Genomic DNA, 64223 nt, shown 5'->3' on the forward strand with positions numbered 1-64223 from the left:
TTCTGTTGCTCTTGCATTTCTTGTGCCTGCAATATTCTAAAAAAATCTACATATACGGTTAGTAGTTAAGGAAGTCTATCTTACTTGACTTCCTTAACTACTTTAAAAAACTTTATATAAAAGTAAAGGCTACACATCTTTTAAATAGGTTCAAAAGAATCAATAGATTAAATATGGTAAAACGGTTTTAGTATAGAATTATATAAAAAGAAATAATAATAAATAGTTCTAAAAAGAACTGTTTTTGGTAGAAATAGTTTTAAAGAACTATAACTAGTTAATGTTTAAAAATTAAGCTTTAAAAAACGCAATCAGCAATCTAATACAGTAGTATTCTCTAAAAATTTAACATAAATGCTGTTAGTTAATTTTAATTACCAATAAAAAACACTACCTAGCCGTCACACAATCTATCTATTAAAAATTTTATAACTAAATAATATTTTCGATTTAAGCGGTAAAACCGACATTGTTATTTAAAAGCATATATTGTTATTTTTGTGTTGAGCAACAGAGAATACCAACAGCAAATTACGTACGATATTTTCATCAGGTTGATTAAGTCGGACTCTTAGTTTACAGATTGGAGTATGCTTGATGAATATAAATTTAATTTTACTCATGTAAACAATTTTTAAACCTGATGCTAAATATTAAATACCTTACCTTTAAAAACCATAAAAATATATTTTACAAAATAACAAATTAAAACGGAACAAAGATTACTGTTATGCAACACAGAATACCAACAGCCAATCACGTACGATATTTTGGTCAGGTTGATTAAGTCAGACTCTTCTTTTATAGCCTCAATAAATAATTTAATTATATAAGTGTAATGATTATAAATAGCGCCTCTTGTGTTAACATATATATACCCAGAATGCATCTGATAATAGTAAGATATGTATGTATAATACGATATCTTGGACGCCAAAAAAAATCAAAACATATTTTATAAGTGTATATCATAGTTATTGACAGACAAGAGTCAAAACATTTTAATAAGTTGTCATTTTTATTAAAACATGTTTTTGGTGTCTTTCTTACTTCAAAAAAGTGTTTTACCAATTATTTTGTATTCTTTTGCACATTTTGTATTCTTTTTCTTTTGTATTCTTTTATTTTGTATTCTTAATTATTCTTTTGCACAGATTGGTATTGCTACTACATTTGTCAGTCTGTACATATACCAAAGGAACACCAATTCAGTTTAATACCTTATGTGAATGTTAACTAATGCTAATAACATACAGACATACCGACAATTTAGTCAAATTGTATACATGCCCGCATAATACTTGTTACTTACCTAGCTGTAATGCTAATTTAAAAGACATTATTTTATTTTAGGCGACTAGCGGACTAGACCGGCTAAAAAGCAGGAAACAAAAACATCTCCGCCTAACAAAAAAGAGCGAACGACAATTTTCTGGCATTCTTGTTGCTAAAACAACGAAGCGTTAAAGTTGGAATATTTTTAACTAACAACCCAACGTAAAACTTGACGCTATTTGAAAATGTTACAATTTTACAGTAATTTTTTGCCATAACTTGCAAGAGAAGTAAAACCTTTATACAAATTAATCACAGTAAACGCGGCAAATAAGCTATGATGCGATGGACAGCAATAGTAACAAAAGCTTTCGAAAATTCGCGACCTTTAGCCTCCTTTTCCAGAAAAACTTTTGGTTCACGTACTGACCGTAACTTAACAAAAAAAAGTTACGTTCTCAAAACCAGTGAATTTAGGAGTTACGTAATATTTACAATATAGCTCTCTCGCAATGTAGCCTATGCGAATAAATAATAAACATTGGCTATAAATTACTACATTTTAGTGTAATATAATTTAATTAAACAGTTATAAGTTCGATTATGTCTCAAATTAGGCAGTACGCTTGTTGATAAACAATAGTAGACAAGACCTATTGTTTTAAGTTTTCGACTTTACTGAACACCGACGGTTGTTTTGCAGACATCATCTTCATCCTCAAATATATATACCCTTACCCCAACCCTTTCTAAGTTTGTTGTTAATTAGCCGACACGTCCGCACATTGTAAAGGTACAATGTTTTTTAACAACAAACTTAGATAGGATTGGGGTAAGGGTATATATATTTGAAGACTCAGATGATAAAACAGTCGCGTCTGCTAGTTAAGTCTGTAGACAACATTAAACAATATACAAATGTATATATATACTCTTAACCTAACTTTCTAATGATTATTTATCGAATAAGCGGTTTTAAATGACCGTTAACTACAGGTAACAGATTTTTTGTTTTTAGAATAAATAAAATGCATATTAATACTTATCAATCTACTATATTGCCCTTGTTAAATAATAAAAAACGACCCTATGTCAATGACAAATATAATTGGAAATGTAGGAATATTTATTGCTTTAAACATATTTCAGCTGTATTTGTGCGAAGATTTTCTTTTTTTGCAAATTCACGTCTGAAACTGAGGGTAGCAAACACGTAAGGTAGCAACACAGATCACTGGTATTTAAAATAGACTTTTTATGCTGATTTAAAGCAATAATTTTGAGTTTTACAAAACGGATTTGTAAAATGTTAGTATAAACATTTGCTTAACAAAAGTTAAACAACAAGTTCTATATTACAGTTTAAAAATTAGCAATTTTCAATTTGTAGAAATATGGATAATTCTGTTACCGAAACTGAAGAAAAATCTTCATAACTTGAATATAAACCCAAGGCTACTTTGAATATTTTTAATTTTCTTATTTCTAGATAAAAACTAAACTTTAATGTTCCTTATCAATTTTAATTACAATAATGGTAACGGAATTACAACATCAGGGATTTTGTAGAAATGCTTATTCTGCCTGGTTTAAAGTATTTTATTTATTATAAACAAATTTATAACTAACAAGTTGATTTTTAACTTATTTTTGGCATTTTAACAGTAGTAATGCATAATTAGGGTTTAACCTAATAAAAAAAACTTTGCAAATTATTATTAAACAAAAAAAAAACGGTTTAAAAAAATGACTTTACAAAAACATCTTACCACAACTTTGGAAGAAGCATACCGAGTTTTTAAAAATAAAAATCTCCAGCAGTTATTTTGAAAAACTTCGCCCTCTTCAAGCCTACACTAAAAAATACTCCACACAATGCTTGCCTGTGTAAGTACCGCGATAACATACGTTTATTGTTACAATACCAATTTAGGTCTTTCCTTTTTTTTAATTTAAGACTTTATACAATGTATAGTATGTGATCAAGAAAACGAATAGTGCGTGATAAGGGAATGCGAAAACTGTCCTGGTTTGAACGGTTTAACTCCATTAATTACTCAAAATTAAATGTCGGTGTCATGGCAAACAAAAAAAGAAACAGTCCAGAAATGTTTAAATTTACTATAAAATAAAATGCTATATTTTTTATAAAATACACACAATAAAAGAATTCAATCACAACATTTCATTGAAGAAAAGTGTTAAATTTAATAAGGTGAATTATTGTTTGTAACTAGAAAAAAGTATAAATTTATATGCTTTCAAGACGGCGAGATTGTGTCTTAAAATGAAAGAAATTTTTTCTGCTCAGTTTACCCAAGTGTTTTAGAAAACAAATTAGGGGTATGTATACAACTAAAATCTCCAATTTTTGTAAAGCAATTAAAAATAAATTGCATATCGCCACGGAAACAACTCAAAAAATAATAAGTATAGATTGTACAGATGAGATTGTAAATACATCTTTTCGGGGCAATAATACCCCGAATCACGTTTCTACATTATGAGGGTCAACCTTCTAAACAAACAAGCATTATTTAAAACAACAAACTAAACTTTTCAATTTAGTCGGCCCGTTTATGTCAATATCAATGTTGCAGTAAAATTTTTAAAAAATCAGAAGATTGGACTTTTTAACGGAAAGAATGAGAATTATTCTTTTAAAAAGCACTTTGAAGCATGGATCATTAAAATGTCAAAACGCAAAAAGAGATTTGTTAACAAAATAACCATTGATTAGTTTTGTTCAACTCATTGCTTAGGTTTTGTATTCATGGCCTGTCGGCGGAAGATGTATAGGCAAGAATGTAAGACTTATATTCAATGTAATTAATTTTGTTAATAATTTAAACGTTCCGGGCGATCATAGCCTTAGATAAATATATATATATAAGGAATTTGATTGCAAATGTTATGCACTCCAACTTAAATTATAATAAGAAAGTTATAAAAAAGTTATTATAATAAGAAAAAAGTTATGTGTTTATACATAAACAGTTTTAGTGAAGCAATTAAGGAATATTACTTGAATAGCAAGCAAATTTTTAAAAAAGTTTTGTATTAAGATTTTATTTAATAAATAACACTTTAAAAATATGGATGTGCAAAAGAAAAGAAAATCTCCAACTTTCTGGAGTGCAGAAATTGTTTAGACAAACAAAAGAAATGATGTTATTTTTAATAAAATAGTTGATGAAATAAACAGGTATAATACTACTTCTTAAATTTTGAAACTTTTAGAAAAAAACTATTAGAATTTAGACATGTCGTATTTACCCAAATTATAATTTTCTTTATTCGTTTATATTTAGCAACGATTGCAGAGAAAAATGGAAGTGGTTAAAGCAGTTGTATTACAACAGAATAAAGGATTTAAAAAAAATCCAGGGCTAGTGGCCAACCGAGAAACTGGGTCCATTTCGATAAAATGGACCAATTATTAAAATCGAGGCCTAAATCTCAGGTGATTTTATTTGCTTTTTAATAGATATTTGCAATAGCCTACTCAAAATGTTATTGTAATGTTACTTTAATCTTATGTAATTCATCAGGCATTAACTTCAAAGGATGTTGTGGATGCCTTTGAAAAGGCAAACGAGGATCCCCCGGAATTTATGGATTTTATTGCTGAGGAAGTAAATCCCCAGGAAGGTAAATCATATTAAAGGTTTAATGTGTCCTATCTTGTTGGACCACCATGTAACTAAATATTTGTTTTAACTGAGAGCCACAAAACTCTCTTTTAATGTTCCACCTGTTTCAATGTCGGAGCAACCTGGCACATCAATTTCTAATCGACCAATGCCTACAACTCCTGATCAACCGGGTCCTTCGAGATTCAAAAAAAGCAGTCATAAAAGTGGGTGCATTTTTTTAATTACATATTTTTGTATGTAATGTATTTTTAATTAAAAAGTTGGTTTTTATATATATATTGTTTACTTCAACCAAGAAATATTCACCTAATACATCAAACTCTGTCAAACTGTTACCATTTATTTTTTAGAAATCACTAATAAGACCGACACAAAAATAATCAAATTTTTCAAGAAGCAGGCCGAAAAAGACCGAGAAGATGCTCAAAAAAATCGCGATATGTATGAGCGACAGTCTGAAAAACATAGGAAAAGTTTCGGAAAAATGTTTACTTATATGGGCGAAATTAAAAAAAAATAGGTTATGCAATATGTTTTTGTGTTTGTGTAACTTTTTGTTTAGTTTTTATTTTCAGTGTTTTTTTTAATGCAGTAGTACCTATAGTGTTTTTATTTTAAACTACCTTGCCGTAGAATACAAATTTTAATTTTTTTAATCTTTTTAATAAAATTCAGTGTTTAATTTGATTGATTTTATTTATATATATACTTTAACGAATACTGGACTGGCGAAGTGAATTTTTGCAGTTATATAGTTTAATTTTTTTTGCAGTAATAAATTTGCAGTTATGTAGTTTAATAGGGCATCTCTACACCTTGTACCTTCTGAATCAAGAACTGTACAAGGCCTTGTGAAGTAGTTTGCTCACTCAAGGTTGTAATTGGTGTGTTTTGTGCTTTACATATATTGGGCAAATTCGGCAAGGTTTTGACCAATAAAGGGCTTAATCAGCATTGGAAGTAAAGGGTATGCAGGATCACCCAAAATAAGCAAGGGCACCTTGACTCATTCAATGTTTATGGGACACTGCAATAATTTGTATATTAACTTTTTATGTAAATGAAACATTTTTTGAAATTGCATTAAACAGCCAACCTTTGGTAGTTTATGTTGAAATTTGTACAACCCTGACTCCCTGAAAGCTAAGGTATCATGAGAGCTTCCAGGCATTCTTTCCAAGCTTCGTAGACATTAAGAATCATACTATGATTAAGATGTTGTTGAGACATTGTGGCACGCAAGTAAGACTTTATTCTTCTCAGAACACTAAAGCTTCGTTCAACTTTGCAAGTAGTACAGGGCAAAGTTAGGTAAATTTTTAAAATAACAGATAAATTTGGCAAAAATGTAGTAAGAGACTTAAATGTTCCTGAAAACATAATTGCAACTTCATAACTTTATGAACGACAATAATTTTAATCTATATTTCATGAAATTAATAAGTCGAAAAGGGCTCTGAAACTAATTTTAGTTTGTTATATTTAAATGCATTTATTTAACATTCTTAATAAAGTAAGGGGTATGCATAGAAATAAAACAACAAGGTTGGTGAAAGCGAAAAGAAAGATGTTCGGAATTAGTTAGCTAATTTTAGATTTTAAATAAAATGTTATTTTTTGGCGTTTAAATTGTACACAATTTTTTATTAAAAATAAATATCTTGTCATTTGAGATTAGATTAAAAATGTTTGTATTTTAAATGGTTTATTTCCAAAACTCCTTTATATTGCCTACCACTCGCCTAAACATTACAACCCAGGATTTCATAACTATTCAGAAATAATAAAACCAAGGCGTTGTAGCTTTGTGGTATACCGCCAGTCTCGTAAAGAGATCCTGAGTTCAATCCCCAGTAACGCCTAATTTTATTTTACTATAATGAAGTTGGAAGTTTTACTTTAAAGTAATATGTTAAGTTTTATATACAACGAAGATCTGTAAACCTGTCATGACGTTTATGTTAAATTAGGCTAGTTTATCTTCCAGCTGTAATTAACCGCTTATGCAAATTCTAACTCGCGAATGTAAAAAAAAGTCAACTGAATTTTAGAAGTTTTTCACACTTTATGCTTGATATTCGGTGCAATGTTTTTGTACAAGTAGGTTTATTAATTTTGATTGTTCTTAATAATTGGTTGGGTAAAAGAATATAAGATTCTGACTGTTTGAAAAAAAACGCTAAACTTACTTAAAATTACAAATTCATGTTTTTTTGGTGGTGTCTGTTTAATAAAACTAAATTGCCAGGTTTAATTTAAATATGCACTTAATATGAATTAATACCAGAAAAAAAAACGAGATAAATTTTTATGCGGTTAAATATAAACTGCAAATTTCATAAACAAGTTATAATTTAAAGCATTTGACATACTTTTAAAATGGAAAAAAGGAAGTTAAAGCGTGTCAGCACATAAATAATAATTCCGTATTAAATCAACATTAAAGTAAGCTTTTAATACCTAATTAGGTAAAAAATTAACATAGTTTTAAAAAAACCTATTTTAGCTGTATTTTTTAAACGAGAAGCAAAATTAGCACAAAAAATATAAATTTACCATTTGACTTTAAAAGCTGCTATGGTTTTTTGTTTGGGAAAAAACGCCCAATCAAAGCTACAGAATTAGGGCCAAAAAAAATCCCACTAGCAGGAGATGTATTTTATCTAAGAATTTTATTGCATCAAGATGTGTGTAGAAAGCTTGGTGTTTTACAAGATTACAATAAGTGGAAAAACTTGCTTACTGAAGCAAGACAAACAAATGTGTCCACGAATAAGATAACTTTTTGTTGTTTTGTAAGTAACCCTGCAAAACTTTTCAAAAAACATTGTTTATACTGGATAGATGAATGGTTTAGATCAAATTATTGAAAATTTTTTATAAGTTTTGGTCTTGCTTGATCTTGAAAAAAGACTTCTTAACAATTATGAAAAAAAAATATATGACTTCGAACCACCAATTATTACTCCGGATGAGCGAGCAAAGGCACACATTTTTTTAAAAACACTATTAAAGATTTGCAACTTCCGTTAATTATTCAACCGGAGTTAAGTTACGACTAAATACACTTTTTCGAATTGTGAATAATTGTTCAAATAGCTCACAATCTCTTACACAAGAACAAAGTGAAATTGTTAGCAAAGTATCACAGTCGCTAAAGAGAAACGAGCCTCTTGCTATTTTTGTTGACGCTAGGGGAGGAACAGGAAAAACTTAATGCTTTGTTGTCAACAGTTCGCAGCTCTAACAGAAAAGACAAAGTTATAGCATTAGCTGTCGCTTCTAACAGCATCGCTGCAATGTTGCTTATTGGTGGGCGGACATTTCATTTTTTCCAAATTTAAAGCTCCTCTACATTGTAATCAAATGTTAATATTTTGCATTATAAAACAAAGTTTAACAGCTAAACTAATAAACATGGCACGGGTTATAATATGGGATAAGGCACCAATGACAAGTAAAAGTTTGATTGCACGTTGCAAGAAATAATGGATAATAATTTGCTATTTGGTGGAAACATTCTAATATTAGCTGGAGACTTTAGACAAATTCCTCCTATAGTTAAACATGGATCACATCCACAAATAATTATGGCGAGGTACCAGTGTACACCATTTATCAAAAAACATCAGAGCGTTACTTAATAGTAGTAGCATCTGCTTTTGTATTATTATTGGTTTCACAAAACAAAAATTCCTTTTTCCAAAATGTTTTTCATAAATGTAACGTGCATATACACAAAGTTGAGCAAGCTGTATTGCAAAAGCTTTGAATGTTGCATCTTTGAAACTACCCGAATATTGTATTCTGAGAAACCAGGATAATGTATTGTTATTCAAAGTAAAAATGTTATTATTAAGTTTGTCCAAATGTGCTATAAATTACAGTAAATTACAAATGTCAGACTGTAAGCATTTGTAAGTTTTTTTTCTATAAGTGTGCATCACCTATGCCATATGTATCATGTCTGCATGTACATTTTGGTATTTTGCAGTCATAGCCAAACACCCGAGTTTAGCCTTAATAAGTGGATTAAACCTAAAAATTTTACACCAACCTTTCATGTAGACCTAATTACAAATGTTTATCACATTTTTATTTAGCATTTGCAAAAAATAAAAGTTTTAAACTCATTTGAAACTACATTTACATACTAAACTAAACAAGAGAAATCACTAATAGGGGTTGCGGGTTCGTTTGGCACATGTGCTAAAAAATGGCACAAAATATTGGCACAAAGAATGTGCCAAACCAAATATGCCAAAAAATGGCACAAAAAAATGACACAAAAAATATGCCAAGCTAGAATGTGCCAATCTGAAAAAATTTCACAAATTATGTGTCATTCTGCGAAATATGCTCGTTAATGTGCCAATCAATAGTAAAGAATTAAAAGTAATATTAACGTTTTAGATTATCACTGGTGTTGTACAAACAGACAATCATTCCTGTTATGTCTGTCTGATAGTCAGTTAGTCATTAGTGCATTGCATATATGTTGTATGTTGATTATATGGCATAGTATGATAGTGTCTTGTCACTTTATAACAATTACATAAAAATAGGTAAAATAAAGATTTTGCCGAATTGCCAAAAAAATGTGAGCTAATTCTTAATTATGTGCCAATAAGTTGAAGGTCATTAGGAAAAAAATGTGTTCTAAAATAATACTGTAAATTATGTCCCAATTTGCAAAACTAAGCTAATTTTTTAAAATGTGCCAATAAGTTGTGGATTGTTAAAGATAATAAAATGTTTTAAGATAATGGTTTAAATTATGTGCCAATTTGCAAAATTAAGCTAGTTCTTAATTATGTGCCAATTTGCAAAATTAAACTAATTCTTAATTATGTGCCAGTAAGTTGTGGGTTGTTAAGAGTAATTTTATGTTTTAAGATAATAGTATGAATTATGTGCCAATTTGCAAATTTAAGCCTATTTTTAAAAATGTGCCAATTTGCAAAATTGAACTGTTTCTTAATTATGTGCCAATAGGTTGTGCATTGTTAAGGGTAATGATATGTTTTAAGATGATAGCATAAATTATGTGCCAATTTGCAAAATTAAGCTAATTCTTTAAAATGTGCCAATTTTCAAAATTGAACTGATTCTTAATTATGTGCCAATTTGCAAAATTGAGCTAGTTCTCAGTTATGTGCAAATAAGTTTTGCATTGTTGAGGGTAATTATATGTTTTAAGATAATGGTTTAAATTATGTGCCAATTTGCAAAATTGAGCTTATTTTTAAAAATGTGTCAATTTGTAAAATTGAACTAATTCTTAATTATGTGCCAATTTGTAAAATTGAACTGTTTCTTAATTATGTGCCAATAGGTTGTGCATTGTTAAGGGTAATGATATGTTTTAAGATGATAGCATAAATTATGTGCCAATTTGCAAAATTAAGCTAATTCTTTAAAATGTGCCAATTTTCAAAATTGAACTGATTCTTAATTATGTGCCAATTTGCAAAATTGAGCTAGTTCTCAGTTATGTGCAAATAAGTTTTGCATTGTTGAGGGTAATTATATGTTTTAAGATAATGGTTTAAATTATGTGCCAATTTGCAAAATTGAGCTTATTTTTAAAAATGTGTCAATTTGTAAAATTGAACTAATTCTTAATTATGTGCCAATTTGTAAAATTGAACTGATTCTTAATTTTGTGCCAATATGTTGTGGATTGTTAAGGGTAATGATGTGTTTTAAGATAATGGTTTAAATTATGTGCCAATTTGCAAAATTGAGCAATTCTTAATTTTGTGCTAATATGTTGTGGATTGTTAAAGGTAATGACATGTTTTAAGATAATAGTATGAATTATGTGCCAATTTGCAAAATTGAGCTTATTTTTAAAAATGTGCCAATTTGCAAAATTGAGCAATTCTTAATTTTGTGCTAATATGTTGTGGATTGTTAAAGGTAATGACATGTTTTAAGATAATAGTATGAATTATGTGCCAATTTGCAAATTTAAGCCTATTTTTAAAAATGTGCCAATTCGTAAAATTGAGCTAATTCTTAATTATGTGCCAATATGTTGTGGATTGTTAAGGGTAATTGTGTGTTTTAAGATAATGGTTTAAATTATGTGCCAATTTGCAAAATTGAGCAATTCTTAATTTTGTGCCAATATGTTGTGGATTGTTACGGGTAATGATATGTTTTAAGATAATGGTTTAAATTATGTGCCAATTTGCAAAATTGAGCTTATTTTTAAAAATGTGCCAATTTGCAAAATTGAGCAATTCTTAATTTTGTGCCAATATGTTGTGGATTGTTAAAGGTAATAATATGTTTTAAGATAATAGTATAAATTATGTGCCAATTTGCAAAATTGAGCTTATTTTTAAAAATGTGCCAATTTGCAAAATTGAACTGATTCTTAATTATGTGCCAATTTGCAAAATTGAGCTAGTTCTCAGTTATGTGCCAATAAGTTGTGGATTGTTAAGGGTAATGATATGTTTTAAGATAATGGTTTAAATTATGTGCCAATTTGCAAAATTGAGCAATTCTTAATTTTGTGCAAATATGTTGTGGATTGTTAAAGGTAATGATATGTTTTAAGATAATGGTTTAAATTATGTGCCAATTTGCAAAATTAAACTGATTCTTAATTATGTGCCAATTTGCAAAATTGAGCTAGTTCTCAGTTATGTGCCAATAAGTTGTGGATTGTTATAGGTAATGATATGTTTTAAGATAATGATTTAAATTATGTGCCAATTTGAGCTTGTTCTTAAAAATGTGCCAATTTGCAAAATTGATCTAGTTCTTAATTATGTGCCAATTTGCAAAACTAAGCTAATTTTTAAAAATGTGCCAATAAGTTGTGGATTGTTACGGGTAATGACATGTTTTAAGATAATAGTATGAATTATGTGCCAATTTGCAAAATTAAGCTAATTCTTTAAAATGTGCCAATTTGCAAAATTGATTTAGTTCTTAATTATGTGCCAATATGTTGTGGATTGTTAAGGGTAATGATATGTTTTAAAATAATAGTATCAATTATGTGCCAATTTGCAAATTTGAGCTTGTTCTTAAAAATGTGCCAATTTGCAAAATTGATCTAGTTCTTAATTATGTGCCAATTTGCAAAATTGAGCTTATTTTTAAAAATGTGCCAATTTGTGAAATTGAGCTAATTCGTAATTATGTGCCAATTGCATAATTAATCTGATTTTTAATTTTGTGCCAATATGTTGTGGATTGTTAAGGGTAATGATATGTTTTAAAATAATAGTATGAATTATGTGCCAATTTGCAAAATTGAGCTAATTCTTTAAAATGTACCAATTTGCAAAATTGATTTAGTTCTTAATTATGTGCAAATTTGCAAAACTAAGTTATTTTTAAAAATGTGCCAATATGTTGTGGATTTTTAAGGGTAATGATAAGTTTTAAGATAATAGCATAAATTATGTGCCAATTTGCAAATTTGAGCTTATTTTCAGTTATGTGCCAATAAGTTATGGATTGTTAAGGTTAGTGATATGTTTTAAGATAATAACATAAATTATGTGCCAATTTGCAAAACTAAACTGATTCTTAATTTTGTGCCAATAAGTTGTGGATTGTTAAGGATAATTATATGTTTTAAGGTAAAAGTACGAATTTTGTGCCAATTTGCAAAAATTAGCTAATTCATCAAATGTGCCAATTTGTAAAATTAAGCTATGTTTAAATAATGCTATGTCTAAATAATGTTTAAAACTTAACTGTTTTTTATTTTTTTTCAGATTTTTTTATTAATATACTTTTTAAATGTTTTGATATAATCCAACAAGATGTGTGAATTGCCAGTGTGCCAATTTGGAAAATGTGTCAATTTGAAAAAAATGTACGATATTAAGAAGATGGGACAATCTAAAAGATTTTAAAGTGTGTTAAAAAAAATATTGTGCAAATTTAATAAAAGGGCAATACTTGGAAAAAAATGTGTCAAATGATTATTAAATGCACAAAACCTAATAATAATTTTAAAAAATGTGTCAAAAGTATAAAAATGCTAATTTGGATTAAATGTGCTATTAAAAAAACAGGTCCAATAAAAAATGGTCGTTTTTAAATGAAGTTAAAATATTATGCTTTAATATAAAACGTGTTAAAAATGTTTTCTTGCTTTTTTTTAATATTTTAAAAATTAGTGATTAATGCATAAAGTTTAATTTGTTGCACGGTATAAAAGCAATACAATAAAACCGCTGGTTAAAAATATTTTTTTGAGTTTTTAAATTTTAAGGATAATGTAAAGATTTTTCTAAATATAATAGTTTATATATCGTAAGTTTAACCATTAATCACGTTTAAAAAATCACATAAAAATATAAATTTTGGATAACATGATTTTTCTATAGCGATACCAAAAAAGTTTAATTATAAATTTATTTTTGTTGTTATAATTAAAATACCTAGATTGTTCACCAAAATTAAAAATTTTTAAAATTGATTTTTAAATTTAAGTGAATAAGTTTTAATAGTCCTATAATAACACCTAGCTAAAAATTTGTTACAAATTAACTAGTTGATCATTTTAAATATTTAGTTTTTATTTATAATTGCGGGGTGCAAACATTGATTCACTGTCAATCATCACTTTAAAATCGCTATCAAAGAGATGTAATAAATAAAAAGAAACGCGACTAATATTTATATTCTATATGAATTTATTGCTTAATAACCTTTTTTTATGTTACATGACAGGCATTGTTAGAATTTTAGTACTAGACTGACTAAGTATTTGTGAAAAATATTTTTTAACGATTTTTTAGTTAAGAGATAAATGTAGTTGAACTTTTTATTCTATTAAAAGGTCTTTGACAGACGGAAACAAACGTCATTGAAATTTTAAAAGTTCTAACCAACAAATACTGAATGGAATATTACAAAATATCAGTGGTCTGAAAAAAAAAAGTATCAGTAGTTCTATTTATTCAAAAATATCAGTAGTTCTATTTATTCATGATTTACGATTGTGGGTATATTTTATATTTAAAAAAATATTTTATATTTGAAAATGCGCAACAATTACTGTTTTTTATAATAAATTCCATATGCGTTTTCTTTTTTGTTTTTTTTCCAGAAATTTATGTACGCTTTTCCGAATAATTTAACATTCTAAAAAGCGAAATTTTTTACTTATTTTTTTGAGTTATTGAAAGATTTTAAAATTATAATTTACAAAAAACATTCAAAAATCTAATGAGGTGATATTTAGTGTCTAAACCACTGCTAGTAACCTTTAATAAAATCACATTAAAAAACCTTTAATGCATATAAGTCTTAAACATCTCAAAACTGAGTTAGGGTAAACAGTATTTCTCTATGTTTAGGTTGTGAAGGCAAACTTCTCCATACCAAAGATAAAAATTATAAAAAAAAAGAAATTTACCTTGAATGAGCTGCAAAATATATTAGATTCAAAAAGTTTTTCAGGAGATTTTATGTTTGGACCTTTAACAAGATTTAAATTCAGATTTTTTTTTTCACTTAAAAAACTTTCAAAGTTGGAAAATGACCTCATTTCAATAAAAGGTGTCTAAAATATTTTTAAGTAGTTTATTAAGACTAGTCACTGGCATAAACTATAGTTGGCATTTTAGTTGTAAGCCCATTAATTAAATATACATAGATTGTCCATTAATTTCCTTTTTATATAGATGTTTTTATTATCTCTATTGTTCGTAATGTATTTTTTACATCTTGTCGTTTTTATAAAGAAAAAAATTTATTTGGTTTACTGGGCGCAAAAACTCATAAATAGTTGGGATTTAAAGTAAGGTTCAAAATTAGTTTTTTGCCCATTATTTAGTATTTAATTTGTCTATTGTGTGCTTTGTTGTTTGTGATTTTGTATTGCATGATTCGTTCCATTTTTAATTTATATTAAAAGTCACTAATAGAATAGAATTAATTATTAAACAAGACAGTTTAATACATATATCTGGTAACTGCACCTTTTAAAAAATACTATTAGTACCATATAGTTTACCAACAAACAACCCAACAAAACATAATATGTTTTAAGGTTATTTATAAACGCAATAACAAATGCATTTTCATATCGAAGCAAATGTGGTTATTAATACAGATTACTAGAAAACAAACGAGTTATATACATATTTAAACGTATTACAGTATAAATACTACGTTTTACCTATACTACATTTTTCTTATTTGTATTTGAAGTTTCTGCCACCAATAAACACTGTAATAACAAAATATTTAAGAAAAATTATACGATTTAAATATTTAATTTTGAGTTTGTATAAATATCTATCAATAGAAAATACTTTAATATAAAGGCTTTTAGTTTGTTGCAAGATCACGTCGTGAATATTAATAATAAAAGCAACTTTCTGTAAACTAAAAATAAATAAAAAATCAAGCTGTAATTTGCAGTGATAATTTAATTTTGAGGTAAGTTTTTTTTAATTTACAAACGTCTTCGACCTTTCTACAAAAATCACATTGTTTTTTTAAATAAAATATTCAAAAGTGCGACTTTTTAAGGTCTTTGTGATTTAATCATGGCAAAAAAAATTTATTTTTATTTTATTTTTAAAAACCACTTTACCTTGATATATATGTATTTATAATCGAATTAGATTTTAAACACTAACATCAATTTATTATAATAAATAATAATAAAAAAATTAAAACAAATAAATAAATAAAATGGCGTGGCTCTATATAAATTACATTACATGTAATACCTATAGTAACACTGGCTATATGAGGTAACGCTATAAACGGTATAAACTCCGGCTGCCAACACACAACCAGCATCTTATTAGTCTGGGTGAAATAATGAGTTCAGTTCCCCTTTAACCGAAGTTATTTGTTATGTTTTAAGCGAAAGTTTTATTTAACGTAGTTTTATATAGCTTTGTGTTGTTAATTTAGTATATTAGTGTTAGTTTTGCGTAATGTATTATAGTTTTATGTGTGTAATATTTAGCGCGTGTAGTGTTATAATACGTTTATATTTCATAAATGTAACCTATACTGATTTTAAGTGTGGTAAATAAGTTTTACACAAATAACGATTAAGTCATGACAAAATTTTTTAATTCATGTTTATATTCTTCTTGGGAATTTAGGCCAGTTTACTTGGGAGTTAAATTGTTATAAGATAATTTATATATATTATCTGGTAAGTTTTATATTCCCGACTTTATCCCCTACATAAATTGGTGACTCTCCGACAAGTGATTTTACGGTTAAATATACGGTTTGTAGGGCCTGTTTAACTTTTGATACTCAACCTCTCCGTGGATACACGTTATTTTGTTAATTTTTGTAACTTACGCAAATAGAATAGATTGGAGAACAGGATTTAAATAAATTTTAAGACAGTTTTACTTCGTGTGTTATTTTAGTTTTGGTCAGTTATTTTATTTGTAATTTATTTTAAGTTGTTATTTTTGTGTGTGAATATTCTTTTAAAGTTAGAATTTGTAAAAGCGCGTGCGTATTTTTAATTAGTTATTTTATAATATATTTCAGTGTGTAAAAGTGGTGTTTTTAAATAAATTGGTAATTTAATAACGGTTAAATTGTCATCATAATTTACGTTTATTAAAGTTATATTTTGCGCAAAGTTTTTATAAGATTTTTAGCTGTTTAATCAAGATACATCAATTATTCAGCAAAATTAAGGATCGTAAACCTAAGGTATCTAATGCCTCAGGCTTACTTTCTGATTCTGAACATTCTTATGTTGAAGAGGAAACAGGTAGAATTATTATGGCAAACGATGTGCGCCTATGGTTTGATCTAGTTGCCCAAGCTTTTACAGAGGCGAAAATAACAGAACCCGACTAGGTTTACAATAATCCTAAAAAGCTTAGACTAGACAATCTTAGACTACGCTTGTTCTCGAAGACCGCGAAGATAAGACATTAGAGGAACTTGCGTACTCCGCTGATAAAATGATGTCAGCGTTTAACAAAATAAACCAAAACAAACAGCCCGAGTCACGCCCAAATCGTGCCGAAACTAATCGGGACCTTATTAATGAGTTGATAGGCGAAAAATTGGCGATCGTTCTTCTATTCCAAATTTTCCAAGACAGTATCGAGACAATCCCAATTACTGTCCGTCTCATAACAAATACGGCGATGCCTCTTATCGTTGTACCCCACCTTGCAGCTATCGACCAAAAAACTTTATGCCACATAATTCTACTTGCAATTCCAAGATCATTAAATATCTTTCAGCCGCAAATGGTACCTCAATCCCAGTATACGGAAAACGAAACTTGAACCTCGACTTTGGAATGAATCAATAGATTTTGCGGGTAAACTTTTGACCCACACAAGAATCTTGCAATCTTTCCAATTCTTCTCACCACTCACCAGAGGTAAAAATTTCCTTTGATCCAGAGGAGCTGGAAGACTTCCAAGAACCAGATAGCCCGGTGCAGCATTTACGGGACAGATACGGAAGAAGGTATGTTAACTCACAGTTCACAGAAGAAAACCTGTCCGAGAACTTTGCAACCATCGACCCATCGGAAGAACGAGAGGAGGTAGCAGATGAGACGTCATCTTCTTCTCAACACCCAATTTCGCCCAATGCTCGTCCTTGCACGGGTTGTACATAGTTAATCAGATGATCAACAGGTAAACACTTCGAACCCATTGAATGAAAATAAACATGTAGTCGAAGAGTCGTTTCAAACTACACGGCTCCCTGAAAACTTTAACAAAATTCCTCCCCAAACTCAGCAAGGTCACTCCATGCTTCCCAACAAAGGTTATTTGCTTCACGATTTCAAACATCGTATTGACACTGGCACTTCATTGCCCGTTTCTTGTAAGGCCAGACGATTGTCGCCAGAGAATTACAAGATCGTAGAAAAACATCTTAACGACATGCTTGACCAAGGTTTTATTAGATTATCAACCTCTGACTATTCAAGTTCGTTACCTCTAACTATTCAAGTCCGTTCATTTAGTGGAAAAAAAAGACAAATCCATCCGGTTAGTCTGCGACTACCGAGCTTTAAACAGAGTAACCAAAAGAGATTTATTTACCATGCCCAACATCCATGACTTCACTTCAGAACTATCTGGGATGACTATTTTCAACTTGATCTTGCCAACGCCTATTGTAACGTAGCTGTCCATCCTGATGACATCCACAAAACGTGTATTCGAACCAACATCATGACCTTTGAATATCTGGTATTACCTTTTGGTTTATGTAATAGCGCTGCATCTTTTGTTAAATTTATGTTTCAAGTGCTAAGAGGTTTTACAAATGTTTTCGTTTATATGGATGACATTATTGTTTTCTCCAAAGACGTTCCAACCCACGAACAAACACTAAGGCAAATCTTTACTTGCTTAGACGAATACTTTTTTGGTCAACCTAAAATAGTATTTTTAGGTCATTTAATTAACAAACATGGAATCCAGCCAAATCCGGAAAAGGTCAAGGCCATCGCAGAGTTCACCAGGCCAACAACACAACGCACTCTCCGAAGGTTTCTTGGCATGTTACAATTCTATAGTAATTTTTTCCACATCTTGCCATAGAACTCGAATCACTTTATGGTCTTATTAACAACAAAAGAGGTAAACAAGCATTACTAGAATGGAATGAAAATGCATCACAAGCATTTGATAAAGCTAAACTTTTATTAAGTAAACAATGTTTGTTAGAATTTCCTAATCATAACGCAGAAACTAAACTTGTGGTCGATGCATCCAAATCAGGAATTGGGAGCTTATATAGTTCAATTCATTAAAGAAGAATGGCGACCTTTAGCGTTTTACAGCAAAACGTTTGGTGACAAACAACGTCACTATTCTGCTTTTGATCTTGAGTTAACAGGTTTATATTGGGCTATCAAACATTTTCAATATTTTCTTCAGGGGCGTTACTTTTTCGTAGAAACTGATCATCAATCTTAAATATCTGCAATGCATGCCGTTCATAGCAGTTATAACTCCAAACACGCAAGGTATCTGGCATTTGTTTCTCAATACACATGCGACTTACGACATATAAAGGGTGAAGCCGATGTAATATGTAATGCTCTTTCACGCAGTACGGAGGTAAACTTAATATTAGATGATATACCAAATTTAAACTTTCAATTACTAGCAGAATATCAGAAAAAGGACCCTGCTCTCCAAAATCTTCCGAGGATCTTCCACCCAATTGGAAATTGTAGATCACTACTTTGACTCCCTCAAGGTCACTCTCATGTGCGATGTATCTACTGGAAAACTACGACCACTGGTACCTAAAACAATGTATAGACAAATATTAAACAATGAAGGGAAAGGGCGACGTCGAGGAAAATAAATTTTTAAGATCAGTCATTTGCTCATTTTTATATACTATAATTGAAGGTGGCTGTTTGTTTGTATGAATAATTTCCTGAATAAACTCACTCTCGTGGAAAATAGATAAGATATGTTGCATATCATCTGCAACATTTAAGCATTTTTGACCATCAGGCCTATTTAACAAGTTAGCCCGATATTTCGCATTTTGAACTTGTTTTAAATCCCTGGGTGCGTTTTCACTTCCTGTAATCACCATTTCTTGATAACTATTTCTCGGTATGTTTCCCGACACTACCTGTTCTTTAACTTCATCCATTGTGTTAGTTGAAGTTCAAATGTACTTTCTAGTATCACATTTTTGGTTTCCGTGGGGTAAGTGATCGGAAAATACACCCATGTATTCTACTATTGCTATATGCTTTGGTTCAACTACTGGAAATTTATCCACATACATATGATATTCTTCTTTTGTACGAACTGCTGCTTTTAGAAGTTGAATAAATTCTACGTAAACATAATATTTCGCTTTCACACGGTTGGGGATCAACTTGCATTTGTTTCTTTTGTATTATCGTCCAATATTTTTCATTTTTCTTTTCGACATATTGAAAATGAAAATTTTTGTACACAAAATAGTGTTTTTTATTATAAAACTTAATAAAAGCTCCGCTGTCGTCTTCGAAGTGTTTGCATTTGCCGACAGATTTTCTTTTCGCCTTATCATCGTTGTAAATCAAATAAAACACATTATCTTTTCTCCCTTTTGGAATTGAATTTAAAACCTGTGCAGACGATCTATTTGTAGTTAAATATTTTAACAAGTCGTCGATCTCTAAAAATTTATTATACAGAAGTTTATTTTGTAAGTTAACATGTGAGTTACGTTCCTCCGATCCTAGAATAATGTTTGCTTTCTTATTAGCTAATTTATCAAGTGGTATAAAAATGTTATTCTGTCCTTTTTGGGCATCAATTTCTTCACGCATTTTTGGCATATCATTATCTTCTTGCATTTTTGGCATATCACTATCTTCCTGTATTTTTGGCAAATCATTATCCTCTTGCATTTTTGGCATATCACTTTCTTTTTGATAAACTAGATCTTCACTTTCATTTGATGACGTATATTGAACAGTGTTATCTTGCTTATTAAGGACAGGGACGAAGTGGTTTGCAGTCCATGTTTTATTTTTAGAAATTCGTATTTTTTTCCCGCATTTAGTCCATAAAATTGAAATTGGATATGAGAAACTTTGAGGGACTATGTTAGGGTATACCATACCGTCTTGCATAACAACTTGTATGCCAAATCATTCGTATCATTACATGGCGGGTAGATCGAACGGATAGGTAAATTGATAGCCTGTGCAAGTGAAACTATGGTATAAATGGATGAAAAGCCACACAAGGAAGCACAATCCATAAGGGAATCGCAAAGTATATGCTGGGAATATTTATCGGTTTGTAAATTATCTGTGGAAAAAGATCTATCTGGCATTTTGAAATCAATATTTACAAAAATCTTCTCACGTTCTAAAGAAGTTACTAGATCTTCCCACCCAGCCAGCCTTGCCTGAAATAGAAATTTTTGATAATTAGTTGAGATTTTAATTAAAAAAACATAAAAGTTTTGCTGTTTTAATTTTTAAGTTAGGTAATTGTTGGTATAGAATTGTAACCTTATTAAATATATAAGTTCAGTATTATTTAAGTGAAGTTTTTTAATTTAAGTAGCTTTTTAATAAGTGTCTTATAGTGCAATAAAATTGTTTAGTTCACTTATTTGTACCTGGTTAAGCCTCATACTGTAGTCAAACGTCCCTTTTCTATTTTTGCAGCAATCCCTGCAAATGTATGGTTTGGAGTTTTTTAGAGACAGACGCTTAAATTTCTTCGGTTGTAATTTTTCGCACGATGCGTTATTTATGATTTTTTGTATTTATTTTTTTTGTCAGAATGTAATTTTTTGAATTCCCATCCTTCTTAAGGCAACAATACAGAATTAGCAAAATAATTTATTATCCAAAAAAATTTTTACAAGAAAATCACGGCATTTTATTATGTCGTCATAATTTTGCAAAGATTGCGAAATTTTATAACAAAAAATAACATTTCATGGAATTGGAAAAGATTACGCAACTTATGTTTTGTTTTTAATGTTTTACTTTCTTAATTGTCAATGAAATTGTTTAATCAATAATAACGTTTTAATTATTAGTTGGCGACCGGGGGGGGGGGGGGGAGAAATACCAAAATAATGGTGTTTTAAACATTAGTTGTATGTATAACACATCTTCTATCCCCCGGTCGCCAAGAAAATACGCAAATAATGGAGTTTTAAACATTGGTTGTATGTTTAATACATCCTCTACCCCCGGTCGCCAAGAAAATAGCCAAATAATGGTGTTTTAAACATTAGTTGTATGTATAACACATCCTCTTCCCCTTGGTCGCCAAGAAAATGGCAAAATAATGGTGTTTTAAACATTATTTGTATGTAAAAACACATCTTCTACCCCGCGGTCGCCAAGAAAATGGCAAAATAATGGTGTTTTAAACATTGGTTGTATGTATAACACATTTTCTACCCACCGGTCGCCAAGAAAATAGCAAAATAATGGGGTTTTAAACATTATTTGTATGTATAACACATCTTCTACCCCCCGGTCGCCAAGAAAATAGCAAAATAATGGTGTTTTAAACATTAGTTGTATGTATAACACATCTTCTATCCCCCGGTCGCCAAGAAAATACGCAAATAATGGCGTTTTAAACATTGGTTGTATGTTTAATACATCCTCTACCCCCGGTCGCCAAGAAAATAATAATGGTGTTTTAAACATTAGTTGTATGTATAACACATCTTCTACTCCCCGGTCGCCAAGAAAATGGCAAAATAATGGTGTTTTAAACATTAGTTGTTTGTATAACACATCCTCTTCCCCTTGGTCGCCAAGAAAATAGCAAAATAATGGTGTTTTAAACATTAGTTGTACGTATAATACATCTTCTACCCCCCGGTCGCCAAGAAAATAGCAAAATAATGGTGTTTTAAACATTAGTTGTATGTATAACACATTTTCTACCCACCGGTCGCCAAGAAAATAGCAAAATAATGGTGTTTTAAACATTATTTGTATGTAAAAACACATCTTCTACCCCGCGGTCGCCAAGAAAATGGCAAAATAATGGGGTTTTAAACATTATTTGTACGTATAATACATCTTCTACCCCCCCGGTCGCCAAGAAAATACGCAAATAATGACGTTGTAGAACATAGTTGTACGTATAACACATCTTCCACCCCCCGGTCGCCAAAAAAATAGCCAAATGATGATGTTTTGAACATCAAAAAGTGATAAAATAAGATCATTTCAGCGTCTTGTACATCTTTTACTTCCCGGTCGCTGACGGCCAATTTCGGTTGCTTCTAAGCTGTTTTGACCCTTGGTCGATAAATAATAATAAAATAGTCATTATTTAAGCGTAGTAGATATCTTCTACCTCCCGGTCGTCGCCGGTTGTTTTTAGTATGACCGTGTTGGGCGAGTCCAATTCCAGGTGCATTTACTGTATGTATAAATTCATCGCACAATCCTGAGGTTGCTCAGGATATGTGCTACATCCTCCGTCTTGCTTCCAAAGAAGTAATCGACAGTAAACCAATTAGACCGAAAAGATTTTAATGGTTCATAGTCCAATTAGACCGAAAAGATTTTAATGGTTCACGTCACAGAGCTAGTCGAACTTTAGTGCGGCGCGTAGCGCCGCTCTGTGACGTCACTGACACACAACACTGACTCTACCATAGTACATACTAGGGTTTAGGTATGTACTATAGTAGAGTCAGACGTGGGCGAAACGACCGGCTTGGCGAGCATAAATTCTACGGGGAAATTAGTGAAGCCAGGCCGGTAAACAAAAAATGATCATATATAAGATGCCACCACCGAATAAGCGGCATAAAGTTACTGGAGAGTTAGGAGGGTGGACCATTCCAGGATACCCGCATTGTGGACCATTCAACCGACAAGGTGAATCAAATTCGGAGTTAGATGCAGCTTGCAGAGAACACGACAGTGAATATAATCGACTGGGTCAAGGAACTTACTTTAATTACAAGGAACTTACTTTAATTAACAGTGCAGACGAGAAATTTATTCATCGTGCAAATAATATCCCTGGCGTTGCTAGCACTTGTACTAGTGCTTTCTTTCGGGCAAAACGCCTACTTGCTCCGGCAGCTACAAAAGAAGGAGCGGGCCTTTCTTGGCCAGCCAAGAAGACAATAAACACAAGAAAGAACGTTTTGAAAGAGACGCAGCCACTGTGGGGTTGGATAGCAACGGATTAAAACAATTATTAATACCAGACTGGAAAGCATTCCCAAACAACAAAATGAAAAGATCAATGGACAAGGCAAATAAGAGCCCCTAGAATGTACAATAATATGATAGTGTATGGAATACGCAAAGGAATAATGATATTCGAAGGGAACAGAACAGGAACCGACGCCGAAACAATAAGGCCCCCATGGTGGAGCCATGGAACCACTGACAATGGACAAACTATCCCAGAAACAACAAAAAACTGCATAGTTAGCAGCCCCGTCCAAACACGGCAAATGGAGATTGGCAACAATAACAGTGACAGCCATACTGGAAACCGTTGGCGATTTTACACACCAGGAGGTCAAATGCGTCATTCGGTGACAGGATCAACAAATTCAGTAAAAGCAGACCTAGCCGGATATGACATGTACAGGATAAAGAACTGGCACTTAACACTATGGCCAATAACAGCGATGAACAAAATCACAGCCGATGGGGCTATAAAGCCAAGAATCTTCCTAGATGTAGCATGGGATACTGATTTCATGCTATACAAAAGGTCCTTTGATATAGGACACCAGACCCATACAACACACTGGGTCACAGCATGTGATGAAGAGCCGCTAATAACAAATTCAAGTATAAAAAGATACGAAATAGGCGACGATTTCAATGACATCAAACTAAAATTACTACAAAAAGATACCCATACTACCGGAATAAATGATGCTGCAACGGGGTGGACGGGCAATGTAACAATTGACTCAATGGAAACATCACCTTGGTGGGATGTAACAGAACTAACAGAACCAATATGTAAAGGAATGCTGACACAAATGCATGTGTACAGCGATACAATCAAAAAAGACCTGATGCATGCCAAGTACACGGCCGTCGGAAGCAAGTCCGACAATATAATGAGCATACCATACATAACAACATTAGAGCTAGAATTTGCTCAACATCGTGAATTTTTGACTGACTTGGCGCGTCTTATATTTCATTATTATTTTGTGGCGCCAAGTCGTTTCGTTTTAGTTCGTTAGCGTTAAACAATAAACCAATCACAAAAAAAGAAAAAAGGCGCGTGTTTATTAACCAATGAGATTAGATTCTAAATTAGTTCGTTTAGAAAAAGGGAAATGGAATCACACAATATAAAAGCCTCAGCAATCGATAATATTATCAATAATTTTTGGAAGAACAGCAACGAAAACACGAAGGTTGAAAATGAATTCAAGAAGTCCATCACAAGAAGCGAACTTCTTAGCCTATGAGGCGAATGTGGCAGCAGAGAACTCCTTCCGAGCCCGCAAGTGGTGTTTCACCACAACCAATGGCTCGGAAGGAGTCTATCAGACACCGACATCAATGATAGTCGTCGACCGCAGGATGGAGGGGTTGCCGGTGTGGGCAGTCACCACCATGGACTGCTATGGCGGAAGAAAGCCGAGGGGCTCACACCGGCAACCTGGAAAAAAAAACAGTAGTCGACACCCTCACGTCACTTGGCATGGCCACAACCTGGGTTGGTCCAGTGAAAGTACTCACGGCATGGATTAAGTACATGTACAAGACCAATCCAGAGGCCATGCCTGACATCCTCAAAAAGGAAATGGCTAACAACACCAAGGGAAAGGGGATCCGAGGCTACGAGCAAACAGTCAAAAAAGTAGCCAAGGAGTTCGACTCCAAACCATCCGTAAACTCGTTCAAGCAAGCCCTGTTCAGAGAGGACTTCACCTTCCCCGAGACCTTCGTCAAGAGGGCCTATGGGATGATGACCTGGGGAAAGGAGAAGTCCAAAATGGGCAGGGCTTTCAACAACATGCCTAACCAAACAACACCGTGGACAGCTGAAACGGGGGCGGAGATGGTAAATCAAATCATCGGAAATGCTCGCAACATCAAGAGCAATGGCTACCGGCTTTCAAATTTCGATTTGAAAGTCGGACTCGTGGGGGCCGCGTTAGAGATTCGCGACCCAAACGAGGACGGCATCAGACTCTCGCAGCATTTTATGCTGCACGGAGCAGCCGGGAAGGGAAAGACAATGCTGGGTGCATAGTTATTCCCGACCGAATATGTCAGCACACTGACGAATGATAGCGCCGGCGTCGGGCAAATGTTGCTTCGGTTGAAGCACGAAATGATGAAGATCGACGACGCCGGTGCTTCATTTTTTAACAACGACAAATTGACGTCAGCTGTGAAGTTCATGTTCCACAACAATTGGTCTGCTAAAGTCCATGGCGACCGCCAGGATAACGCGGCAACATGCGCGTTTATAACGACCAATGTAAAGGAACCAATAAAGCGGCTTGCCGGAATGGGCGACTTGAATCCCATCAAGCGTCAATTCACGGAAGCCGAGTGGAGCGCAGGGGCCACTTTAAAAATCCCCGCTAAAAAACTAAAGCTATCCACGCACATCTCAGACGAGATAGTATGCAAACTTGCGGAGAAGGTGGAAGGCACACTAGAAAAGGAAGAGCCACTAGCTTCTTGCCTTACCGAAGTGGCCGATTACATCATGGCCTTTAATAAAGGCATAAAAAAAAGATGACATAGCAAGTGATAGCGAAGAAGAGGAGCAATCAAGGTCGCCAAAAAGAAAACGACCAGTATTTGAAGATGATGAAAAGCGAGGAGGAGCTAATAGAATTTCTAACAAAAAAAAACAAAACCGAACCCGGCCCGACAAACACCGAGCAAGAAATAGAGAAGCCAGTCGAGCCAGGTTGCCCTCATCACCCAAACAGTGACGCGCAGTGTCTCTGTTTTTTAGAGGATATCGATTTACACAAGTTCGAGGAGTGGGTCATCCCTGAAAATCCCAATGGACCAACCACCTCCATACAGAAGAAGTGATCAAAAATACTTACTGTTTTACAGTATAATAATAAATTGTGTAATGTATCTATGTATGTTCATTGTTCAGATGTTAATTTGGTTACAATTAATAAACAAAAAATAAAACAAGAGATATTGACTGACACTTATAAAGAAAGCCAAGTTGGCGCGACAAAAGAGGGAGAAGAAATATAGAAGTCAGCCAAGCCAAGGGCATACCTAAACCCTGGGATGTGCTAAAAAGGGAGAGAAGCGACAAAAGAAGAGAAAAAAAGAAAGAAGAGAATGACGTCATCATATAATATGGCTGACTGACACCCCGTCAATACCATTGTTCAGATGTTAATTTGGTTACAATTAATAAACAAAAAATAAAACAAGAGATATTGACTGACACTTATAAAGAAAGCCAAGTTGGCGCGACAAAAGAGGGAGAAGAAATATAGAAGTCAGCCAAGCCAAGGGCATACCTAAACCCTGGGATGTGCTAAAAAGGGAGAGAAGCGACAAAAGAAGAGAAAAAAAGAAAGAAGAGAATGACGTCATCATATAATATGGCTGACTGACACCCCGTCAATACTGGCATCACATGTTCTTGTATGCATATGTTTATGACGTATACAAGGCTCGGGATTTGGTATAAAATATTCACCATTACCTATGTGCTTGATACATAACTTTAGTCAAAGATCAGTTTCAAAAGATTTAGAAAACCCGAAGAATAAAGACAAAAATTTTTAACTTTTTCGTAACCGTATAACTCCCGAGTATGTCGAAAATGTAAAAGGGATTTAAATGTCTGGCCACCGTTTTTAGAATTAGGGCAACGCCCGCGCAACTAAGCTATTATTAATTGCGTTCGGCAAAACAACGCTAAAATTGATAAAGTAGAAATTAAACGACTTTTTAGAAAATTGTAACTCTTTGTAAATGAAGTTATGGTAAGAACTCACCTTTGATAAAAAAAATGTTATTACCGGAAATGCCTGACGTAATAGAAAAAGAAAAGTTGACAACATTTTTCTAAAAGTTAAAGAAATTGCAACAAAGATGTTACATAAATAGTGAACATATGCTATGTTAATGTTACTTTTAAGTAAAATGAGCTAAAACTTTATTTAAATTTTGCAATTTCTTTCTACAATACTTCTTACATTTTGGGATTCCAATTTTTCCATACAAGAGTTTACAAATCTATTATAATGCAAATAATAACACCTATAGCTTTTAATTATTTGAAGTGTTATTGTGTATAATAAAAACATATTTTTGAAACAAAAAACTTATAACTGTATCGGTAAAGTATTTTGTTAATAAATCATACTAGTAATATCTAAGTTAGCTTAAAAAAAAACATCGGTGTTTTTATTAAAAAAACTAAAACCTTATCATTCATCCACTGTATTTTATTCCCAAAAGGTTCACTGGAGTTGATGAAAGATTTTGCGGGAGTGTAAAAATATGCAAAATCTTCCTAGCACACTTTGTAGGCGGCTCGTGTATGGGGCTGTAGGCGGCTCGTGTATGGGTATATACGATCATTGGTCAGATTTAACTTTTTTAAAAGCCATCTTTTGAAAAGGAACTAATAGTTTGACCAGCTATTTCTACTCAGTCTTAAATTAAATTTTGACTGCTACATAAAGCGAGAGATTTTTTTATATTGGCTAAAACTTTTGCTTTTTTTATTAAATGTTCAATATTCTTTATTTTTACAGGTCGAAGATTGCGATGCCGAAAAATGTGTGCTACACTAGCAAGTAAAAATGAAGCAGAAGTCACTATTTTTGTTATAAATGCACTTCGTTGTTTACAAGAAAGACACATTTTGTTAGGCATTTGCACTAGCATGAAGTTAAAAAAGGTAGGTGGACTCTTGGTTGTAACTAATTTTTCTTTATTAATGTTTGTGAACAACTAAGTTTTTAACTTAATTTTTTTGTAATTGTAATGCAGATTCAAGAAACATCCCCGAAGTTACTAAAGAAATGAAATAACAAAAACCTTTGTGCGATTTCATTCTTTGTCGTTAAAGGGCCTGCGACATGTTTTTTGTATTTTTAGTTAAAGTAATATATTTTAGTCTTACAATGTTAACAGATTTTTTCTCAATTTTTAAAAATAAGTTTTACATTTTTAAATAATCTAATAGTAGAGTTCTGTAATTATGAAAATTGACATTGCAAAAATCCCGCAAAACCGTGTGAAAATAACTATGACGCGTTTGCGGGCCTCGTGCACATTTTTCTTTTCGCCGAATAAACTATTTGTTTCTCAAGAAAGTCTAAAAGTATTTAACGACGGTAAATTATGTCAAAGTTTGATAGTTGTAGTAGCTCTAAGGGTTTTGAGGCTGATGTTGACCAACTATTTTCTACAGGCTACATGTTTGAGCCGGAATATAGCAATTCCCAAATTTTAAAAATGAGCACCCCTGTTTCTGTGGTTCATGAATTTGAGCAAAATGGACAAAATCGCCTTAAAGATGATGCTTCGTAAGCTGGATTTAAACATGTTAGTTATCACTTGTTTAATTAAACAAAAAATTAATCTTTTTAAATGGTTGTAACTAAAATTGTATTAAGCTTAATCAGCCTAGTCTACTAGTACATAATTATTTTTCATGTTTTTTATTCTACCCTGCGCACAGCCTGTATTAAAACAAATAGCAGAATTGCTAAATTATGATCAATGTAGCTGGATAAATTTAAAAAAAATGTTGCAGTTTATATTTGAGTCAAAATAAATAGTATACACCTACGCATTGAATATTTAAGTAACAAAACATATTTTTACAGGTGTTTGTGTGGAAACTGCCTTCCTATGGACTCAGTATACCAATCGGTATGCTGTAAAGAAATTTCTAAATTAAACATTGGACCAAAAGATCCTTGCATCATTGAGCCCCCTGGATTTGAAGCGGTTTGTTTAAATCTATGGGTGTTACAGACAGACCGCTTTGTTTGGTTATAAACAGCAATATGATGTCGGTGTAATAAAGAGTAGCCAGTACAAGTAAGTATATTTAAATTAAGATTTTTGGTAAAAAAATATCAGTAATAGTTGTGATAAAATGTTGTTATTTTAATTAGTTATAAAGCAGAATAAGCTAGATGCATAGGTGGGCACAGTTAAACGAAAAAGCAACTTCGTTAAATGGTTATTCGTTACACATAACAGTAACTTCGCTAACGTTTTTTCGGTAAATTAAACCAAGTGTAACGGAAGTTATCGTTAAACGTTAACGTTAAAATTTAATTAAAACAAACAAAGAAATTACCTTTTTTATAAAAAAAAATTTAAAAAAAATAGTTTTTTTCTTAATCGATGTTTTAACTAGACGAAAATGGTTTAGAAGAAGTTTTTAAAACTGGCATAGTGGCCGGATAGTAATTACTTACATCGTTTAAAAATTGCGACGATTAAACCCGATAAACGGCGATTTTAAACATATATATTCCTTATATTACCATGGATTTACTTGTAAAATATTGAGTTAACGGGCTTAATTTAACGGAAGTACAATTTAACGAAAGTTAACAGGTCCGATAACGATTTTTAAAATTAACTTAAAAGTTAACTTTTAACAAAAAAATTAACTTCGTTATTTAACGTTTAACGCATTAACGATTTGGTGCCCACCTTTGGCTAGATGTAACATTAACTTTTTTTGCTGACTTTCCCATTTTCTATTATTTCAGGAAGTATAGGCATCTTGCATACAGATAGCTGGTAAGATGGCATTGGGGATACGTGGGAAAAAGTATTCGGGTTCCATTACCATCTTGTGCTGTTACCAAAATAAAAAATAAGTTTCCTAGCACACAATACAAAGGATTCGTTTTACCTGTTTTGAACTAAATTTTTATTTTTTTTTAATAAAACAGTTATTAAAAGTAATGCATGGAACATTTTTTAACTTTGGAAAGTTAGACTTATTAGTTGTTAAATCGGGTAATTTTTTGGGAAATTGCCATCCCCATATCTGGTCTTATGCAATTTTTGGACAAAAGTGGAGGCTTTTCTTGGGGGTACAACATACACGTGTGCCGAGGTTCATTTTTTCTGCCAGAAGCAATGAGAGGCAGCGGTATCCTGAAGATCGGTAACATAGTCTAGACTCTAGACCAGGGGTGGGCAATTATTTTTTCCGTAGGGCCACATTAAAGACAAAAAATTTTTGGCGGGCCGTACCAAAAGGCTCAGCTAATTTTGCCTAATATTAAACAGTAAATAACATTGTTTTGCCAAGCTAGTTAATATAAATATTATAGTTACGTAATAAAAAAACTAAGGTTGTCTTACACAAAATTTTATTTATTAAATCAAATTTCCAAAAACAATAAAAAAACAAAATGCGAACGTTTACACCAGCATTTTTTGCGTTTCTAAAAATATTTTCCCTCGTTTAATGGGAAAAATCTAGTCTTTGTTGGGCCTTAACAAGTGTGTCAAAGTCAGGCTTAATTTCAGAAGTGGAGATGCGAAGCACAGCTGACAGATGATCATCAGTAAGAGAAGATCTATATCTGGATTTCGTAAATTTCATCGTTGAAAATGTTTGTTCACAAATGTAGGTAGAGCCAAAGAGAACCAACATTTTCTGAGCATGTCTTCTTATATTTGGAAAGTTATCCTCCTTGAGAGAAGAGTAAAATTCCAGAAGAGATCCTGACTTAAAGTTTTTTTTCAGTACTTCATCAGACTGCAGGTCGATGAGTTCCAGCTGAACATCACCAGGAGCATCGTCCACATTACATGCGAAGGGAGAGGAAATCATGTGCATTTTATTTTCGATTTTTCTAATGTCTTCAAATCGCCTTGAAAACTCATCATGCAACGCCCCTAACATGCATGAGTACCTGTGAAGATGATTAGCTGATGGTGCGATTTCCTTTAGAGTTTTTATGTGAATAAGATTGTTACTCTCCAATTGGCTTGAAAGAAACATCATTTTTCTCATAAAAGCTTTTACCAGGCTGTGCATTTCATGAACAAAAAGGTCCTTGTGTTGCAGTTTGGTGTTTAGTTCATTCATCATTGCAGTGACATCAACAGAAAATGCAAAATCTGCCATCCATTCTTTATCTAAGAGCTCGGGAATGTGTTTACCTTTTTTATCACAAAACTCTCGAATTTCTGCTTTAAGTTCCCAAACTCTTTTTAGCACTTTTCCTAGGCTAAGCCATCTGATGGCTGTGTGGTAGCCGATATCACACTGCTCAGTCTCATGCTCCTCCAAAAGTGAGACAAACTGTCTGTGATTTAATGCTCGTGCTCTGATGAAGTTTACCATTTTAGTAACAACATCGATAACGTGGTTAATTTTTAGCACTGATTTGCACAACACGTGTTGATGTATAATACAATGCAAAAATATTAATTTCTGATCCGCGTCATTTTCGTTCACTTTATCTTGCATTCGTTTTAAAAGCCCAACATTTTTTCCGGTAAGATTTGGACAACCATCCGTTGTTACACCTGCTAATCTGTCCCACTTTAGTCCCAGCGTATTCATGCATTCATTTACTTCAATAAACAAATCGCGTCCTGTTGTTGTCCCTTTCATTGAGCGCATTGCTGCCAGCTCCACCGTTATCTTAAAGTCCGATGTTATCCCGCGGACAAATACAAGTAACTGTGCTGTGTCGCGAACGTCACAGCTTTCGTCCAAAGCCAAGGAAAAAAAATCAAAACCTGCCACTTTATGTTGCAGCTGAAGCATTAGATTTTCAGCAATGTCCTCAATCCTTCTTGTTACGGTTCGGCGGGAGAGCGGGACCTGCAGAAATTCTTCTTCTTTTTCAGGGCATATAAGTGCCACGGACTCCACCATACACTCTTTGACAAACTCTCCCTCCAAGAATGGCTTACTGTTTTTAGCAATTTTGTAGGATATCACGAAGCTAGTCTTGGTTGCTGCAGCTCTGGATGTATGTAGCTTTTTAAAACAACATTGTTGCCTCTGAAGCCCAGCCAACAAAGCTTCAGATGTTCGTGCCCTTTCGGTATCAGTCAAGTTTTTGTATTTTTCTGCGTGTTTCGTCTCGTAATGCCGACTTAAATTGTAGTCCTTAAACACGGCGCTCTGCTCTCCACAAGCTAAACATACAGCTTTACCTCCGATTTTAGTAAATAAATACTTAGCAGTCCAGTTTTCTTGGAAAACTCTGCATTCTGCGTCTATCTTTCTTTTTCTACCATCAGCAGACATTTTTAAAAGCAAAATTTGTTTTATGACAACATTTAATTTATGCGCTTGCTTTAATGTATGTATTGCGCAATGTACAAAGAAACAAAGGTTTCTTGTTAACGCAATAAAGGAAATACTATAATTGTTTCGTATGTTTACTAAAGTACGTTATGCCTGACTTAATTAATAATTTTATGTACAAGTTTATTAAAAGCTTTAAGTCAAATTTGTTAGGATTTAGAGGGCCGGACTTAATCAGCTGGCGGGCCGTATGTGGCCCGCGGGCCGTAGGTTGCCCACCCTTGCTCTAGACCGGTGTTTCTCAACCCCGAGTCCGCCGAAGGGCCTGGATGAGTCCGCGAGCATTGTTGCTTAGGGAATTATAATTCAGCCATTATCAGTAATTAGTTCATACTGTTTTAAAAATAAAACGCGGAATACAGTAGAATTCACTTACGATATTCTCGGTTAATACAGTCAGCCGCTTATTACCGATACATCCAAATTGCTTGGGACGGAATTATCCGATATATTTGCCATTACAAAAAACGGTTAATACGTTCCAGCTGCCGCTTAATACACCCGGTCCATACTGTTTTGATAAGAAAATTGTTTTTGACTATGTGCAAATAAACGGCAATCGTGACAAATTAAAGATACCGAATCCGATTTTTAGGTGCAGTTTAGGAAAGTTTGTTATTACACCTGCCGCTTTTTGCAGCCAAAATCGGCTGGCCCGACGTGGATGCATTGTAACCGAAACTACTGTATTCACTTTTTTTATATACCGTGTTTTAAAATCTTCCTTTATCTTTGTGATGTCATAATAAAGACATTTAGGGCGTTCTCCGTATTACCTTGTGTTGATTAATCAGCATATAATTACGAGAGTTGCACTGTATCAACAATGGTGAATTAAACAAATTAATTTAGAACATTAGTCATAGGACTTTAGAGCAGTTTCAGTTAAAGCAGTGTTGCAGATCTATTGCAAAATTAAGAAATCAATACAAGATAAGGACAACAGCTAAAAAGCTCGAGTTGCTTGACCTCTACAAAACCTTACCTACCGTTCATTAAGGTATCTTTGTGATGTCATATTAAAGAGTTTTAATTCGTTCTTTTTATCAGTCTGTGTTGATAAGGCAGCATATAATTACCGTAGTTACTTAAAAATGACTAAAAGAAAGCAAGAGTTTGCATATAATGATGAATACTTGAAGCTTGGATTTACTTCGATTGAGGTAAATGGCGAAGTAAGGCCGCAGTGTGTGATGTGCTTAACAGTCTTAGCTCACAGCTCTTTAAAGGAAGCAAAACTTCGTCGGCACCTAGAGTCAAACCATGGGAATTTTGTTAACAAAACTCTTGAAGTATTTAAAGAAAAAGAGCATCAGGTGAAGCGAAGTCGCATCGATCGCCCAACTGCTTGGGGAGGAATAGTATATTCTCACAGTCATGCAGTGCGTGCTTCTTTTGCAGTTGCATGGAAAATCGCACGTGCAAAAGCGCCTCACGCAGCTGGAGAAAATTTGATTAAACCAGCATCTGTCGAAATGGCCAGGATAATGTGCGGTGATGCTGTTGCTAACAAGTTGACAATGGTTCCTTTGTCAAACGACACCATCAAGCGGCGTATTGAAGAACTCTCAACAAATGTTCTGCAACAAACACTTGCTGCCGTAAAACGTTGTGGGGGATTTAGTTTGCAACTGGATGAGACAACAGATATCGTGAGTGATGCACAGCTTATGGTGTTTGTGCGATATTTTGACACAACTGATTTCGTGGAGCAGTTTTTGTTTTGCCGTCCACTTGCTAAAAAAACCACAGGAGAAGAAATATTCAAGAAAGTTGATTTTTTCTTTGAAGAACACGAGCTGGAGTGGTCTAATTGCGTGTCTGTTTGTGCTGATGGTGCTCCAGCCATGATGGGAAGTAAGAAAGGCTTTATGAGTTTTGTGAAAAAGAAAAACAATAACATTTCAGTTGTTCATTGTCTTCTTCACAGAGAGAATCTTGCAACAAAAGAAATACAAGAAGATCTTGCCATAGTTTTTAAAGAGGTTGTATCTGTGGTAAATTACATTAAATCTCGTCCTTTGAACACTCGTTTGTTTCGTGCTTTGTGTGCCGAAATGGAAGCGGAACATAGTGGGCTTCTGTTCCATTCAAATATTCGTTGGTTGTCACGAGGTAAAGTGCTTGAGAGAGTGGCTACCCTTAAAGATGAAACCCACACTTTTTTAAAAGAGCAAAATCATGAACTTGCTAATCGCTTTCGTAACGATGAATGGATTGCGAAGTTGCTATTCTTGTCTGATTTTTTCAGCCATGTGAACCAACTGAATCGTTCTATGCAAGGAAGAGAAAAACTATTTTTTGATGTTTTGGAAAGTATTGAAGCATTTAAAGGTAAAATAAAGCTGTGGATGCATCGAATGATAAGTCGAAGGTTAGCCGCTTTTCCAGCATTGAACTTATTTGTGGAAGAGAAAGATATTAATTTGGACGTCATTCTTCCCATCTTTCTTGAGCACCTTAACACATTTGTTTCTGAATTGGATCGATACATTCCTTCTAACGATCATTGCAAAATCTTTAATTGGGTTCGAAATCCTTTTCAGGTGTCAGCGCTAGAAGTTCATTCAGATATGGACTGCATTGCAGAACAGTTGCTTGAATTGCAAAGTCGACAGATGTGGAAAGACGAATTTAAAAAACTGTCTTTAACTCAATTTTGGGCAAATGTGCAGTCAATGGAGCCTAGTCTTTTCGAGCTCTGCAAGCAAGCTGCAACGGCTCTTTTGCCCTTTCCAACGACTTACTTATGTGAATCTGGCTTTTCAACACTGACGATGATCAAGACGAAATATCGCAATAGACTTCAACTGGAAGATGACATCAGATGTGCATTGGCAACCATAACACCGGAATTCGATAAACTTGCAATGCGAGTTCAAGGACAAGGCTCTCATTAAGTTGTGTGCTGAGCGAAAAACAGTTCTTGCTTTTTTTCGTCAATACTGTATTTAATTCCCCCATTTTGTAAAAAAGTGCGTTCTTTTTTTCGTTAATACCGTATTTAATGCCCCTATTTTGTGAAATACACTGCCTATTTAGAAATAAACAGCGCTTCCTTTTTTCGGTAGAAAGCTATAGAACTACCTTATTTTTATACTTATGGCTTGAGTCCGCGTATATTTAGGTCAGCTTGGAAATAGTCCATGGGCTAAAAAGGTTGAGAACCACTGCTCTAGACAAACAGCATGTTTTAGAATACTCTTAATAAATTTTGCCAATTTTAAAACATGATTATATTTTGTTATTTACTATAAGTTGATTTTTTCAGTATCTTTTGAATAACAAACCCTCCTGATTTTGCCCTTGGAAAAGTCACCTTGTGTTAAAAAACACCATTTCTATTTACAGCCTGCACTCTGTGTGCATTTTCATTATAATGCAAAGCTGCAAGCAAAGTTCTGCAATACAAGTTTTATACATTAAACAGTAAAAGTAATGTTTTATTAGTTTTGCGTTTAACTTACCTACAATGCATCCCTTCATAACTATGAGCTGTCATCTTTGGGGCAAATTAATTAATAACTGAATTAAATGCTTCAATTTTTGCCGTTTGTTAAGTTGGAGAAAGCTTTTTAATATCATGTAATAATTTTTTTTGAGTTAAAATTTCCTCTAGCTTATCACTGTCCTTATAACCTTTTTTAGTTTAATTAATGGCAAAACATAATATATTCACCAGGTATAAACCATTTTTTCCTTTTTTTAGTCTTCTCTGATAGTGAGGGATGGCTACAAGCAATATGCTCATAGTTGCCATTGTGATTATTGTGAATGTGATTTAAAATGCTTGTGAACTTGGCAATAATTTGTTCCTCATTTTTATATGGACTTGAAACAACTGACCAGTCAGTATACATGGCTAATAACGCTTTGTATCCATTCTTTAATCAAATTACACCCAGACAATTTCCCAGCATATTTTTTTTATGCAACATGCCAAATGTCAAAAAAATGATGGCAATTTAAATTTTCCGATATCCATTTTGCAATGGCAATATGTCTGTCAGTAACAATGGATTCAATACCAATATTTTTTAATTGAAGCCTTTGCATTAAGCGTTTTAAACCTTCTAGTTCCGTATTATTAGAACTTCCAACCTCGTTTTTCTGTAAAAAAAATTGTAAAATAATATAAATTTTTGGACACATAATTTTTGCATAATTTATACCTGTACAATCTAAATAACAATTATTTTTAGGGCCAAATCCATTGTTGTGTAGGTCCCAAATATTGCACCTCGTTTTTCTGTTAAAAAAATTGTAAAATAATATAAATTTTTGGACACATAATTTTGGCATAATTTATACCTGAACAATCTAAATAATAACAATTATTTTTTTAGGGCCAAATCCATTGTTGTGTAGGTCCCAAATTTTGCACTGTGGCCTGGACTATCTGACCTAACATCTCCACCTAAAATTCGTGGTTCCTCATATGAGCGAAGCACATCAAACAGGCTATTTTGTTCATGCGTCCAAACTCTACATATAGCAGGTTGCAAATATTGTTCTTGGTGACGTAAAAATGTCCTTCGGTACAAATTGATTTGTTATTGTGGCCGCTGTAATTAATCATCATGACACAATTTAAATAGTAGAAAAACCTGTAGCAAATGCTTTGTACATTCTTAAACTTGAAAAACCTTAAAATTTTTGTTGGGTTGGAGGCAGAAAAAAGGTATTCCTGATGAAATCAGAAAGTTTACAACAGGAACCCTTTCTGTAAATGCTTGGCTCTTCCATGCTATTGTATTTTTACAACAATGAGAGCTCCAATAACAGTTTGGATTATATTTGTTGTACTAAGCAATGTTGAACAACATGAACATTTTTTAAACAGTTTTAATAGCTGATGATTGCTCACTGGATACTGCTTATCGTCATCACTTACTTTGTCACTATCTCTAAAAAAAAACATAGTGGTATTTTGTCTCAATTTATGTTTTATATCATTTTGCAGTTTATTTTGATCTTGCTGCTGGCTACTCTGCTCAGAGGAAGTTGAAAAAAGATCTTGACTGTCATTAACGCTGATTTTATTATCTACGGTATCACTTGTAGATTGACTTGAAAATGGATATGCCACATTTGATAATTTTTAATTTGGTGGAGCATTCAAAAGGTTGCATTGTGTTGAGATGGTACACGATTAAGGAAAACATTGTGAACCTGTTAAATGTTATTAAACAGTGTGTGTAGGATAAATTTTAAAAGATGCTTTCCTTTTTTGCAGCTTGTTTGCGTTGACTTTGTTTTTTTTTAATCTCATAAGTTATTAAGGTTTGTTTTATAACATTTAATTTGTGACAAATGTGTAATTTTACCTTTTGACTTAACATATCTTGTTCCATTTCAGTTTCTTCCAGTTCAGTTACTTTATGTTCTATTTTATTTTCTTTATCGATTTCAGAATTAAGAAACTCTACTATTACCTGTTGATATGAGCTATTTTATGTTTTTAGTTATTTGTATCGTATGTGTAATGGTGAATAAATTACCCTGCGTCTTTATCTTTTTTTGCAGGCCCTTCTTATGCAGGGCTTTTTGGAGGCTGGACCTAGCAATTCAGGATATACAGTAGGAACAGCAGTTTCTATAAGTTTAGTTCCTGAATTACTATGACCAGCCCCTATTTTCCAACCGAAAGGACCCTAAAAATAACTTTTAACAAAATGTAGGTCTTAAATAACATCGTTTTTTGATGGTTTATATAGTACGGTCTTCGGATTAAAACGAAGCGTACCCATCTTGAGTTTGTTGCCTCGTTTTTAGGAAATAGGTGCAGACTTATGCCTGTGCTTCCTTTACTTGCACAGGCTGGAAAAACGCAGCGTCTTACCATTTTTAGACAGTAAATACTAAAAAATATTATTTTTCACGCCGTTACTAAACAATTCAATTTGTAGTCAGGGGCCCGCAGACACGTCACAATGGCTCTTGTAGGATTTAGTGCAATGCTTGGTTCACCGTCAATTTTTAGTTATAATACGTCATCAAAATTTTTTTTTCAATATTTCTCAATTAAAAAAAATTAATTTAGCATGTCGCAGGCCCTTTAAAGTTAATTCGGTAACAAATATTTCCTTTAATGTATTAAATGCTAAATAAGAGCAAAATTTAGTATGTTTTTTTTACTGCCGTCGTTTTGCCAATGATTTGATTTCCTTTTTTTAAAATATCAACAATCAAAATATTTATGTAATTTCTTTATGACGCGCTTGTGACGAACAAACAAATTGACGTAAACAATGAGATTGTTCAAGCAAAACGGCGGGCTTGCTTGGTAACCAAATTTTGTCGTCAAATTCAGTTTTTTGGAAATCAATTTGACAACAAACAAACAAAAATCGAAATATGAACCAGCAAATAAACAAAAAAAAAGGAAAAAACTTTTCCAAGGGTGACAAAACATTGTTACTAGAATGCCTAAACAACAACGGGAAAGGTTTCAGCTAAGGCAAAGAAATCGGCCTGAAATGATTTGGCATTTTATCTGAGCAGAGGAGTGCAAGTCAGCTCCAGCTGTGCTGGAAAAATATGAAGGCGGTTGCCAAAAACAAAAATCGCGTCATCGTTGTGAGGTTTTTCTGGGCCAAGTTGAGGAAAAATTATTAGCTTTATTGTGGCTTCATTTTAAGCCTATTTTAGTTACTACTCACAACCGTCGGGATATCGAATGTTGGCATACATAGGATTTATTCCTCTTTAGCTCAACTCGTTCAACTAAATCGTCGTTTTTGTTCGAACGAACGAATTTTCTTAAAAATACGTGAGTTGATTCACGAAGCCATGTAGGCAATGCTTTTCCACTAGGGGATCGCCTCTGAAAACTAAAAACAACAATGAGCGCAGTGCATGTAGAGCATTTGGCAAATTAGCTCCCACTGCGAGATAGGCAACTCGTTGGAATGTAAACATAAACGAACATTTTTCCATATAATTTTGAGAATTTCCGATTAGGTGGTAAGGGCTAGAAAGGCTGGTTGCAACACCTCGTTTTAACAAATACTCTTTTAATTCCGCTGATATAAATGACCTTCCACGGTCTGAGTAAATAAAACTTGGTAATCCGAACAAAGAAAATAATTGTTTGAAACAACTTATTACCGTAGCTGACGTCAAGTTTGGGCAAGGAAATGCAAATGGAAAACGCAAATACTCATCAATCACGGTTAAAATATAATTATTCCCTCGAATGAGAAGGTAACGAACGGGCCTTTAAAATCAACAGATATGCGTTCCCAAGCATCCATGGCTTTGATTAAAACTCCGTTACTGGATGTGTAAAATCGCGGTTTTAACTCCGCGCAGACTTTGCAAAAAGAACATACTTTTTAACATCTTCTGTAGAAAATGGCAGATTCTTAGACCGGACAAAATGAAGTAATCGTGTTACCCCTGGATGGCAAAGTCCTTTGTGTATTTCTATTAATGACGACGTAATTTGTACGCATCTACAATCTTATCCATCACTCGTTGAAAAGCTGGAACTCCATTGGTTACACCAAACGGAATTCTATTAAACTCCCATAACTTTTCATCAGCTTCAAAAGCAGTAAAATGTTTGTCCTCAGCTCGAATTGGGACTTGATGGTATGTCGATTCTAAGTCAAACGTCGAAAACCAAGAGTATTTATAGTTTCTTTTATCCGAGGAATTGGATAAGCATCTTACTCGGTATAAATATTTATATTTAACTAAAGGTTGTGCCCTCCATGGAGATATACTTGGCTGAATAATTCCTTCTTCATGCAATCTACGTATTTCATTAGCAATGTAATTCTTACATCTTTTTCACAGAATTTACGAGACTTTACAGCATTTGGACGACAATCTTGGCGTAGGTTTCAAAATAGCGAAGGCATAGCTGGCGCGGCGCCAAAGCACAAAATCCCGCTTGGTCACCAACAATCAAGGAACCCTCTTCCCCTCCAAACTTGAACACAACCTCTTTGTGAATTTTCTGAAAGTCATGGCCCAGTAATATATCGCAACACAAGCCTTTTATTACTCCTAGTTGTACATTGCGGTACATATTACCACCAAGTCGAAAGTTTGCTGAGCAATTTCCAATTGTTGAACCTTGATAATGTGGAACTGCATTTTCCTAGCTGTCAGTTATCGATAAGAGATGACAATTGCTGGCCTTCGGTATATGGAAGCCAGACAATTTGGTGCGCTTCGGATTGCACACAGAGAAGGCTGAAAAAGCGATGCAGCTACTGAAGGCGTCGATGAAGAGCGACAGACCTGCGCAAAATGACCCTTCTTTTTACATTTATAACAAATACCGTTACGAGCAGGACGGATCCGGCAATCATGAAGAGAATATCCACAAAACGAGCATTTTTTTCTGATCTTACCAATGCTGAAGCAACATTTCTGTCCTTGCTATCTTCTGAAATGCAAACATTATTTTCTTTCGTTGCAACTATTTATTGCATGCTATACGCCATTTTAATAAAAGTTCTTTGATTTTAGGAAATAGATGACCTCCCTTTGACGAATTGCATCCGGGTATACAGCAACATTGGGGCATTATTGTATTTAATAGCGAAATTCTTATTAATTATTAATAAACGTAGTAGGGTAATTAAAAATTTGCGAATTCAAGTTTAACAGTATATTTTGGTTTTAGAAAAATTAATGTGCTAATGCAGTTGAGGGATCTCTCCACAAGTTTATTTTTGCTAATGACAGGAAGTATATGCAAGTGGCCTACCGACAACTTGTGTGATGGGGTTAAGGGTATTTAGGTAAAAATATTTTTAAATGAAAAAATTTTAAAATTATTTTTAGGTCAACATTTTCTAGCGATGACTATAAAGAATTTGTATTTACTCTTTCACCACTACCCTAATGATAAAAACCTTTTTTTGTCTAACCTTTAAACAATGATTATATATATATCGATATATATATATATACTCTTTTTTAGGTGTTTGGATACAGCGAAGGTAAGTACTAAAATTTATAGAAATAGTTTTATTCTAAGCTTAAAAACTTGAGACATAATATACAAAAAATCGTACAATAAGTCTTTCATAATGTTTTGAAGTGCATATCCACCACATTTTCCTCTAGGAAATTTTATATTTCAATTGTACTTAACCTTGTTAGTTGATAAGATTGCAAAGAGTTTTGTTGTCCTATTGGTCACAAAAAATTTTTTGTTTAGGTACAGACATGAAAATCTCACAGCTTCAAATAGTTATAGACAGTACAATGATTTTGTTCCAAACTATTTGCGGAACAGACCACACAAAATTATAAAACAATGTATGCGTAACATAACCTCAGCTGCAGATGTTGTAAAGAAATCAGTTACTAACATAGAAGACAATTATTTTGTTAAAAAGCATGTCTTCAAATACTGTATGAAATAATATTTCATTCTGTTCCTAGATGTACTTGTATGGACTTTAAAAAACACTTTTTACCATGCAAACATATGTTTGCTGTGTTTAAAAAATACACAACAGTGTCCTGGGAGAGTCTTCCTTCATGGTATTTGAATTCACAGTTTATGGTTTTGGATCCTCACATTGTTGATTCTGATACCTCACAAAAGAAAAATGAAGCATTGCCGTGTAAAACAAACTTTAAGAAACCCGATTTAGATTTATCAATTACACAACCACAACAAAATAGCATAATAGAAAACCCAAAACGATCAACTCTAACAAGAATTTCTAAATCATTAACAACTATACGAGAGTTATCGTTTGATGTAAATTCAGAAAAAACGTTGTTACAGGCTGAAAAGACACTGAATGAGGTTATTGAGAATTTAAAAAATAATTGTCAACATGATTGCGATTGTTAGGTGTAGAAAAAAAGGTGCTATCGCAACCAAAAAAAAGGGTTAATCAGTTTGAAACTGCGGCTCATGATGAAATTCCCAGAAAGTACCCTAAAACTAACGAATTTCTGTCAAGACATGGCAAACATGCAGATTCAATGCGCAATCTGTACCGAGTAACTTCGTTGTTACCGAAAGGATCCCAGTTTCACGATAATGGAACTGATTTTCAAATTCCGCCTCCTAAAAAACCTTGTTTTAAAAGCAAAATAATAAAATGTCATATAAGCAAGTCAGTAGATAAAGAGAATAAAATTACTCCTTCAATCAAAACACTGAAAAAATATGGTTTGTTAAAAACACTTTAAAATTGGTCCTCATAATATTTCACTAGTAAATATTAAGTCTTTAGAACCCCTTCTTTCTACAGAAGAATTACATGTTTTAAAGAATTATGACTTGGGCTTTACCGAAGGTTGGCTGTATGATAAAATAATAAATAGTTACCTTCCCAGTCAAAAAAATTCAACTCGGCCGACCATCGGCGCATGCCCGATTATGCAAGGGCCATGCACGGGTCGCCAGCCTGGCCCATGGTACAGCCGTGCTTGGAAATGTTACATCGGCCGTGCTCGATTATGCGAGCATGGCCCATGCTCGATTAGCCGTGCACAGGCCAAACATAAAATCAAGCACGGGCCACGCTTGGTTTTACTAGTATTATGCTAGGCTTACTGTCGATTACCCGTTAATGCACCTGGTATGTTCTTTATTGCACGGTAAGGTTAATAAATCAATTAAGCGCATTAAGTAATAACACAAAAAAGAAAAAAATAATACTACATATAACACTGCGAAAAATAAAGTAAACGAACTACAAAAGATATAACACTACGTAAACAATCTCCCTTGAGAATACGAAAAAACCTTGCAAATATAAAAAAATTGTTAAAAGTTAAAAAATATACACCAAAATACAAAATAACAGTGAAAAAACATAACACAGCAAAAGTATAAAATTAAAACAGTCATTAAGTGCGCGTTTTTCGCCCTCCTTCCCAATCGGAAATTCCAATACAAACTTTTTGAACTTGAAGGCCAATTTCTTCCACAGTAGAATCTCTGTGTTTTGTTTCCTTTAGCACAGCTAAAAATAAAAAATTAATTTTAACCCACTGTAAAATTAAATTACTTTAAAAGCTTTTGTCTCAGCAGGACACTTTTTAAGCTTAAAACTAATGTGACAGATGCCTTTTTATATTGACCTATTTCACATGGGATGGACATTTAGTTATAAATAAGTTTTATTAGTTCAGTACTAAAGAAATACTACATAAATACAAAATAGATACCCACCTTGCCCAATTTTAACTGTATATATCTAAAATTTTAATGTTAAACCTTACCTAATAAAACTTCAAAAATTTTGTGCTCTTTAAGGGAAACTTTGGTCGTTTTTTTATTTTTATCTTTTCCAGTCCATGAAAACTGAAGACCAACACTTCGCTTTATTATCCTTTTTAAGAAGTTTCTTATGGTTTGCCGCAAATCTCTTGTTTCACAACAGTGGGCAAGAAATATAACAGCCTAAAAAAATACAAACGTTATCTAAAATAAAAGTCCAACTTTCATAAAAAAGGTAACTTAACATTAGGATGACTATGTGCAACATTTATTTTAAATTTAAAATTAAGGAAAAAGGCCTTAATAACATACATTCTTTTCAAATAACATCGGAATGTTGTCGTCGAGTTCCTCCATGGTGTTTGCTGGTTTCGGCAGCGAAACCACTTCGTGTTGTTTTTCAGCTAGAAACATATATATTACAAAAATTAAATTTTTTCAATATATTAATGATTAGCTAATAGATAATGTGAAGTAGCCTAATTAATAAACCTGCAGTAACTTCAAGTTCCACTTGAGAATCCAATTTTTCAAGGATTTTGTTGGATATATGAACCGAATATTGAACATTGTCCTCGATTCTTCCAACTTTTTCACTGATTGCTTTCACCTGCTTACCTAGGCAAGCCAATTCATGCCTCACCCCACTAATTGGAACAGGTTCATGCCTTTTTTGAGGAGAATAAGGCGAAGCAAAATTTCTGTGCCTAATTAAAAAAATAAATGTTAAATTTTAGGTAGAAAAAATTATATTGATAACTAGAAATAAAAATATATTTTTATACTACCAAAAATACTAATTTATACCTTTTACGGGGAGACTTTAAAGAATAAAATTTTTTTGGTGATTTCGGTGTTCTTCTTTTTAAATCACCAAACCTGAGCTCATGCTCCCCACTTGTACTTGATTGCATTTGTGTTTCTTGTGCCATGATTTGGTCATCTGCCGAGGACATTGACAAATCAACAGTAGCATAAGTTTTGCTACAGGCACGTTCATATGTTGCTAAAAAGAGTAAAGTTACCAATATTTAATTTTTGAATTAAACACAAAGAAAACTTTAAAAAAGAACAAACACTTACATGCTTCGGCTAGTACAACACACGCAAAGCTCTCAAAATCATCCGTTGGCTCCATGGATTTGCGAGCCATTTTTTGAATTGTGGTACCTGCAATCGGGTGCCTGGGCCAGTAACACACCTCGTTGTTTACCAACCAACACATTGGGATCACATCATTTGACCCATCCTCAAATGAAACTGCAACAAAGTTTTTCATCTTTTTGGAAATAGAAATACAGATTAAATATAGTTTTAGTAAAATAGTTCTTTAAAAAAACATCAGATTAATACATAAATAATACAATTATAACTATAAGATGTAAATTAATGACCAACGGTGTGAATTAGGTCAGCAGCAACAAATTTTGTTTGAAAGGGTAAAAGGATACACTTGCATGCAACATCCTTAATGTTTACAAGTACAAAAGAAGTGGACAGGTTACACACTAAATAAATTCCTACAGATTTAGAAAAAACAGGTTTATAAAATAAATTTTCAGTTTGTTTAAAAAATGTCAATGCCAAATAAGTAGTACTTCGGTTTTTAATTATGTCCTTAATAATTCCAATTTTATCAGCAACTCTAACACAGGAATCATTTTTTGTTAATCGCTTTAATATACAATGGTTTTTGAGAGTTACAGTGTTAAAATGTGTTGTTTCATTGGAGGGAAGACTCGATTGTACAATCGCCTCCTTATTGCCAGAAAAAATTAATGAACTCAGTGGTTGAAATTTTAAAGAGTTTGTAACAATGTTTTCATTTCTGTGATGTGCATAAACTGCAACCTGTTGAAGAGGTTTATATCCACTTCTTACAGTATGTTTAAACATACCCAAATAACTTTCAAACGGAAAAGCGCTTATTTTAGCTATTGAACCATAATTTATATAATCATCAATTAAATGAATCACAGAGTGTACATTATAAGACATGAATGCTGGACCAAAATAAATAACACATTCATTTGAAAACTCTATCAGCAACATTTTACACATTTTTATACAATCTCCATTGCAACCTTCCTTTAAAAGAAAGCGCATCACCACAGATAATTTAAGAAAATGAATATACTTATCATTCGATAAAATATTTTTGTTATTTAACAATACACAGCCAACATATAACAAAAAAAGGCGAAATTCTGATGCCTTCCAATAGGCATTTCTATTAAATTCAGTTGGAATATTTTTTTGGTATAAAAGTATACCAGCTGATAGCTCCTCAAGGCTATTGCGAGAAAGTTTGGCTTGGAGTTGTCTGTTAATAATTAATTGTCAACATTAACAACTTTATATTATTGATTATTAATGAAAAGTTAATAATAAAAATATACAAACAATTGTAACAAAAACAGTAAATTTATATTTAAGTATGTTAATACAAAAAACTAACCTTGGTATTCCCTTCCACCATAAAAGCATTCGTTTCATAATGCCCAAATAGCAAAGGTGCATATGATCCAGTACAAAATGAGAAACCATTTGAATTCCGAAACCAGCTAATACAGAATGCCCTCTATGATGTTCTTCATCTACTTGAGTTATAAAACTGCTATCAGTTCTTTTAACTCCATTAGGTGGATAGAGGCACACCCTTCTGTTAAGGTATTGCCCCTTAACAGTGCATCGCTCACAGCTGTTGTATCCAGTATGTGATTTAATAACTTTCAAAGAAGATCTGGCAGGAGCATCACAAATAAAAGTTATCTTGTTTTTAGAGAATAGTTTTTTATTGTCATATATTAAATCTTCTTCCAAGGAATTTAAATCTTTTAGAAACTTGCTCAAAAAAACTTCAACTGGGGGCATTTCACGATTATAATTTTTTTCAGTGCAATATATTCCAGCACAAATGGGGTACATAGCAATTTCATTAACAGTTAAAAGAATTGGATAGATTTTGTTGATATTGATCAATAACTTAAAATCAGTATCTTTTTCTAAAAACGAATTTAAAATGTTTTTTAACGCTGGCTTCCAAGGTAGGTGTACATATTGGCCACAAGAATTCATTGTTTCATAGGCAAGTTGCGGTGGAGGAAGCAATGTATTGTAGGATTTTGGCAATTCAGGATGAAATTTGTTTAAACGAAAAAGAAGATGGTTTACAGCCAATTTTGGAACACTTTTTTCTTCGAGGATCCACTCAATTAAGATTTGGCGAATGTTTAGTGATTGAGAGTCTTCTGGTAAAGGGTATTTACTTAAAAGGTTTTCTTCATCACTTAATTGCTTGACCAATCAGAATTTGAATTACAGCTACTAGACAGGCTAGACAACTCTTTTTCTGAATCCTCTGGGGGTGGTAATGTAAATGGCTTTTCCAAAGATTTTTCAACATTAATTGGATTAAAGTTTGAGTGCTGTACAGTAATTCCAGTACTTGTGGAAGGCTCAGGTGACTGCGACCGTACAGACTGCAACTGATTAATATCTAAACTGGAACCTGTAACAGCAACAGGGACTGCAATTTTAGAACGTAACAGTTTTTGGTTTTGTTTTCTCCTTCTCCATTTTTGCTGACGACTTAGTTGGTTATACTGTTTATATTGAGGTCTTGAATGTTTAGGCATATTATCAGATTATTGTTATTAAAAACAGAATCTAAATTACTTTAAACAATTAACAAATAATACAAACTGAACGACTAACATAACAGGCCTACACTAAGCTTAATACACAAACAAATGAAATAAAATTCAACTTAACTTAAATAAACTGAAAAAATAACGTCTTCTTTGTCCCTGTAAATTTTTTTAACACTTAAAATTTGGCGCGTTAATGCAGAAAAAAGGCGATAAGAGAGTAACACTTCGCTAACTTTTTCTCTTTTGGTTAACACTTCGCTAACTTTTTCTCTTTTGGTGAATGTTATGTGCTATCACTTTTCATGTAATAAAACTCGAAGAAAAAAAGGCTTAACAAAACTTTAATAATACAGAGGCTGAATATCTAGTTCTTTTTACAACCAAAAATATGTCGTTTTTCGTTTAAATTAGTTAAAATGGTCTGTAGTTTGCTCAGAAAATTTATTAACCGTTAATGAATTAAGTGTTTTCTGGTGCCATAAAAGACAACAGGATTTCGCCCCTTGATTTAAAAATTAATGAGAATACATGCTGTGCTTTTACACGTTGTTTTTTTAAACGTGGCTCTACGCTTGTAATAAAAATGCCAACCTAAATTTAAGATATTTATTGTTGCGTTTTTTGGGTAAAGTTCTTTTTACAACCAAAAATATGTCGTTTTTCGTTTAAATTAGTTAAAATCGCCTTTTTTTACTTGGTCTGTAGTTTGCTCAGAAAATTTATTAACCGTTAATGAATTAAGTGTTTTCTGGTGCCATAAAAGACAACAGGATTTCGCCCCTTGATTTAAAAATTAATGAGAATACATGCTGTGCTTTTACACGTTGTTGTTTTAAACATGGCTCTACGCTTGTAATAAAAATGCCAACCTAAACTTAAGATATTTATTGTTGCGTTTTTGGGGTAATATTGTTACCATATTGCTTCTTAGGACGATACTTCAAAGTGTTGCTAACACTCGAACTTTCGATGGTTGCTGGATACCCGAATCGCCGATTAAGGCCCATACGTAGCTAACACTCGATCGTGCGATAGTCGCATTATACCCGAACTTCCGAGTATGGCCCATGCGTCGCCAACACTCGATCATGCGATAGTCGCATTATACCCGAACCGCCGAGTACGGCCCATGCGTGGCTAATGCTCGAACATGCGATGGTCGCATTATACCCGAACCGCCGAGTATGGCCCATGCGTGGTGTATATCAGTTAATGCGATGGTCGGCAACCCGACTAAATGCCACGCTAGGGCCTAGCATGAGTAATGCACGGCAGCATATGCCTAGCATGGGCCGGGCTTATGCCGAGTCTCAATTTTTGACTGGGTTTGGTGGTTAAGCAAAGAGTATAGTCACGTATTGTTTGTTGACTCCTAAGTAGCTATGACCTTGGGGAAAAGGCCATCTATAAAAAGGCTGTGGACCGACATTCCTTTGGTTGGTAAAAAATACATTTTTGTTCCCTGGAATAGATCTGGAGCTCACTGGGTGTTGCTTGCTGTGGTGTCCTAACTTTAAATCAAGATCTTAAACAACAACACCAGCAACCATCGTTTAACTACCGCCAGGAAGTTTACAATGCTATTGTTGGCAACTGCCTTAAAGGCAGATATAACAAAGGTAAATGTAGACGGTGTGACAACAGTAAATGTGACTGGGTTGAGTGTATAAGATGCCAACAATGGTATCACACTCAGTGCGTCGGCTTATCGCCAACAGAAGCGACAGGAAAACATTTTTTGTGCCCTTGAAATACTCGCTTTAGTCGAGTTTTCTTTTAAGTTATTGTAACTAGCGTTAGTCGAGTTTTCTTTTAAGTTATTGTGACTCGCTCTAGTCGAGTTTTTCTTAAAGTTATTGCGACTCGCCTTAGTCAAGTTTTTCTTAAAGTTATTGTGACTCGCCTTAGTCGAGTTTTTCTTAAAGTTATTGTGACTCGCCCTAGTCGAGTTTTTCTAAAGTTATTGTGACTCGCCCTCGTCGAGTTTTTCTTAAAGTTATTGTGACTCGCCTTAGTCGAGTTTTTTTTAAAGTTATTGTGACTCGCCCTAGTCGAGTTTTTCTTAAAGTTATCTGTTTTGATATTTATACCATTATTCTTCACATAATTTTTTAGTGTTAAAAGATGTACTATGCCGTTTTTTGTTCATAAAGTCAAAAGTTTATTGTTAATTTTGAGTTTTTGTTTTGCAGATTTATTTATTATAATATTTTTAAAAAAATGAATATCAACACAGGTGGGGGGGGGGGGAATCACAAATAGTTACTACAGTGGGTAAGTAAACATTTATATTTACCGAGGTGTAAAATTGCTTTTTTTTTAGTATTTAACGTATGTACAATATTCTGTTAATTTATTTACTTTAAATTAAATAGAATTTAAGCAGAAACACAAACCCCCTCCAAAAAAAAACAACAACAACAAAAAAATAATTAAAGGTGGTGTCCGAAAGGGAAATGGGGCAAAAATAAGAAGGCGCGCCCAAAAAGTGGATGCCCGCAGCATTATCTCTGCCGCAAAGTATATTTTAGGCAATATTATATAAACAACTATGAATAAAGATAATCATGATCATTTTTTTGCTTCACCATTAAAATCTAATGCAAGTAATTCGTATATTTTACAGAGAACAATAAAGTCTAATATAGATATTTTACAGAGAACAAAAAAGTGCTAACCTGAAGCCACCAAGCAGCTCCATCCTCTCTATGAGATCAGAGAGTTTCCAGGCTAGCCAACCTCTTCGGCCAGTCTCAAGGGTCTCTCTTCGTCGTGGATTCGAAAAAACTTTTACCATCGACGGAGAGGAGTACTTGGCCGAAGAGGCAGCGGCAGAGGTGTGCCTTCCACATCGACCCTAAAGCCCACTCGGACATCACCCAAAAACTCTAATATTAATATTGTTTCACCAATTATAACCCCCCTACCCCCCACCTTCTTCCCTATTCACAAAAAAAGTACATATATCAACCTATTTTTTTTTTTTTTTTTTTTTGTATATATATCTTTATCCTCGATGTGGGAGAGTCGAATGCGCGACTTAAACATAGAGTAACATAAGTTACTCCGACCCGGTCTCGAGTTGCCTGTGGCAGTTTGGAATATTATAGAGACTATAATTGCCCGGTAATTATGCTGCTGATTAAGTGCTGGCTCAGCAGGAGTTCATACCGTTTATAGCGCCTTACTCAAGGGCGCTACAGCTTGAGATCAGTGGGGATTGAACCCACGACCTCATGGTAGTGTAGCAAGAGTTCTTATCACTACACCACGCTGCCGGTATCAATTCCCCTTCCACCCTCTCAATTTTATTTTAAAAAGTTATTGTTGTTGTTGTTACTTATATTAAAACTTTCTACCAAGAAAATATTTCGTGTTTAATGACCAAATACCAACTAATGGAGCTCAGTATTAAACCAAAGAAATACCGCTTCTTCTAGGAGCGTTTTGCTTATACTTTTTTATGCAATAAAACACGCTTCTTTTGTTCTAGATAAATTACGTAGTAAAATTTAATTGATTTTTATTTTCAAAAAAAAAATTAAAATATTCAATTCTGAAGGAAAATTACGTGTCTATCTATAACGTCATAATAGTATTTGTAAATTCCTATCGCATAACAGTAACCACCATTGTTGACGTAATTCCAATCAGACCCACGACATTCAGAGTATAAGTCAAAGTATTTACCGTAGTTTTTGAGATATCGGGATTTAAAGGTAAATGTTGTAAATAGGGAAAGTCCCAACGCTCGTGACGCACGACGTCATCGTCGTAAGATCATATGCTGGCAGACATAGGAAAATGACCTTATTTTGTCCTCTCTGAGCCGTTTGTAATTGCTATGCAAAAAATAGAGCGCGGTTTAATATTATTTATAAGACGATTCTGTTATAAGAGACAGTGTTAAAGTCATTTTTTAAGTTGTTAGCTAGGTTTTATATTTGTATTGTAGGACAGCTTATATCTTTTACCTAAAATGGTTGTTTTTGTGATCTTTTTAATGCTTTTTGTTAAATCGCCTTCATTTTATTGTACTCAGTATAATACCTTGAGAAACGCATTTATTTTTTTTGTATACCAGTTCCATCACTATACTTTTATTCCAAATTCTGGATTTTGAATATGGTGCTAAATAATACACTGGATTTTAAATCTGGTGCTGAATAATAAATTGAATTTTGAATCTGATGCTGAATAATAAACTGGATTTTGTATCTGGTGCTGAATAATAAACTGGATTTTGAATCTGATGCTGAATAATAAACTGGATTTTAAATCTGGTGCTAAATAATAAACTGGATTTTGAATATGGTGCTGAATAATGACCTGGATTATTAATCTGGTGCTTAAAAAACTGGATTTTGAATCTGGTGCTGAATAATAAACTGGATTTTAAATCTGGTGCTAAATAATAAACTGGATTTTGAATCTTGTGCTGGATTTTGAATATGGTGCTGTATAAGAAACTGGATTTTGAATATGGTGCTGAATAATGACCTGGATTTTTAATCTGGTGCTTAAAAAACTGGATTTTAAATCTGGTGCTGAAAAATAAACTGGATTTTGAATCTGGTGCTTAATAATAAACTGTATTTTGAATCTTGTGCTGAATAATAAACTGGATTTTGAATCTGATGCTAAATAATAAACTGGATTTTGAATCTGGTGCTGAATAGTATAGTGTACTTTGAATCTGGTGCTTAATAATATACTGGATTTTGATCTGGTGCTGAATTATAAACTGGATTTAGAATCTGGTGCTGAATAATAAACTGGATTTCGAATCTGGGGCTAAATAATGAACTGGGTTTTGACTTTGGTGTTGCATAATGAATTAAAATTTAAATCAATAATTAATGCTTTGCTTTTCGTATATAACCACGAAGTTAATATATTACCTCAATTGTTTTAACCAAAAATCCGTGCAGGTACTAAGCTCACATTGATCATTAAAAAGAGTACTAGGGGCACATCTACGAAAAATTTAAGCTAAATGAAACGTTTTTAATAACGCAAATATTATATCCTTTAATTTTAATCGGACAAAAAAATGTTAATTGCAGCCCAACTTACATTTTAAATCTGGTGCCGAATAATGAATCCGGAACTAACCTCACGTTTTGAATCGGGTGCCGTATAATTAACCGAGAACTGAAGTCCAACTTCACGCCGGTGCATAAACATGCAAGCCAAAATAAGCCCCACATGATGCCAAATACAAAATATCTTAACGCCGTTTTTGCTGTCAAAATTCCGAAATTTGGAAAAAGTTGAGATCTTTGATTAAATTTATGATGAAAAGGTCGCTTTTAAGCCTCGCTAAAGCTAAAACAGCAAGTTTATATCAATTTATGCATTCTTTTAAAAAAATTATATGTTAATAAATGCTTTAAATTTTGATTAAGGAAAGTTTTTAAAGATAATTATAAAGGATTTACTGCCTGGCAAATAGACTCGAGGGCAGTTTGCCTGTTTGCCTGCCTGTCAAAAGAGCATAAATAAAGTTTGCTTTTTACAAAATATCGTTGTTCTTTACAAAATATCAAAAATAAATTGGAGCGACATGATAGGTAAGTTGTCAAAACTCCCGTTTTGTGACGTCACTTCTATAGCGTATATTACAAAAATACAAAGTTTACACCTGTATTTGACCACTTTCTAATATTTTGTTCACTTTTTTGAAGGTATCTCATGGTTGGGTACGTTGTTCCTTACAAAATATCAAAAATAAATTGGAGCGACATGATAGGTAAGTTGTCAAAACCCCCGATTTGTGACGTCACTTCTATAGCGTATATTACGAAAATACGAAGTTTACACCTACCTGTATTTGACCACTTTCTAATATTTTGTTCACTTTTTTAAAGATATGTCGTAATTAAGTGCATTGTTCTTTACAAAATATGAAAAATAAATTGGAGCGACATGATAGGTAAGTTGTCAAAACCCCCGATTTGTGACGTCACTTATATAGCGTATTTTACGAAAATACAAAGTTTACACCTGTATTTGACCACTTTCTAATATTTTGTTCACTTTTTTAAAGGTATGTTATGGTTGGGTACGTTGTCCTCCACATAATATCAAAAATAAATTGGAGCGACATGATAGGTAAGTTGTCAAAACCCCCGATTTGTGACGTCATTTCTATGGCGTATATTACGAAAATACAAAGTTTACACCTGTATTTGACCACTTTTTAATATTTCGTTCACTTTTTTGAAGGTATGTCGTGGTTGGTTACGTTGTTCCTTACAAAATATCAAAATTAAATTGGAGCGACATGATAGGTAAGTTGTCAAAACCCCCGATTTGTGACGTCATTTCTATAGCGTATATTACAAAAATTCCAAGTTTACACCTGTATTTGACCACTTTGTAATATTTTGTTCACTTTTTTGAAGATATGTTGTGGTTGGGTATGTTGTCCTCCACAAAATATAAAAAAAGAATTGGAGCGACATGCTAGGTAAGTTGTCAAAACCCCCGATTTGTGACGTCACTTCTATAGCGTATATTACGAGAATACAAAGTTTACACCTGTATTTGACCATTTTCTATTATTTTGTTCACTTTTTTGAATGTATGTCGTGGTTGGGTACATTGTCCTCCACAAAATATAAAAAAGAATTGGAGCGACATGATAGGTAAGTTGTCAAAACCCCCGATTTGTGACGTCACTTCTATAGCGTATATTAAGAAAATACAAAGTTTATACCTGTATTTGACCACTTTCTATTATTTTTTTCACTTTTTTGAATGAATGTCGTGGTTGGGTACGTTGTCCTCCACAAAATATCAAAAATAAATTGGAGCGACATAATAGGTAAGTTGTCACAACCCCCGTTTTGTGACGTCACATGAATAGCGTATATTACGAAAATACAAAGTTTACACCTGTATTTGAACACTTTCTAATATTTCGTTCACTTTTTTAAAGGTATGTCGTGGTTGGGTACGTTGTCCTCCACAAAATATCAAAAAATAAATTGGAGCGACATGATAGGTAAGTTGTCAAAACCCCCGATTTGTGACGTCAGTAATAACACGTATTTAAGTTTAGTACAAAAGTTTACTCCTGTTTTTAACAGTTTTTTAATGTTTTGTTTAATTTTATTTTAATTTTAAACTGTTAAGTACCTTGTAAACTTATTATACATTAGGTTTGATTTCATTTTGTTTTATTTAAAGGGGCTATTTTACCCCGTTCTTTTTTGTATTGTACGATCAAAAAAATATTTGGAAACATTATTTTTTATAATTATCCGCCCAAGCAAAATTCTCTGCTACTCTCTGCCAGAAAGATGGTGGTGTTTTATCACGTACGTAAAATTTAAATTATTATAAAAATACTGGTAACTTACGAGAATTGAAAGTGGGGTCTAGCGCACCCAAAGTAAAAATCATGATTTATGCCACTTGTAGTTATATGTTTTCGTAAATCTGAGCAATTGTAGAAAGAAACTACGTTATATTTAGTCATTTATAAAACTAACGTTTATATTCAAGCGTTCAAAGAAAGTTCAGGCCATATGTCGTCCATTTGCGTCGTTCGTCTAGTGTGTGATTTTGGCTTAGGTTGCCAGATGTCTTCGGTTAAATTCTCCTACGAGCTCAAATGCTTGCGTGTTTTATATTCTTATAATCATGGATTATTTTACAAAATAGCCAGGAGCCTACGCAACGCAAGAGGCACAAACAGTCGCTAAAATTCATATAGGACAGTTCTTTTACGATTTAAAAAAAAATGTTCTCTTTTAAAAAAAATGCTCAAAACCTTCGATATTATTAAAACAAGGTCTACGCCATATTGGCCACAGGCTGGCAAATGGTTTAAAGATTTAATATTAGCAAAGGCAACTCAAGACTGAGTCGGTGCAGCTGATGTTACTCTGTTTAGGTCGCGTCATCAAGGATAAATATATATACAAAAAAATGTTATTATTAATATTTCTTATTATTAATATTTCAACGCAATTTATTAAAGAGTTGATTAAATGTAGTCTTTTATTGAAATTTTATACAAGTTACGTAACAGCTGGTAAAAAGATTATTACAAATATTGTGCACTATTTTTAACAAAACTTTTAAAGACAATATCAAACATCTGTGGTAAAGATTATGGTTTTCACGCTGGGAGCTTGGTTTGGTTCTTGGCTTATGCGAAACATTAAGCCAGTTTCAACGATAGTATTATATCTCCTACATGGTCTGGCCAGGGGTGGCCAACCTGTCAGAGAATAAGAGCCACATTTCTTACTGTGTTACCGAAAAGAGCCATATCATACACATGGGCACACATGAACATCACCCCATCTCTTCCTCACTCACACACCAACATGATAATGACAGAAATTTACAAGCCATTTATTGTTATACATGTTACTTAGTGGGACTTCTGGCATTCTTTGTTTTGAACAATCCTCTTCAAATCTGGCTTGTATTCCGTTGTTGCCAATCAAAACAATTCTTTCACATTAGTGTCAGTCAGAACAGATCGATGCTTTGATTTCACATGTTTTAGGGTAGAAAACACAGACTCGCAGACGTATGTTGACCCAAACATTAAAAGTATCTTAAGCGCAGCCCGTTTGACATTGGGGTATTTTTCCATTGGCACACTTTTCCATAACTCAATGATTCCTTCCCTTAAAGTAGGTTTCAGTTGGTCCTCCTCACAAAGATCGATCATCTCCAACTCAGCTGCAGCCTCATCTAAGACTAGAGGGGCTTGTAAACAGTCGGTCTTAGAATTAAATAGGTCAACGAGAAACGTAATCTGTGGCCTTTTCAGTTGTAGATCACGGAACTGCGACACAAAGCTTTCTTGCAGTGTCTCAAGAAGTGTTGCATATCTAGCTCTTTCTTTGCTTATTCAGGGCAGCGCTAGTGACTTGCCCGCTGGCTTTTAGCAGAGTTGGAAAATGCGTTAAATCTCCCTTTTGAATATGCTCCTTGAACAGCTTCAGTTTGTTGACAAAAGCAAATACATTTTGCACTAGGTCGGGCAGCATTTTTAACTCACCCTGCAAATTCAGGTTCAAGTGACAAAACATGTCGACCAAAAAGGCCAGGTCCATAATCCACTCGCGGTCCGAGAGCTCGGGATAGTTCTTGTTCTTCCTTTCCATGAACAGTTTCACGGCATCTAAAAGCTGAAAAAAGCAAAAAAGTGGCTTTACAGTGCAGTGCAGCGGCAGATCACCTGGAAACCCTTGGTCCAGCTCAGCGATTAGATTGTTGAATTTCGGTGGTTAAGCGCAATATTGCCAACTGGGGCTTGTCTTGTATGTTACAACTATCATCTAATGCGACACTAAAATACTCGCATGCATGCAAGTCAGAGTGCAACTGTGATTCAAATAGCCGTGTTGACAGTTGGACATCTGCTACCATTCTCTTTAGTTTGTTGTTTTCAAGTGACAAGATTTCAACAACGTCACAGGCATTTTTTAACGAACTCCCCTTCATTGTATGGCCTTTTGGCCCGTGTTTATCCTTATATTTTCGTTTTGCTGTGCATTTTAACTAAAATAAACTAATATATATAAACCTAAAAAACACAAACGCAATTAGCCTGTTCACATGTCAAAAAACTGGTTCTTTAGGCGAGCGGTCTTTCTGGCCCATTTTCATGCCCGGTCCACATGTCTATTTTTATAAACGGGCCCAAAACACTACAAAACTAGGCTACTGGTAGATTTGACTACTAACCTGTAAATTCAGCTTACACTTCTGACAGTTATAGTTGGACTGTGTCAAGATACACACTCTGCGGATGTTAGCCTAGCCTTAGGCTAGTCATATGCCCAAGATTTCGGTAGGCAAACTGTTTGATTTTCCTGCTTGCTAAATTAGCCTACGAGCTGTAGGTTAAATTTCTTTTATCCAAGTTTATAAACTTCACCTCAGTTGGCCTACCTGCTTAACTAGTTAACACCTCATATACACCTAGAACTGATGAATATTCAGACCGGTATCCCGGTCTGAATATCATATACACTTCATACAATTTTAGAAGAACCAGGGCCTGTGGAAAAGAGCCGCGGGTTGGCCAGCCCTGTAACAGATCAATATTACATTTGCGAAATGTTAATTTTTACTTTTTCCTTTTTTCGAGATTTTACTGCAAAATTCCTTTTCAACGATTTTAGGGTCCTTAAGCTCGCAAAATCCTTTGACCGAATTTAAATATAAGTTAATTGCAAAATCTGATCCACAGTCTGGAAAAAAATCTTGTGCTTGCTATCTTATTCACATTCTATTTACTATGTTATTCACATTCTGTTTTCAAAAGCGAAAAAGTAGATAATGTGTATGGTTCTTATCGGGCATTTAATGATTACGTAAAACCTGAACATTTATCTGTGAGTGATTACATTCTGGAATTTAAACATTTGTACCATAATGTCTTCATATAAAAATGGTTTTACCTGATTCCGTGTTAGGATTTAGATTGATTGATGGAGCCAATTGGAATAATAGTAATAATCAAAATTATAAAAAGTCAAAATTTTTTTAATAGATTTGGAAACATTGCAAGGCATGTTATCTGCGATTCTATTATGCATTGGGCAGCCAACTGTCCTTATAACACGAGACCCTATAAAGAAAAATTTCTTGCCTCAATCGAGGAAGTTAAAGATGTCAGTGTTGTCCTCTTCAGTAAAATTTCGAGTGCAAGCGAAATATTTATGTGTGAAACAATGGGATCTGCTGTCCTACATACAGCATGTACTTAAACAATTTGTGGTATCGAGTGGTACACAAAATATATAAAATGAGAAACTAGATTTCAAGTGCTGCAAGTTGTACCATTGTTCGTTTTGGAAGACAGGAAGCTTCGTTTAAAAAAACACACATTCCTGCAAGTAATGGTGGAGAAAGTTTAAAAAAAATCATGTTTAAAAAATCCACTTTAAAGAAAGCCAATTTAAAAATTGACATTGGGAATAATAAAATAGAGATGTTTCGTAAAAATATTGATGTATTTTTTCTACCAATGGCCATTATTGTGTAGATATTTCTTCCAAGAACAGTGTATTGACAAAACCAAAAGAAGGAATTTTATTGTCCAAAGTTATGTTGCCTTCTGAACAAAAAAAATCTCTTCAAAAGCTTCACAAACAATTTAGCCAAGCTTGAAACGAACAACTACTTGAAAATGCATTAATCAGCATTAAAAGAGCTTCCGTGATGTTCTAAAACCTGTAGGGTAACAGTAGCAATGGACTTACATAAATTGGAACCAGATTTATGGTTTTTCTATATGATAGATATGTTGACACCGTAGCTTATTGTGCATAAGCTAACCTTTTATTCACATTAAAACAATTAAATTTATTTATTTCACATTTGGTGGAAATTATTTTTATCGTTTCTTGATTTCATCAAAACCTTAGATTAACCCCTATTTTGATATGTTTTTTAATCTTAAACTTGTTTTTAAAATTTGTGGTTTGCCTTAGTATTGTAAACAACACTTGAAGTTATGGTTTCTTGGCTCGTTGGTACATAGCTTAAAGAAGTTTAGGAATGTAAGCCACTTCCAGACGTTGAACGAAATTCTTCAATGCATAAAGGGAGCTTACAAAAGTTGAGGACCCATTTTGTTGCAACTTCTTTTTTTTTCGATTATATTAGTTTGCACAGCTAAAAACATTAGGAAAAAAGATTTATAGGTTTTAAATAGATTTATTCAGGAAATTGAATACTAATTAACATTTTTTTTACTAAAACACTTGATTTATTTTTTTAGTAAAAATGAAAATACCTAAATTATCTTTTTTTACCTGGATATCAACTTGACAATAGCTGGAGAAAATTGTGTTGATTTATGTACGGCCTCCAAATCATCAGTGTTGTATTGAGTGCCAGTACTTTTGTAATTTTCAGACTCAAACGTTAAACATAAATTTTCAGTTTTCGAAGGGCTTTCTACACTACTACCGGAAAATTCTTCTTGTTCCTTTTCTATGTACTGTTATTTTGTATAAATATATTTATTTTTAGCCTATGTAATGAGTGTTTGGTATTAATTATATTTACTATTTAAAATATTCTTTGTAGACAGATGAAATTGCTATCTTGAAAATGAAGCTTAACATATAAAACTTGTTGCAAGAGATTTGATTGACAAATTGTGTCCATTTTGTCTTTAAATTATTATTTTAGGAAAGTAAAAAAAATTGGTGTTGCTTTTCATTTTTATATTTGTTATCACAGCCATTGATGTATTAGACGCAATGATATATAATAAACACTAGATGGCCGACTCCTGAAAATATAATGTAAACAAGTGAAGCCAACCATGGAGATTGGAGATTAAGCCCAAAAAACCATTACGGTGTATAGCAAAATAGGCATTTTTAACTTGTAAAATTGTTTTTTTCTGCAATTATTAGTCTATTTTATTTATTAATATAACATATAAATGATTATTATCACATTGGCATTGATTCATGATTCAGTATTCCTTTTGAATTTGCTTAGGCTTGAAATTTGTAGGCTGGCATATCTCGGCAAACGGCAGTTTAAACTCTCACAAAGTCACGTTAACCTTTTTATTATAATTGATAGCCTGGTGCCTTTCCCTTCTTGGTTAAATTTTTTAAATTATTTATAAAGCGTTGAACAAGACTTAAAAGTGTGCCTTATATAACGCATGATAACATGTTTAAAAAACATAACAATATATTAACAAGAAACAAACAGTTTTTTTTTTATTTAATAACATATATTAGGGTAAGTGAAAGCAATTGAAAATATATTGAACTATTTACCTCTCCTGCTCCCTTCTTTCCTCCCTCTCTACTCTCCTCCTCTTTAACTCCACTTTTCTTTTTTAATAAATATTTTTATCAAATTATTTTTAATAAGCTGGTGAAAAATCTTTTAGCTTCGTTAAAGCTAAACTTCTAGATTTTATAATATAAAACCTAAATTCTCATTTAATGATATAATACTAAACTATAAATTCTAAAAAAATAACGCTAAACTTTCAACCCAATAAAAAAACTAAACTTTCTAATTGTAAACTTGTTAATTTAGACCTAAGTTACCTCTCCTCCTCACTTTCTTCTTCTTCTTTCCTTTTCATGTTTTCTTCTCTAAAATTTTTTTATTTAATTGTTAAATTAATGAAATATTTAAATATAATATTTGCAGTTACCCTAATTTTTTCATCTTCTCTCCTCTTTCCTTCCACCCACACGACCTTCTTCCTCTTTTCCCCCAGCCCTTATCCTCCCATTTCCCCTCCTCTCTTTGCCAAACCCATTTTCCTCTTCCTCCACCACGACCCCTTCTTCCACCACCTTGACCACTATAATTTTTGTAATTTGATTTTAAAAAATGTGTAAAGTAAATAAATTGACTATTCCTTTTTTTAATAAGGTATTTTAACAAGCTATATAAAACATTAAAATTTGTTTCTTACCTCCATTCCCCTCCCCCATATTGGTTGAAAGTAAAATTCATTTATATAATCTTTTTATTTTTTTTTAAAACCTTTTAATTCTTTTCAACCCAAAAATAAATTTAAATTTTTATAATTGCTTTTATATATATATGCACATAAATTTTTAAATATATCCAATTTGCATGTATCCATTGGTTTTTTTTCCGAACAAATGGTTTTTACACAATCAACCTTTACTGGAGAAACATAATCAACTTTTTCCAGTTTAACTCAACACATCAACAGTGGAGGGCAGGCACAATCGATTATTTTCCAGGAAAACTCAACACGTCAACAGTGGAGGGCAGGCATAATCGATTATTTTCCAGGAAAACTCAACACATCAACAGTGGAGGGTCGGCATAATCGATTATTTTCCAGGAAAACTCAACACATCAACAGTGGAGGGTCGGCATAATCCTTATCTAAGAAAACATCAACATTACAACACTCATCATCAAAAACACTTTATTTATAATTTAAAAAAGTTTTTCTAATTTTCAACTTGGAAAACAATTCTATGACATTTTTATTAAAATCAGGTGTGGCTGAAATGACATCTTCGTGAATGGATAAGACTACTAAAGCATTTAACCTATCTTGGCTCATGGTGTTTCTTGAAAATGTTTTAATTCGTTTTAAAGTACTAAAACACCTCTCAGATTCTGCAGTTGCAATTGGAGTAGTTAAAACTATTCCTATAACCTTGCTAACTTCAGAAAAAGTATTCAAAAGTGAACCTTTTATCAGAAATGAATTCAAACCCACAACTGATTTAATGTTTTCAAAGCTGTTGTTAGTGTACAACACTTCAAGTTCGTTGGCCAGCTTTTAAACTATCTATCATGGGGTAACCCAGTACCAACTGTTTAACCAAGTTAACTGGAAATATGTTTTTAAACCTTTTAAACAAACATGGATTAACTAATGAGAACGACTCAAATTGTTTTATGTTGCTAAATCGATTAATAATTTCAACAATTATTATATCACAGGCTTCTTTTGCATTTGCGCACAGCAATCTTGAAGAAGTAGCAACCCTTTGGCGTTTTGACAACTCTGGACAAAATTCCATACTAGGTTCCACAAGTTTTCCACGAATATCATTAATAACCTTCTGAAATGAATCAATAGCAAAGGCAACAGTCACCCCAGTCGATTCTCTTGACTGCAGAATATTATACAATATATCTGTATGGTGAAAGACATCATTGAAAAACTTCAAAAAGTAAAGAAATGTGGGATCTTTTAAAAGTTGTGTCAATCCAATACATCCTTGTGTTGAAGTTATGTCCCAGTGTGTTTCATTAAGAATCTTTTCAAAAGTTGCTAAAAGATTCTCCTTATTATTTAAAACACTTTGGACAGCTCGAGATTGAAAATTCCATCTTGTTTCACATGGTCTTGGAAGTCGTTTTTCACAAACTGATCGTAACACATCTGAACGTTTCGGAGACATAGAAAAAAAAGGTAGAAAATCCAGACAAGTTGGCAAAAAACAACTTAATGCTTTTAATACCTTGACAGGCATGCTTTAGTATCAGGTTTAGTTGGTGAGCATAAGAGTGCACAAATTTGGCATGGGGAAAACATTCCTGCATTTTTTTTTGAACACCATTTTTTTTCCCACTCATAACAGATGCACCATCATATGTCTGGGCAATAAGCTTTTCTTTTAGATGAAAAGGTTGAAGTGCATGTTTTAAAAGGGAGGTCATACCATCCATCAGCAGTACGATCATTAGCTTCATAATATGACAGAAACCGTTCCAACAGGATAGCCATCCACTACAAATCTAAGAAGTACTGCAAATTGTGATCGATTGGCAATATCAGTTGTCTCATCTGCTTGAACAGCAACAAAATCAGCATTACCTATGTCATTTGGATTGTCTTGGATGTGTATTTATTTACTGTGGCACTTTCCAAATGCTCTTTTAAAACGTTATCCGATTTTGCTATTTGCTGCAATAAATCCAAAAATATGCCTCGGTTAAAGGAACCTTCTGATTCATCATGTCCTCGCATACCTATTTCATGTACTCCACAAAATTTTAAACAGTCAACAATGAGGTCGAGAATGTGTCTATTCTTTTTAACAATTTCATTGTGCCTCTCAACAGATAAGCTGTGTCCTACACTGATCTGTGACTGAATATCTACTGTTCCTAGTAGGCTATATGAAAGTGCATTGGTAATGTGCATTTTTGAACTCTCATGTCGCTTTATTTTTTCTGAAATATGTTTTATATCTTTAAAACCTTCCTTTGACCAAGTAACTTCTTTTTCTTCACCTTTTCGAAACAAAAGGCAGTAAAAGTAAAATAAACTTTTTTTTTCCTCGCTTACAGTAAGCCATTCCTTTCTCGAAAACCACTGAACATTAAACTTTCGGTTTTGCTTAGGGCCTGTACTTTTTATTTCAATAGATTTTGGCTGATGAGGTCCAAGGCGCTTCAAGTCTAACTTTGCCTCAAAACTCAAAGGAAAACTTTTCAGAATACAATCAACCTGGTTCATGGTTTATGGTATCCACAAAAATAGTCGAAATATTACTAAGAAATCACAAACTTGTTCTTATCAGTCTTATACCAAATTACAACTAAGCAAAATACTTGCTATTTTCTGTTTAAATAATGCTTGCTAAAATGATAAAAAAAATAATAGCCAACAAACTATTTTAGTACACAGTTTGTTTTTTTCAAGTTTTCCACAATTAGATATTTTTTTATATATGGCAAAACTCTAATCTGCTAATCATGGCGTTCACCGTTTGGGCTGACTGGCTGGATATGGCGTGGGCAGGCAGAATAAACTCTGCACTTTACTTCGACTGCCAATCAATAAATAAATAACATTTGGCTAAAAACACTACCAAAATTCAATTAAAATTAACAAATTTATACATTTTTTTACTAAAAAAACGTATGCGGAATTAGCCTAAAATTACTGTTTCCGCAAGACATGTGTACGCCCTTTCTAAAACTTGTGCGACGACCTTACATACAAAAATCCAATTGATTATTTTTATTTGTTAACTTAAAAATATTATTTAGGGACTTATTACCTCCAGAGAAAATCATAAAATACCCAAATTATGTTTTAATTATTTTATATTTTAATTACTAAGTAAATTGAACGTCAAATTTAAAAAAATCACAAAGCTAAAATTGTCAAATTATTTGGCAACTTTATGGTTGG

The 64223-nt window shown here is 33.1% G+C and overlaps 4 protein-coding genes and 1 long non-coding RNA gene across 5 annotated transcripts; 1 reads left to right on the top strand and 4 right to left on the bottom strand.

Moving 5' to 3' along the window:
• Window positions 1-30832: 30832 nt before the first annotated feature.
• LOC145755808 (general transcription factor II-I repeat domain-containing protein 2B-like) lies at window positions 30833-32638 on the bottom strand. The gene has a single exon (XM_082572051.1). It carries the CDS (start codon window positions 32636-32638, stop codon window positions 30833-30835), a length of 1806 nt encoding a protein of 601 aa, XP_082428177.1.
• A 1154-nt stretch (window positions 32639-33792) lies between these two features.
• Window positions 33793-35598, top strand: LOC145755809 (SCAN domain-containing protein 3-like). Its single transcript, XM_082572053.1, has one exon. It carries the CDS (start codon window positions 33793-33795, stop codon window positions 35596-35598), a length of 1806 nt encoding a protein of 601 aa, XP_082428179.1.
• An 8638-nt stretch (window positions 35599-44236) lies between these two features.
• LOC145755549 (uncharacterized) lies at window positions 44237-44813 on the bottom strand. The gene is made up of 3 exons (XR_014284219.1): window positions 44715-44813; window positions 44400-44614; window positions 44237-44311 (listed from the first exon to the last, which is right to left on the bottom strand). It is a non-coding gene; the product is annotated as an uncharacterized LOC145755549 (long non-coding RNA).
• A 480-nt stretch (window positions 44814-45293) lies between these two features.
• LOC145755810 (uncharacterized) lies at window positions 45294-47571 on the bottom strand. Its single transcript, XM_082572054.1, has 3 exons — window positions 47241-47571; window positions 46366-47175; window positions 45294-46230 (listed from the first exon to the last, which is right to left on the bottom strand). The coding sequence occupies exons 1-3, from the start codon at window positions 47543-47545 to the stop codon at window positions 45294-45296; spliced, it is 2052 nt and encodes a 683-aa protein (XP_082428180.1). The 5' UTR covers window positions 47546-47571.
• A 15326-nt stretch (window positions 47572-62897) lies between these two features.
• On the bottom strand, window positions 62898-63542 carry LOC145755811 (zinc finger MYM-type protein 1-like). Its single transcript, XM_082572055.1, has one exon. The coding sequence runs from the start codon at window positions 63540-63542 to the stop codon at window positions 62898-62900; it is 645 nt and encodes a 214-aa protein (XP_082428181.1).
• Between the last annotated feature and the right edge of the window lie 681 nt (window positions 63543-64223).

Source organism: Corella eumyota, chromosome 6 (genome assembly GCF_963082875.1).
Source record: "Corella eumyota chromosome 6, kaCorEumy4.1, whole genome shotgun sequence".
Classification (NCBI taxonomy): domain Eukaryota; kingdom Metazoa; phylum Chordata; class Ascidiacea; order Phlebobranchia; family Corellidae; genus Corella; species Corella eumyota.

Bases quoted from the DNA above. Each gene is read 5' to 3' on its own strand.
- LOC145755808 (XM_082572051.1), bottom strand. From the start codon at position 32,638: ATGTCTGCTGATGGTAGAAAAAGAAAGATAGACGCAGAATGCAGAGTT.
- LOC145755809 (XM_082572053.1), top strand. From the start codon at position 33,793: ATGACTAAAAGAAAGCAAGAGTTTGCATATAATGATGAATACTTGAAG.
- LOC145755810 (XM_082572054.1), bottom strand. From the start codon at position 47,545: ATGCCTAAACATTCAAGACCTCAATATAAACAGTATAACCAACTAAGT. The intron at 47,176-47,240 runs GTCTAGTAGCTG...AAACCTTTTAAG, and splicing joins GAAAAAGAGTTGTCTAGCCT to TAAATACCCTTTACCAGAAG. The intron at 46,231-46,365 runs GTTAGTTTTTTG...AATTATTAACAG, and splicing joins TGGTGGAAGGGAATACCAAG to ACAACTCCAAGCCAAACTTT.
- LOC145755811 (XM_082572055.1), bottom strand. From the start codon at position 63,542: ATGAACCAGGTTGATTGTATTCTGAAAAGTTTTCCTTTGAGTTTTGAG.